General features: G+C 47.3%; 20 protein-coding genes across 20 annotated transcripts; 9 read left to right on the top strand and 11 right to left on the bottom strand.

Annotated features, from left to right (window-relative positions):
* Positions 1 to 3390: 3390 nt before the first annotated feature.
* On the bottom strand, positions 3391 to 5624 carry NECHADRAFT_89019 (uncharacterized protein; the record flags this gene model as incomplete). The annotated part of the gene is made up of 4 exons (XM_003039612.1): positions 3391 to 3423; positions 3481 to 3953; positions 4002 to 5129; positions 5189 to 5624. 4 exons carry the CDS (start codon positions 5622 to 5624, stop codon positions 3391 to 3393), a joined length of 2070 nt encoding a protein of 689 aa, XP_003039658.1.
* Positions 5625 to 8111: 2487 nt separating this feature from the next.
* Positions 8112 to 9882, bottom strand: NECHADRAFT_55814 (uncharacterized protein; the record flags this gene model as incomplete). Its single annotated transcript, XM_003039611.1, has 3 exons — positions 8112 to 8735; positions 8792 to 9111; positions 9159 to 9882. 3 exons carry the CDS (start codon positions 9880 to 9882, stop codon positions 8112 to 8114), a joined length of 1668 nt encoding a protein of 555 aa, XP_003039657.1.
* A 710-nt stretch (positions 9883 to 10592) lies between these two features.
* On the top strand, positions 10593 to 12023 carry NECHADRAFT_98276 (uncharacterized protein; the record flags this gene model as incomplete). The annotated part of the gene is made up of 3 exons (XM_003039621.1): positions 10593 to 10610; positions 10661 to 11941; positions 11994 to 12023. The coding sequence occupies 3 exons, from the start codon at positions 10593 to 10595 to the stop codon at positions 12021 to 12023; spliced, it is 1329 nt and encodes a 442-aa protein (XP_003039667.1).
* Positions 12024 to 12714: 691 nt separating this feature from the next.
* NECHADRAFT_89016 (uncharacterized protein) lies at positions 12715 to 18987 on the top strand (the record flags this gene model as incomplete). The annotated part of the gene is made up of 3 exons (XM_003039620.1): positions 12715 to 12991; positions 13046 to 15175; positions 15257 to 18987. 3 exons carry the CDS (start codon positions 12715 to 12717, stop codon positions 18985 to 18987), a joined length of 6138 nt encoding a protein of 2045 aa, XP_003039666.1.
* A 1068-nt stretch (positions 18988 to 20055) lies between these two features.
* On the bottom strand, positions 20056 to 20538 carry NECHADRAFT_89015 (uncharacterized protein; the record flags this gene model as incomplete). Its single annotated transcript, XM_003039610.1, has 2 exons — positions 20056 to 20320; positions 20384 to 20538. The coding sequence occupies 2 exons, from the start codon at positions 20536 to 20538 to the stop codon at positions 20056 to 20058; spliced, it is 420 nt and encodes a 139-aa protein (XP_003039656.1).
* A 600-nt stretch (positions 20539 to 21138) lies between these two features.
* On the bottom strand, positions 21139 to 21600 carry NECHADRAFT_89014 (uncharacterized protein; the record flags this gene model as incomplete). Its single annotated transcript, XM_003039609.1, has 1 exon — positions 21139 to 21600. One exon carries the CDS (start codon positions 21598 to 21600, stop codon positions 21139 to 21141), a length of 462 nt encoding a protein of 153 aa, XP_003039655.1.
* A 432-nt stretch (positions 21601 to 22032) lies between these two features.
* NECHADRAFT_55837 (uncharacterized protein) lies at positions 22033 to 23431 on the top strand (the record flags this gene model as incomplete). Its single annotated transcript, XM_003039619.1, has 5 exons — positions 22033 to 22083; positions 22138 to 22359; positions 22450 to 22530; positions 22598 to 22772; positions 22863 to 23431. 5 exons carry the CDS (start codon positions 22033 to 22035, stop codon positions 23429 to 23431), a joined length of 1098 nt encoding a protein of 365 aa, XP_003039665.1.
* Positions 23432 to 25439: 2008 nt separating this feature from the next.
* On the bottom strand, positions 25440 to 29746 carry NECHADRAFT_73247 (uncharacterized protein; the record flags this gene model as incomplete). The annotated part of the gene is made up of 6 exons (XM_003039608.1): positions 25440 to 26946; positions 27004 to 27487; positions 27536 to 27969; positions 28040 to 28702; positions 28760 to 29524; positions 29578 to 29746. The coding sequence occupies 6 exons, from the start codon at positions 29744 to 29746 to the stop codon at positions 25511 to 25513; spliced, it is 3951 nt and encodes a 1316-aa protein (XP_003039654.1). The 3' UTR covers positions 25440 to 25510.
* Positions 29747 to 30305: 559 nt separating this feature from the next.
* Positions 30306 to 32166, top strand: NECHADRAFT_102279 (uncharacterized protein; the record flags this gene model as incomplete). Its single annotated transcript, XM_003039618.1, has 2 exons — positions 30306 to 30372; positions 30429 to 32166. The coding sequence occupies 2 exons, from the start codon at positions 30306 to 30308 to the stop codon at positions 32099 to 32101; spliced, it is 1740 nt and encodes a 579-aa protein (XP_003039664.1). The 3' UTR covers positions 32102 to 32166.
* Positions 32167 to 32196: 30 nt separating this feature from the next.
* NECHADRAFT_55834 (uncharacterized protein) lies at positions 32197 to 33561 on the bottom strand (the record flags this gene model as incomplete). The annotated part of the gene is made up of 1 exon (XM_003039607.1): positions 32197 to 33561. The coding sequence occupies one exon, from the start codon at positions 33559 to 33561 to the stop codon at positions 32197 to 32199; it is 1365 nt and encodes a 454-aa protein (XP_003039653.1).
* Positions 33562 to 34363: 802 nt separating this feature from the next.
* Positions 34364 to 36125, top strand: NECHADRAFT_55843 (uncharacterized protein; the record flags this gene model as incomplete). The annotated part of the gene is made up of 6 exons (XM_003039617.1): positions 34364 to 34504; positions 34560 to 34585; positions 34644 to 34749; positions 34806 to 34959; positions 35022 to 35219; positions 35278 to 36125. 6 exons carry the CDS (start codon positions 34364 to 34366, stop codon positions 36123 to 36125), a joined length of 1473 nt encoding a protein of 490 aa, XP_003039663.1.
* Positions 36126 to 37008: 883 nt separating this feature from the next.
* On the top strand, positions 37009 to 38296 carry NECHADRAFT_73244 (uncharacterized protein). The gene is made up of 3 exons (XM_003039616.1): positions 37009 to 37058; positions 37107 to 37590; positions 37638 to 38296. Exons 1-3 carry the CDS (start codon positions 37036 to 37038, stop codon positions 38058 to 38060), a joined length of 930 nt encoding a protein of 309 aa, XP_003039662.1. The 5' UTR covers positions 37009 to 37035; the 3' UTR covers positions 38061 to 38296.
* A 27-nt stretch (positions 38297 to 38323) lies between these two features.
* NECHADRAFT_89007 (uncharacterized protein) lies at positions 38324 to 40203 on the top strand (the record flags this gene model as incomplete). The annotated part of the gene is made up of 4 exons (XM_003039615.1): positions 38324 to 38357; positions 38631 to 39028; positions 39102 to 39154; positions 39375 to 40203. The coding sequence occupies 4 exons, from the start codon at positions 38324 to 38326 to the stop codon at positions 40201 to 40203; spliced, it is 1314 nt and encodes a 437-aa protein (XP_003039661.1).
* A 225-nt stretch (positions 40204 to 40428) lies between these two features.
* On the top strand, positions 40429 to 42332 carry NECHADRAFT_55811 (uncharacterized protein; the record flags this gene model as incomplete). Its single annotated transcript, XM_003039614.1, has 5 exons — positions 40429 to 40645; positions 40788 to 40926; positions 40981 to 41197; positions 41252 to 41566; positions 41619 to 42332. 5 exons carry the CDS (start codon positions 40429 to 40431, stop codon positions 42330 to 42332), a joined length of 1602 nt encoding a protein of 533 aa, XP_003039660.1.
* Positions 42333 to 42529: 197 nt separating this feature from the next.
* Positions 42530 to 43605, bottom strand: NECHADRAFT_55821 (uncharacterized protein; the record flags this gene model as incomplete). The annotated part of the gene is made up of 4 exons (XM_003039606.1): positions 42530 to 42686; positions 42770 to 42932; positions 42990 to 43212; positions 43294 to 43605. 4 exons carry the CDS (start codon positions 43603 to 43605, stop codon positions 42530 to 42532), a joined length of 855 nt encoding a protein of 284 aa, XP_003039652.1.
* Positions 43606 to 44323: 718 nt separating this feature from the next.
* NECHADRAFT_55833 (uncharacterized protein) lies at positions 44324 to 46222 on the bottom strand (the record flags this gene model as incomplete). Its single annotated transcript, XM_003039605.1, has 5 exons — positions 44324 to 45094; positions 45147 to 45443; positions 45494 to 45710; positions 45849 to 46002; positions 46063 to 46222. 5 exons carry the CDS (start codon positions 46220 to 46222, stop codon positions 44324 to 44326), a joined length of 1599 nt encoding a protein of 532 aa, XP_003039651.1.
* A 531-nt stretch (positions 46223 to 46753) lies between these two features.
* Positions 46754 to 47680, bottom strand: NECHADRAFT_55847 (uncharacterized protein; the record flags this gene model as incomplete). Its single annotated transcript, XM_003039604.1, has 1 exon — positions 46754 to 47680. The coding sequence occupies one exon, from the start codon at positions 47678 to 47680 to the stop codon at positions 46754 to 46756; it is 927 nt and encodes a 308-aa protein (XP_003039650.1).
* Positions 47681 to 48299: 619 nt separating this feature from the next.
* Positions 48300 to 49511, bottom strand: NECHADRAFT_55822 (uncharacterized protein; the record flags this gene model as incomplete). Its single annotated transcript, XM_003039603.1, has 4 exons — positions 48300 to 48598; positions 48658 to 48783; positions 48837 to 49199; positions 49253 to 49511. The coding sequence occupies 4 exons, from the start codon at positions 49509 to 49511 to the stop codon at positions 48300 to 48302; spliced, it is 1047 nt and encodes a 348-aa protein (XP_003039649.1).
* A 695-nt stretch (positions 49512 to 50206) lies between these two features.
* Positions 50207 to 52000, top strand: NECHADRAFT_55819 (uncharacterized protein; the record flags this gene model as incomplete). Its single annotated transcript, XM_003039613.1, has 6 exons — positions 50207 to 50278; positions 50332 to 50425; positions 50481 to 50758; positions 50811 to 51147; positions 51203 to 51306; positions 51362 to 52000. 6 exons carry the CDS (start codon positions 50207 to 50209, stop codon positions 51998 to 52000), a joined length of 1524 nt encoding a protein of 507 aa, XP_003039659.1.
* A 2261-nt stretch (positions 52001 to 54261) lies between these two features.
* Positions 54262 to 55098, bottom strand: NECHADRAFT_55831 (uncharacterized protein; the record flags this gene model as incomplete). Its single annotated transcript, XM_003039602.1, has 1 exon — positions 54262 to 55098. A coding segment is annotated over one exon (837 nt), but the record flags the coding sequence as incomplete, so codon positions are not given.
* Positions 55099 to 60846: the final 5748 nt, after the last annotated feature.

Here is a 60846-nt window from a genome sequence, read left to right as displayed (position 1 = left end):
CTAAAAAGCCTCTAAAATTAACTCTAAGGCGCTATTTTAATACCTTCTAATTTATATTTTAAGGTATTTAAACTAAGATCTAGCCTTAATTATAGTCTTTAAGGTCCTTAAAGCCTAAGGGGTTAATAATTTAATTACCTCCTTAATTAGTATTAATATTTATAGTTATATATTAAGCTTTAAGATTATATTTTCTAGGTTTAGAGGAATAAATCTAATTCTTTTAAATACCCCTTTAATATTTCTTTTTATTATAATAGCCTTATACATAGCATAAAAAGCTAAGAAAAACTTAGTTTTTAAAATATAAGTAATAAAATATCTAATTAAAGACTTTATTTCTTAATTATAAGCTTTCTTTAGTATATTAAAGTACTTAATATTAAGGGGCTAAAATAAATAAAAGAAATAAGGTAATATATAAAGCTAAATAATTTTTTTCTCTTTATAATATCTCTTAAACTTAATAAATAATAACTTTTATAGCTATTAAGGATTAAGAGATAATAAGAATTAATTAATTAATTCATTATATATTAATTAAAATATTTAAGCTACTTAAGATTAATCTTATTATTAATTTAGCTATTTTAGGTTAATATAATAGCTTAATTACCTAAGAGATTATTTTCTTAATACTAATTAGCGAGGTAATATTAGCCTATATTAATAATAAATAGCTAAATTACTTAGCTTTTTATATTAATTACTTAAATAATTATAATCTATTCTTAGTTTCTTAGTTATATTAATTTAGGCTTTAAATACCTTTATATATTTATAATAATTATTCTACTTATAATTATACCTATAAGAAAGCTAATCTTATTAAAGTTATAGATATTATTTAATTAGATATTATACTTTGCAATTATATTTACTATAAGCTAAAATTAATTATAAATAATAATTAGATCTTTATATTTAGCTCTTTAGTAATTATACTTCTAAAAAAAATATATCTTAAGGTCTAAGTATTATTTAATAAAGTTATAAGCCTAATATATATTAATTAGTAATATATCGCGGTTAATAAGTAATTAATTAATTATCTCTTTTATATTATAAAGCTAAGGGGGAAATCCTCGCGAATCTAGGTTAAGAATAAAATAAATAAGGATTTATTCTTCTAGATTTAATAATTTATATAATTTAGGGATAATATTAAATTAAGCTTAAATACTATTTTATCGCTAATATAGCCTTAGCTTAGAGACTTAATAAGTCTTTATAGCCCTTTAGATATTTAGATTTAGGTTATTTTAAAGGGCCTAAAGGGTAAGAAGGGTTCTAGCCTTAATATTCGATTATAATATATTTTATAGTTAGGAATTAATTAATTAAATAAAAAGTTAGATATAAGAGGGAAAAGTATATTACTCGCTTATTAAGTATATTAATTAATCTTTAATTATATTAATTTTATAAAAATCTATATAAGTTTTATTATATAATATCTTATATTTAAGGGAAGTTATTTTATTTTAATATAAAAAAGTTTTTATAAGTTTAATAAATATATTATTATCTTAGAGTATTTTTAATATTTTATAGATATATTTCATATATTATTTTTTTATATTAAAAAAAATAAAAATATTATTAAAATAATAAATAATAAAGATATTAAGGTATTTTTATAAGATATATATAATTATATATTAAAATATAATAAATATATTAATAAGTCTAAAAGGTATTATTAAGTATTTAAAAAGTATATATTTAATTCTAAATATAATTATTTATTTATTTTTTTTATTAATATATATAAGGTTATATATTAATTTAAGATTAAATATAATAAAAAAATATTTTTTAAAAAATAATCCTTAAATTTTATAATAAATATTAATAAAGTCTTATCTTTTAAGGAAATATTATTTAATTATTAATAATTAATAATTAATTAGAATTTATTAATATTAGGTTTTAATATAAATATAATAAGGTATTTAATAAAAGATTTTAATTATTTAATATATCCCTTTTTAAGTATATCTTATAATTATTCTTTAAGTATATTAAGCTTAATCTAAATAAAATTATATATAAAAAAGAATTTAAGTAAAATACTTTCCTTAAGAATAATCTTAATATCACCGCCATAATATAGTCGAGGGCGGTAACGCCGGGCAAGAAACTAACCCCACTATATTAGCTAATCATAAGGAAAGAAAATATATAAGTCAAACGAAGTCGATTTAACTTCTCTCGATAAGGCAAATTAAATCCTAATAACTCAACTTAACTTAACTATATTCGACTTAGAGACTAAATAATATATAAAATATACTTAGTGCACTTTCTTATATATTAGCTACCTTAGCTATTAATATAACTTAGTTATATTTAATATTTTTAAATATATTATTAGATATAATTTATATTACCCTTTAAAGCTATATAATATAATCTAGTACTAATATAAATTAGTATAACTAGTTTATCTCTTAGAAATTACCCTCTTGTTATAATATATATATATCTATAATCTCTAATAAATTATAAAGGGTATTAAATTATAATAATCTTAGATTATAAGTAATCTTAGATTATAATAATTTTAAGTAAAATATAATCCTTATTTAATAGGCTAAGTAAGGAGGAAATTTATAGGGAGGGATTTAATCTATAATAAGACTATACTTAAATTATAATAATAGTATTAAGTTTTATAAGAAGCACCCTATTAAGCTAAACTTTTCCTAAGCCGAGACGCTGGGGTTATTAGGTTATAATTTGTTTAGAAATCTTATTAGTATTTTATTTCCGGGCCTTATATAAGCGCGAAGAGCATATATATTACCTATAGCGTTTATAATTTCTCCAGATATTTATAGTTATCCTTTTATCTTATACTTAGTCTTAAGATAATCTTACCTTAATTTTAATTATTAATATATCTAAGTTTTATAATTACTTAAAGATTTCTTATATAAAATTGATTTTTAGTTCTTAGCTAATATAAGTTATAAATATCAAGGGTAAGCTACTATCGCCGCGCTTAATACTTGTATAAAAAAGCATATCTTAAGCAAGGCAAATTTATAATATATAATAAGGCTACTTTTAAGCTAAAGAACTATTTTAGTTTAAAGTAGAAAAATATTATCCTATAAGTAAGTAAAATATGTGGTTCTAATATAGTTTTATATATAAAGAATAATAAAAACAAAAAGTCTACAGGGGGACTAAAGTATAAGGACAAAAGACATAATAAAGTAACTAACTAATAATACAAAGGCCCCTAGCAAGAGCTGATCTCTAAAAGCGAGAACTGCCTCACATGGCCTTGAAGAAGATAAGTTCCTCCAATTCCGATAGCTTGGGCATTTCTCAACATCCAAGCAACCCCCCCACCCAAGCCCTCTCTGTATACGACATCCTCTAGCACGGGAAGAAGCAGTCCATTTGGCGGTACTTGTCAGAATGTTAGCTCAAGTCAAATAACAACAAGTCGACAGGTTCACAACGTACCACTGGGCTGTAATCGCCATCCCAGCCACCAACCTCACACCTCTTGTCGCCCTCACTATCAAGGCTCTTCCAACTGCGGTCACCAATGTTGAACTGGATATAATTCCCGCCCTGCGCCTCAGCGGTGAGCCGAAGTGTGTCGGGTAGTCGAATATCCTCCCAGGTAAAAGGGCTATCGTGACCGCACTCGACCCACTCGCCGTCGCCACTGTCCTTCTTGTACCCAGCGCGCCCAATCTCCTTCTTGTCGTTGTCAAACATCATGAGCTTTTCGACGTGGAACCAGTGATTGCGTCGAGTCCCGGGCCCGTCGATGCCAAAGAAGGAGTGCCGCTCTCGGAGGTGGAAGGAGCAGCTGCCGGGGCGGTAGCTTTGGTCGACCTTGGGATGGATACCGTAGGTGATGTCGCCGATCTTGAGGGTTCCGCCGTGTTTCCAGTTGAGAGGGTTTCCAGGGTCGTTGCCATCACAGGCTGGATATTGTTAGTTTCTGGAGCAGACGAGAAGGGGTGGTTACTCACAGTCCATGATCAGTGTCATCTTCTGTTTGCACTTTTCCTCCATACCCTCCGAGATATCTTGACCCGATGGCCAATCCATGCGAAGCTCAACGTCATATCGCGAGCCTTCATTGTACTTGCGCATGGTACCTCCGCTATCCTGATCCTGCACCTTTTGCGCGGCCGCGTCGGCGCAGAACTGGCTAATTTTGCCGTTGAGGTCATCCCGCCCAAGGAACGTGTTTGTCTGGACGCCGTGACACTGGAGATCATCGTTCCCGTGATCATCACCACCGGTATCACCCCCGTCATCGGGCCACTCGTCCGGCAGGTCCGGCAGGTCTTCGGTGACAGATTCCCACTCTTCCTCGGCGCGCTTCATGATCTCCACCTCGTCGCTGGCGGCCGACTGGTCAAAGTCTCCCAGGTGCAAAAAGACAAGCTCGGTCCGCGCCTCGATCCCGTACGGACTCTCGCCGGTGGGCGAAATGGGTCTGGGGATCTTATCAAGGTTGCGGTAGAACCACAGGCTGTTGGCGAGCCAGGCGTAGCTATCTGCGTTCTGCGTCGCCCATTTCGTGCCGCGTTTTCTATTAGCCAACTCATAGACCCTCCATGGGCCATAGGCCTTGGGGCGGTCATCCTTTTTTGACGTATCGGTCCGCTGGCCGGGGGGGAAGGGGACGTCCACGACTTGAGAGAAAGGCCCGGTTAGGTTCTTGATTCTTGCTGAGCTGTGTGGCATGGGGATTTGCTTACTATGTGGTTGGACTCCTGAGACGGCGTACAGGTGCATGATCTCGTGCAGCAGTGCCTCGCCCGCGTTGTGCTGCCATGAGGCCTGTTCAGCCATCGACAAGTCGCCCCCTTCTACCGCTTTCTTGACCTGGTCGTACCTTGTCTGTAGGGTCTCCGCTTTGAAGAAGATTTCACAGAGGTTGATCCACGACTTTTCCTCCCCGTCATGTTCGTCGGTAAAGGTTACTGCGTGTCCAGCTGCAGTCACGGGCAACTTCCTCGTCTCTTGCTTGCCGTCATCGGTTGTGACGTTCCTGTACTTGAAGCAGACTTCATGGTTTGTATCACAACTGATGATGATCTTGAGGCCATTGGAGCCGCCTCGAAAAGCAGCGGCACGAGCAAGGTTTTCTGAACGCGCGGGTTAGCTTCTTATTCTGCTGTGGCGATCCAAGGAAAGGAACTTTTACGTTCAACCCTCTGTCTGTGGGTAATTTTCTCCTCGGAGGGATGGTCCTCGTTCAGGGCGTTCCTGTCCAGTTCCATGCCCATGTACAACTCCCAGATGGCCCTCTCGAAGATAGCCTTCTCCGGGCCCGTGTCCATCGAGGTCTGGTCAGCCAGCGTGATTGCGTCGGTGCCCGATCTGAGCACTTGGGCTTGCTGTGAGGCATTGCAGTTGCGCTCAAAGATGAAAGAAGGACGTTTGTCGCCAATCTCTTCGGCCAGCTTCGTCCTGCATTCGTCCGAAGGGTTTCTCAAGTCGAAGCACTCAAAGGGGGCTCCGATGCCTATGATTGAGATGGGCTCTTCCTTTATGTCACGACCAAAAAGGCCAACCAAGGGCGATGCCCCGACGAAGCCGCCGAGTGAGAGACTGAGGAAAACAGGGGACAGAGAATGCATCTTGTCCGGTGACTGTCGAGGTCGAGTGGTGATGAGTTGCAATTCTCCAAGATGGGTGGGAAGTTGAGGTTTTTATACATGTTAAACTCTGTACATCTGCTGCAGTGGATCTTCGTTGCTGGTATCTGAAAACCGGACCAAGACCGCTCCAGAATGCAAGTGCCGCAACAACTCGTGCAGGTGCCCATCACGTAAGATGCCAAAATGCGGTGCCATCAGTAAGATTTGTCTCCAAATGGCCGTGGGTGGCAGAGAGCACAGCCCACGATGTGCAGCTTTAATCTATTTGTGCTGATGGTCAGCTTATGGATTCCACCTGGTAATGAAGGTTAATATGAAGTGCGCGGTATTGGACCAAAACGGGCTGCCCTGGCCTCTAGCCGGTATTGATAACAATGGTACTGCTGTTGCAGAAGTTTAAAAAGGCTACTGTGTTAACATCGGGTCATGATGTTATGATGTGTTGAAGATCTGTTCATTATTATAGTTGCAGCCCGGCCCTTGAGGAATAACTGAGCCCAAAGATCGTCCCGAGAAGGCCGGTATATTTAGTACCCTCCCTATACTCTGATATGGATGCCTGCTGGTTTGCTGGGCTAGGGGATGGTGGTGGCCAAAATCCCAATGCGAAACAGCTGAACAGCCCGTTTGAGTTCCACTGTGCGCGCTCCGTGTGTCGCAGGAGAAATTAAGCAACACAATATATGCTGCTGTAAAATGTGATCAATCAAGGCCCTACCCTGTCCATAATCCTTTATAGTCCCACCCGCCCAAAAAGCGCATCGTGGAACCAAAACGGGCCGTCCCACCTGTTTCGTGTTAAGCACATGGGATTTTGTCTTCTGGACCGAGCGACGTCTCCTAAAGTCGCGCAAAACTTTTTGTAGAGTTCTTAGATTTGTCTTGTTGATTACTCAAAGTCGTATTGTTCAGTAACAACAGGGGGGTACAGAGCCTCCAGTTCTATCATCAATGCCGCCGCCAAGGATAGTGCCGGAACCGAGATATGACTCAGTTACCGTGGTACATGTTGTAGAGTATCTGACACATTTGCCATTCGCATAGCGGCCTATCTGTAAATGACAGATGATGCCCTATATATTATATACTTTAGACATTCTTACTATTATCTAACGACGAGAATATAGTATGCCCGATTTCATACTATCATTAAATCACTTTCAATTACCCCGCAACAGCCCAAGCCCATTTTAAACCAACGATGTCCCGAATCTCAGCACAAACACCCTCTTTCCACCCCATCATTATAAATGTGTCACCGACATCACCATTTGCCAAAAAGCACCCATACGATAGCAACACAAGAGCTGCAGGTTCGTAGGCTTCAAGTAATCTCATGAAATCTTCGCTGACCAGGCATGCCCATTGTAAGGACGCTCTGTGTGCCGGACACCACTCTGATGTCTGTGCTTTTCTCACCAGCCATTTCATCAGATCCAGAGCGTCCTGACAGATTTGTCTGACGACTAGGTTCTCTTCTTGGTCCAAAAATGTCAAAGACTTGACTGCGTCTAGGAGTCGATCGAGAGGCCCGTGGTCCGGTGGTTCAGCCTCGGTGACGTAAAGTATCTTTTCATGTCGCTCTGGCCGTATGACACCAAAGGCATCTGCAATAGCCCTCACACCCCTCGTGAGCCTACAGTTGACGAGTAAGTCGTTCAACATCGATGGAGGATCATTCCCTTTCCGTAAAAGCTCTTTCAAGGAGCCCTCAGCATAAGAGCTAACCATCATGAGAACTGAGGCAAGATGACAAACAGCCCCGTTTTCGCGGTTTGCTTTTGCCACTGCATCCCTCATCATACCCACAGCGTTTTGTGAATACTTGAAGCCGAGGGAAGCGTGAATGTCCCGTCGCCGGCGAAGTGATGGCGTGTCCGTTGGTGATCGATGTGCTGTATGCGCTTGTTCGAACGACGATATAGCTAGCGCCAGATTCAAAATGACTGGATGATCGAAAGCGAGGTGTGTGACTTCATATTTCCAAAGATCTTCTGACCCTCGTTGGTGGACAATAGCCTTGAAGGCAACTTTGTGCCAATGGTCTAGCAGCTCCCTATCCTGTGCAGTCAAGCCATCTGCAGGCAATGGCGTAATTCGTTGGAGATGTGTGAAGGACACGATCTGTGCCGAAGTCGTGTCGCGTGGGGACTGCGTCCTCCTACGAGGTGATGTTCCTTGAGCTTTGAGGCTACATATTGAGCTACGTCGAACACAAGCCGAGCATGGAACCGCTTCGTCACACTATCGTAGCTGTAAGCTCTTATTCACTTCACTTGGTCTAAAAGTCATTACCTTTACTTTCCTGGCTTTGCATTCTAGACAGCCAGTCCGTGTCTTTTTATAAGTCATTGTGAAGGTGTTGGAACGAAGCTGACAATTCACTGCTACCACAATCGCCGGCGGAGTGATGATAATAAGGCGTACAATACCGTGCGCCATTGTGGGCCTTAATTGCGCAATTCCTCAAAACGCATCTTCCACTAAGCCCGTCTCAGCAACATACGTCGCCCAATGTACCAGCATCTCCTCCAAGATCTCGGGGTGTTTCCTCGCCAGATCATGTTGCTCAGCCGGATCGTTGTCTACATCAAACAGCTCCCAACTATCTCCACCCTGCTTCGCCAGTAACACTGCTTTCCAGTTTGCTTTACGGATAGCGCGATTGCCAAATAATTCCCAGCCATGGATGTGATTCGCATCTTCGTGGACGGTAGGATGTCCTGTAGGAGACGAAAGATGGTTCACCCAGGACTTTCCTCGAGGAATGACAACTTCTCGGCCCCTGAAACAGGTTCCTGGGTGCTGCACCTGTGCAAGATCGAGGATTGTGGGTAGAATATCCATGACAGTTGTGAATGAATGAGAAATAGTCTCGGAAGCCTCTGAAATTGGCGGAAAGCGAATGAGGCAAGGGCAGCGAATCCCACCCTCCGTTGACCATCCCTTGAACCCGCGAGAAGGGGCAGTGGCGGCGCATGCCCACCGTGAGCCGTACCAAACATACGAGTCGTGTCTACCAATATTCTCGAGACTGTTGTCATAGTATGCATCAATCAGTTCGCCCAGTGTTTTGAATGATGACAAGAGCTAAGCTTCTCAGTCAGTATGAGCGTCAAGGCATCAAATGGGGAGGGGGGACGGACAGGCGCTGCTTCCAACGTAGATCCCTCTGCGCCGTTGTCTGACATGAACAAGATAAAAGTGTTATCTAGTTCGCCCGATGCTTCAAGTGTATCGACCACCCTCCCGATATTCTGATCGAGCACATCAACCATGGCGGCGTAGACTTCCATCTTCCTTGCAGAAACAGCTCGCTCATGATCTGTGAGATCTTCCCACTTCACTCCGGCTTCGAAACCAACAGGAGGAGCAGCTTCGACGTCAGACGGTACAAGACCTAGCGCTTTCAATCTGGCCAACCGGTCTAGTCTGAGTTTGTCCGGCCCATTATCGTACTTGCCGCCTGTATACATCAGAAAAGAGGCCCATATCAAAAGGCTGGGAACTTACGATACTTCTCCACAACTTCATGTGGCGCCTGCATCGGCCAGTGTGGCGCCGTGTAAGCCAAGTAAGAAAAGAAGGGTTGGTCTTTTTCTTCCTTGGTTCTGCTGGCTAACATGTCGATCAACTTATCCGTGAAAAAATTGGTTGAGTAAAAGTCCTTTGGTAAGTCCTTCTTTCTATCAACAGGCTTTTCATTCTCCATCCAAAAGCCGTCAGAGGTCAACAGCATCGTATCTTCGTTTGCATCAAACTGCGGTTCGTAGTTGAAATGGTTGCCACAGCCAGGCAAGAAGCCAAAGCTCTTCTTGAACCCTCTTGCGCTCGGCGATACGTCAGGAGTCATTCCCAAATGCCACTTTCCAGACATGATGGTTAGGTAGCCTGCGTCAGAGAGAATCTCGGGTAGAGCAGCAACTTTCCAGTTAAGATAACCTTCGTAGCCCGGTTTGTCAACATAGTCAGGGTACTTCCCAGTGAGCTTCTTCCTCATCTCGGCAAACTCAGCCATCTGACCGAGTCCAGCGATGTGGTTGTCGGTACCAGAGAGCAGCATGGACCGTGTAGGCGAGCAGGCCTGCGCAGTATGGAAGTTGGTCATACGTATGCCATCTTTAGATAGACGGTCCAGGACAGGAGTGTCAATCTCAGAGCCATACGGCTTGATATCACTGAAGCCAAGGTCATCGGCGACTATGATGAGGAAGTTTGGTTGCTTAGGAGCATGCATGATTGCAAGAGATATCCGAGGATTGTGACGGACGAAAAGAAACTGAATTGCACCGCCAGAAGGTAGGTACGCAGAGACAATTGCTGCATTTTATATCGACTACCATCGGACACGGGAAGCTACGTCTGAAGCCGACGAGCCACTCTCAGGTCATTTCTCACGAGCTAAAAACTCAGCTAGAGATGCCAAACTCCGCGAAATTCCACATCACAACAGAGCCCCCACAAACCCCCAGATTGCGGTGTGGCTCGGATCCTGCTCTCATTGGTTCTTCGCTCAACGCTTCTTGAGCACGCAAGATTCACATCTCAAAAACGTTAGACAAATTCAAGCTACCCACACCCATAACAAGCCCATCGAATTCCGGACGACCGGGCTGTCGCTCGGATCATGGCCTCATTGGTGAATTGTATTTCAGCACGGCAACGACCTCCGCTGCTTGATGATTCTTACAGATTAACAGAGTCAACTACTGGTTTAACATGGCGAAAGCTGAGGTTATGGAGACACGATTGACCGGAAGTTTAAACATTGTGCCATTGCGGATCCTCATCGCGAAAGTTCAAGATGCCAGCGCCAAGCATTGGTCTCTATTTAAGGCAATGTCTGGCTGTAGAAGAATTAACCTTTCTCATTCAGAAGCAACTCTTTACTTTTGTTCAAGTCCTCAAACATGTCGATCGAAAAGCAATTACCTACACCCACAACGCATGACTGGGGCGCATCCAGTTCGGATCCGGACAAAGAGTCCAGTGGCCCGGGACAGCGGCCCCAAAAGGATTGGTCGGAAGTCGAAGAACGGGCTGTCGTCCGCAAGCTTGATTTCCTCATCATGCCTTTGCTCATCGCCGGCTTCTTCGTCTTGCAACTCGATCGTGGCAACATCGGCAACGCCCTAACAGACTTCTTCCTCGCAGAAGTGGGCATCACTCAACTCCAGTTCAACATTGGTAACCAGCTCCTCAGTCTGGGCATTGTGCTACTTGAGCTGCCCAGCAACCTCATTCTCTATCGTGTCGGTCCTCAGAAATGGATCAGCTGCCAGATCGTTTGCTGGGGTCTGGTGGCTACCTTTCAAGCCTTCATCAAGGGAAAAGGCGTTGGTGTCTATTATGTCACCAGACTGTTGCTCGGTCTTCTTGAAGCTGGCTTCATTCCTGCAGGCTTGTACACTTTGACACAGTGGTACAAGCGTAATGAGACGAGCAGACGCTTCACTGCATTCTTCCTTGGCAATATGATTGCTTCAGCAGCAAGTGGTCTCATTGCCTACGGTATCCTGCAGATGCGAGGCACAGCAGGACTCTCTGGTTGGCAGTGGATGTTCTTGATTGAAGGCATCATCACAATACTTGTCGGCATCGTTTTCGCGCTTCTCATGCCTCACTCTCCCGCATATCCGTCAAATATTCTGCGTCATTCATACTTTACATCACGAGAGATCCATATTCTTACCCATCGCGTGGTCATCGACAATCCTACTGAGGGCCCCAAGAACAAATATGTCAAGTGGATTGATGTCAAGGCAGCCTTCTCCCGATGGTTTGTCTACCCGCAGCTTATCGTCTCCTTCTGCTGCATCGCCATTATTTCGCCACTTGGAACATATCAACCATCCATCATCGCAAGCTATGGCTATGATCGTCTTCAAGCGAATGCACTGTCTTCCGTTGGCAATTGGGTCGTTATTGTGCTGAGTCTGTCGTTTGGGTGGATTGCCGACAAGACCCAGAGGCGAGGTGGCCTTATTCTCCTTGCTGCTGTACTGAGTTTCGCATTTTGTCTCGCGACCAGACAGCTTGTAACAAGCACGAATCGTGATCTCAAGTACGGAATCCTCGTTTGCACCACACTGTGGGGATCTGCAGCTCATCCTCTCAACGGCTCCTGGCTTGCCGTCAACATCCGTAGTCCTGCAGAGCGCTCCATCACCATGGCGCTACTCATCATGACTGCGAACGCGGCTGGTTTGGCAGGTGCTCAGGTCTTCCAGGCACACGATGCGCCGCTGTATAGGACGGGTTTTACCGTCATTCTCACTCTGGCGTCCATCGCTGTGGTGTTTGCGATTGGCTCTAATGCACAGTATCTATGGCTCAACAAGAAGTTAGCACGAAAGGAGGAAGCGGAGCAAGAAGTAGGGGAGGCGGTGGATGAAGGAAGCAAATGGCGGTTCTCATTATAAAAAAAATTCTTTAGGTCTTTATTCAGAGCGAAGCCCCAGCCTACCCTACTGCTTTCGCCACCATGATCTCCACCGTCGGCATGTCTTTGGATCATCATCGCTTGGGCTTTATTTTTAGACGGTAACGTAGTTAACTAAAATACTTAAGATTAGTAGTATTATTAGAATTTACGAAAGTTTGTACAGCAACCTAGTTTTGGAGAGCTTCAAGTCTAGTACATAGTGCTCAGCTTGGTCTGACGACGGACGCAGAGCGCATGATTCATCTTCCCAGGCATGTTTTTGCACTACGGACTTTTGCAGAAATGGCGAAACCTGCAGGCTTTGCGGTGAAAGGGTGGCCTTTGACTCCCCCATTAGGCCAAACGTCATACAAGAGTTCTCTTGACTTCCATGGCGATCATCCGGTTGTATTTTACACGTTTCTATGGCTTGGTCCACCACAGGTCGCAGAGTAACAGCCATGAGTGACGCTGTCACATCCCTGACTAAGCCCAGAATGCCAAGCACTTTGCCTCCAATTAGGCGGGGCGCAGGCTGTTGCCGGAATCTGGAGGTCAGACTCCGCACGGCGCAGCAGAGTCATGTCATAAGATGTCAACTTCGACTTATCCAACCTTGTCATCAATGCCAAAGGAAACCTCATCATGTCCCTGAGCGAACCAGACACGCAGTTAAACGACTTCGTCGTCATCGACCGACTATCCATTGCTGACTACAACGAGCCAAACATTCTGCCTCAGGACGAGGCCACCCTGACCCGACTCGGAGCCTGGATTGAACCTACCGGGTACGCCGGCGAGGACAGCGAGCTTGAGAAGCATGCCCGCTCGCACCTGAAGGGCACAAGTCAGTGGCTGTTCAGTTCACCCATATTTCAACAGTGGCATGACGGTAGCGACCATGGGATTCTATGGATTCGAGGTGTGTGACAGTGACATATCAGGAACAAGGGCTGTCAAAGCTAACCTTCCGCAGGTGTGCCTGGCGCCGGCAAATCTGTACTCGCGGCAAGACTAGTACATCATCTATCCTCCGAGGGGTGTCCCGTGCTGTACTTCTTCTTCCGCCATACAATTCAGTCCAACCACCGCCCTGAAGCTGCCCTCCGCGACTGGATTGCTCAGATTTTACCCTCCTCTCCCCCGTTGCAGCTCGCATTGAAGAACCTGACCTCCGAGCCCATTAGCGTGAACTCTGTGGATAGTCTGTCGACACTTGAGCTGTGGCACCTTCTTCGGCTGGCCTTGAAAAGTATCCCTAAGGCCTACTGCGTGGTAGATGCTCTGGATGAGATGGACCAAAGTGCCTTGGAGCCATTCCTACAGTTCCTTGATCAGCTGGGCAATATCCATCCGGGGAGGTTAAAACTAGTCATAACTAGCCGGCCGATTGCGACAATTGAGAGGATCATGCGAAATTTAAGGCTCCTCGACATTCGTCTGGGCAAGGACCTAGTTAACTACGACATCTCTACATATCTCCACCACAGACTCGGCCGCTCTGCCCTGCCTATTGAAAGCCGCGATGCGATCATAAACGAGGTGCTCAAAAAAGCGGATGGATTGTTTCTCTATGCGACATTAGCTATGGACACAATGGCTGGGCTGGAAGCCGAAACCGAAATCCTCAAGTCTCTTGACAGGATGCCCGTCAACCTGTCAGTCATGTACAGAAATCTCTTGCGGGAACACATGGGACGCACAGGACTGCCAGAGGGACTGTTCATACTCGTCTTGCAGCTTGTCACGCATGCCACTCGGCCCTTGCGTCTTCTTGAGATATCTGACTGTGTCAGAGTGACCCAGCCGCAGTATGGTCAAGACGCTGGTGTTATCAAAAGCCTTATACGAACATGTTGCGGGCCACTCTTGGAGGTGCTCCCAGATGAGACAGTTCGCGTTGTTCATCACTCCTTGACCGAGTATCTTGGACTCACACGATCGCCACTCGACCAAGATATCCCTGTGTTTGAGCTAGGGCCTACGCATAATCTCCTCGCATTGGTCTGTCTGTCCTATCTTCAAGCAGATTGCCTAGATACCGTGGAAGTCGAGGAGCCCATCTTTGGCTTCGGGCCGGCCTTGGTAAGGCAACAAGAGTTTCCTCCCTTTACGAGTTACGCGACGAACAACTGGCACGTGCATACCAAAACGGCTGATATGCTAGGGTATCCTCAGGAAGAGGCAAACAGGAGCATTCTCTCGGTGCTGACGACTCCAAATTATGTGGAAAGACTCGCTTTACTGGGAGGGCAGGATGGCTGGAAAGGAACATCCCGAGGCCAGAGTATGGGACCGGAAACAGAAGCATTGCTTTTTGCCATACGACTCGGCTTGACGAGCGTTGTCGAGAGCCTGCTAAGCCGGAACGACGGAGAAGCGGCGACGTACAGCGGAACTCTAGATACTGAGCCTCCGTTGCATCAGGCAGTGGTCAATGGGGACAAGGACATTGTTCGTCTGCTCATCAAACATGGAGCCAGGCTGGGTCATTACAACAGTGAAGGCGCTACACCACTTCACTTAGCACTCGGGTCTACTTACAGACATATGCGGATACACCCTGCTGTCGTGGAGCATCTGCTTGAAGCTGGTGCAGACCCTTGGCAGAGCTTGGGTGAAAACGAGAATATGTGCGATATGACTATAGGCGGCAGAGATCCCTACCCACCGATAGAGAAAGCCTTCAGGACGTGCGGTCAGGAGATAACCAAGCTGTTCCTCCCACACATCAAGACTAAGGAGGCGGCGACCGAGGCTTGTGGCTGGGTCATCAACAGCTCCAAGAACATAAACGTTGTGCGCTCGATCCTCGAACTTGGATTGATGGACATTAATGACTGCGTCCGAGGCCAGACGCCGCTGTTTGCAGCGTGTATGCAGCTTGACCCAAAGATGATATCTGTGCTGCTGGAAGCTGGTGCAGATCCCAACGTGCCTCACAACGAGGACTGGTACACCAGCTTTGGCAATACTTCAAAAGAAGGAGATAATGTGCTCCACGCCCTCGCGGCACCATACCATTACAACCATTACCTTCAGGGAAACCCCTCAGATGATGCCACCAAAGAGTGCATTAGATTGGTTCTCGCTGCCGGTGCTAACGGTAAGTACACACCTTCCGTTCTCCTGATGTTCTTAAGAAGGCTAATTACACGTTGCAGTGAACCAAGTTGATCGTAACAAGACCACGCCGCTCCACAAGACACGCAGCCCCTCGTTGCGTGGCTTCTTCTTGACGCCGGAGCGGACGCTAGCGCAATGAATCTACAGGGGGAAACACCGCTCCACGTCGCATACAGTGTTGATATAATGGAGGTCCTTCTCAGCAAGACGGATATTAATGCCAAGACTCGCAGCGGCAAGACGGTCCTGCTCAATGCGTTATCAGATAGCATGACGCCATCCAATGGAAAGGCGACACTGGACAAAGTCTTCAAGCTGCTCGATCTTGGGGCCGACGTCGGCGTCACCGACAATGACGGCAATGGTGTCCTGCATTACGTCGCCCAGATGGGAGGAATCGGCAAGCCAGATGGCAGACACATCTTGGAGAGGCTGGTCCAAGGCGGCGCGGACCCAGATCTGCGCAACGTGGACGGGCAGACGGCACTGCACAAGCTAAGCTCCCATCAAGGGCACTACAAATTCGAGAATGCCGACTTGGAGACGTTTCTGGAGCTGACAAGGGCCGATGTGAACGCCGTGGACAATCAAGGTCGCACACTGCTCTTTAATGCCTTTGAGAACTTCAGCATGGCGGATCAGGAGGCGGAGGCCTTGATGGCGCTAATGGCAAAGACAGGGGCGCGCTTCGACGTCAGGGACCAGCGCGGACGGACACTACTGCATGCTGCGGTACGACACTGTCGGTCAAATGGAAAGCTTCTGCAGCTTCTGGCGGAGCACGGGGTTGATCCGCAGCAAACTGACCTCGAGGGCAATACCATCTGGCACGAGGGGGTGCCGCGGTTTGCTACGTGGAGGGTCTCGACTCAGTTGTTCCACAACATCACGGCCTTGGGGGTAGATCCACGAAAAGCGAACAACTATGGAAGACTGCCACTGCATGTCCTATGCGAGTACGATCAGTGGGCTCTGCGAGACAACAACTATTCCAAGAAAGAAGACCAGACGACATTGTTTGAGTACATGCTGCAGCAGAGCCACGAAGACGTGAACCGGGAGGACCACGACGGGGTTGCACCGCTGCATCTTGTGTCGACCTTCTCCGAGGATCAAACAAGGAGGCTTCTGGAAGCCGGTGCCGATGCTACACTGGCCACGCATGAAGGCCTGAATGTCTTCCATCTCGCAGCCCGATGCCGACAGAGCAACACCATCGGGCTTCTTCTGGACTGGTTCAGGATGAAGATGAGCGCGGATGAGCTGCATAGAGTAGTCAACGCCAAAGACAAGCGAGGACGAGCTCCGCTGTTCTATGCCTGTGCTTCAGGTCGATGTCAATCCGTGGAGCTCCTTGTCAAGGCCGGTGCCGTGGTCGACATGGAGAGGTACGAAGGTTCAGCCCTGAATGGCTGTGCCAACTTCGAAGAGGAGCAGAAAAACTGGAACAGTCACCATTTCAACAAGGACGAGTCTGATGCTGGTGGTATCCTCATCGACGATACAAAGCGGCTCGGTCTGGAAAATAGGCGATGGGACGCTTACCAAATGGAGAGGCTTGAGGAAATACTTGAGCTCGTTATGGTCGACGCAACTGCACTGAGCTGGCATATGGTTGATAAGGCCATTGCTTCAGCCACAAATGGGCAGCATGGCTATACTGTGGAATGTCTCCTACGAGCTCGGAGGACTTTGGGTATTGAAAGAACCCTGGAGTGTTCGGCTGAAGCGCAGTCGTGCTTGGATGGAAGGGCAGAGAAGTTGGCCAAGATGATGAAAGGTCGCGACTTTGCTGGCCAAATTGATCTCTTGATCAGAACAGGGTGCAACGACGACGTCCCTGTCTGCGTCATGAAGCATTCGCCCAAACCTGAAGTGCTCCACCGCATTCTAGCCGAGCTGGCCCGGGCAGGCCTTGCACGGCTCCTTGACGCCCTACTCACACCAGAGGTTGTCTTGGATCTTGACAAGAAACGCGATACAAACCACAAGATGCCGTCGCTGTTGTTTTCTGCCTGCGAAGCCGAAGAGCCAAATATGTCCGTGATTCGGCTGCTGGTAGAGAAAGGGTTTAGTTTGGATGCTAGATTGCCGGATGGCTATTACCCTTCGGACCAGTCTCAGGAGACTCCTCTCCATGCCCTGGTTAGAGGCGGTCATCATCACTGGTGGCAGACGAACCAGGCGCTTCCGTACATGCTCAAACGAGGCGTGAACCTGGAGATTAGAAACCGCCATGGGCTAACACCCCTGAACGCGAGTTTGAAGAATATGGACAAGCCTTCCTGGAGCAGCAAGGCTACCGAAATGCTGCTGCATGCTGGTGCGGACCCTACAAGCGCGGACAATGCAGGCAAGACCTGTCTCGCCCGTGCTGCCAAGAACAAAACCGTCTACGCAATGCTTCTCCAGCACGGGGCCGTCGTCGACCACTCCGCACTGGCCGCCGCCATCCTTGCCAAGGACGTGGACATGGTCCAGCTGATTCTGGCCTCAGGGGCAGATCCAAACACTCGCAAGATCGGAGCCGAAACACCCCACTGGACGTCGGCAGACGGGCGGCAGGCGGGTGGTGGGAGGCGAGATCCAGACACCCAGGACGAGCTATATCCTCTTGATCTTGTGATCAGCGCAGTGGCTCGCAATAACCAAGACGCCAAGAACCACGATGCAGTTTGCATGCGCATGATTGAAATATTGCTCGAGCACGACGCTGACCCAAATGCTCGCTACCCACGGACAACGGTGGCACATCGCATACTGAAGAGAAAGGGGTCAGATTCCAGAACGACCTACGGCGAGCGGAGCCGCTACCTTGACGTCATTCTTCAACATCCACGCCTGGATATCAACCTTGAAGACACAGCTGGCGTCTCGTTGTTTCACAGCGCTCTAACCATGGGCGATGTGGAAGCAGCCCAGATTCTCCTCAAGAGAGGCGCTAGCGTGCGTATGAGGGACAGTTCGGGTAGGAATGCCCTGCATCTCTTGCTGTCTTTTCTCTCCAAGGATAGATGGCATCATCAAACCAGCTACCCTCAGCGTGATTTCCTCGAGAGTTTGGTCAGTCTCGCTCCAGAGCTTCTTCATCAGGTTGACAAGGACGGCAGATCTCCTCTGCATTGTGCCATTAGTAAACGGGGAGGTTCTGGAGAAGAAGTTGAGATGCTCGTGTCTGCAGGTGCCGATGTTTGCGCACAGGCCAAGAATGGTGACACGCCGCTTCACCTACTTTTCAAGGGAACTTGGAGTCTCGTCGTGGATGATGATGGGGTTGTAGCTTGGCAAGGATACACAAAGAAGATGATGGACCTGTTCCTATCCAAGGGCGCCGACATCAACGCGCGCAACAAAGCGGGCGAGACGCCCGTGTTTAACTACTTCCGCGAGGGCACTTTAGAAGTCAAGCTACCCAAGCGCAGGCTCCAGGACCAGGACGGTCATGCTTCGTCTCGGGAGCTCAGAGGAGGCCGCGATGCGTGGAAAGTTCAGCGTGGCCTCGAAAAAAAGGCCGCCGTGGAAAGGGAGCCGATCCTGTGGGCGCTGTTGGAGCAGCATGGCGTGGACTGGGGTGTTGTCGATGCCAAAGGACGATCCTTACTACATATCGTGGCGGGTGAAGACCATAGACATGTTGAGGTGGACTTTGAGTCTGGAAGGCTACGCAGGTTCAAGTTCTTAATGGGCACGGGGTTGGATGCACTGGCGGAGGACACAGCACATCGGACTGCACTAGATGTGGCGGCTGCGACGAAGGCAGATGACATTCTGATATTGTTCAAAGTGGAATAGCTTACCATAGCTTACTATTGTTTCTATACTTAAGCTTTTACCTTGGGTAGTTTAATTAGTAACTTAGCCTTTATTAATCTTCTCATTTGGGCAAAGCATTAGTGAAAACCATAGACGCAATAATCTCGGCCAAGCTATCACAACCTTCCGCGAGATAAGTCATATGGAAATCATAGTGTCAGGGATCCCAAGGTCGATTGTGGTCTCTGTTTTTACTTCATTGATCATCAGGAGATCCAAATTATTATATGAAACAAAGGTCAGCTAAATTTGATCGACACACTCAGCGAGGACAAAGCAATCCCGTTCAACAAATTATTGTGATGATATGGAACCGAGTGCCATCCAGCCAAGTTATCTCAACATCAGTCATGATGAGCCAGCCATGAGACCCATAGTGACTAGGTACATATCGGCCCCAATCCAATGCAGCTACATAGAGATCCAAGGTGCGTCTATTACTATTGTTGCTATTTGAATTTCTCGTGCCATGGGCGGTGACAACCCACCTCCCCATGTTCCAGTCACCCACACAACAGGCCCTCGCTCCCGTTGCAGCTAGATGTAGGGTAGGGTAATCAAGCTAGTAAGAGACGGAATCACCGTGTGATATTCTCAGCTAAGCCTCGGGCTATGACTTTTGGTCGTTATACGCATGGATAATTGGTCCATCTGTTATCCAAGGAATTAATATCCCATATTCCAATGTGTGATGTTGACTTAGCCGCATGTCTAAGGTGGCTGGGACATTGACACCACAGACAGCACATGGGAAGTCGAGCTTTTCACACTGACATAGAACTTAGATTAGGATTTCAACTAGCAATCTTTTTGCGTCATTATATCTTCTTTCCCTCTTCAAAGTGTACACCAGGCCCATCGCTTAGTCCATGGTTATGAACATGTTGGCTTTAGGTGCTAGCCTTGACCTGAAATGCATCATTGATAAAAAACCATAAACCATTAGCTGCCCCATAGTCTGCTAGCGCAAAAAAATTCTCTTCTAGACAAAAACCATTAAGAGCTCAATCAATGATTTTCATGGGTGATGGACATGATGCCTCTTATTTAACCCTCCATAGACTTTGGAAGTACTTCTCGGACCTTATGAAAGTCTGGCCACTCAGACAACTTCTTAATCTTCTTTCCATCCTCCGTCATTGTAAGCACAAAGACATAATCAGTGCCATATGGCCCTGCTTCCACTTCGCCCTCGCTGCTACACATCAACGTCACCGTCCTCTTCTCCAAGTCCACGAACATCTCGTTAATAGTAATCTTGAGTTTCTTTAAAAGCTTAAAGAAACCTGCCGCCCTGTCGTATGTTCGAAATCTGGATTATCGTTCAGTAATTCACACATTCTTTTAGCGTTGGGGGACTCTGCTCGCAACTCACTGTTCTCTCGTCATTGGAAAGACCCCCTCTGTATCTGGGTGAACCGTATAATGGATATCGTCGGTCCATCTCGATACAACATTGTCCAGCGAGCGACTTTCCAGATCGGAGATCCAGCCCGCTGCCGTCTTTTCGAGGATCTCCTTCAGAGACATGTGTAATCCAGAGTGTAATAATATCAAGGAAACTGGGAGGAGTGTGTATGTACGTTTAGATGAAAAGATTTGTTCGATCCCTTTACCGTGTATATATACTCTGCTTTGGATTTACCGCATGGATACTCGCGTCTTGGCACGGCTTAATTTTTGGTCGATGTGCCCCTTAGTAGCACCGTACGGTGTGATATTGGACCGACTCGGAGACTTTCATGTCTCATGATTCGAATTTGAAATGCAACACCAAGTGACATTCCCGCATGTTCTGGCATTCTAGGTAGTGTGTATTCGCCGTGAAGACGAGTCTCAAGTATCTCTTGATATATAGAGTTGACCAAAGATTATCGTTGAGTTCTATTGCTTTCACTTGCACTCAGATCAGGTATCAGAGATCGTGGTAGATGATGAGGAAATGTGAATTCATGTCTTGATTTGTCCCCTCGTGGTTGCGTTGCTGCCCGGACCGTCGGGAAGTGTGAGTAACGAGTCAGGAGGCACAAGGCGGCTTACCCCCCTTCTGCTTCTCCGCTGTAGAGTGCTAACCTCTACTAGAAACTCCGCTCTCTTTACGGCTGCTAACCACCCAGATGGCCCCACGATTCACTTCGTCGACGTCGTCAATCTCCGCAGGGACTCCACCTGCCCCTTGCAGAAGCCCAACGCCTGCTCTTCAAGGACAGCCTTATACTCGTATGGCACAGTGTTTGCGCCCGATACCCATGTGATGATAGTTGTTCCATCGGACTCCGAAGGGTGGAGTTGGGCAGCTGCCAAAACACCAGTGGCCGGGCTTGAGTTTGGTTCGACAACTTCATACGTTAACTTGTATGTCATGGAGTCGCACTCTAGGATTTTCTCGTCGAAGAAGGTATCGCCAAAGTAGACACGTCGCACAGCATCTTTTCCGTGGCCCTTGAGGATAGATGACCGAGTACAGCCCGGAATAAGGATTCTCTCCGCACCAATGGCAGAGAGGAAAGGCCAGATCTCGTTTGCCGGTGCATTAATGGTCTCCCTGATGGAAGCAAGGACAATCCTGCCTTGGAGATCGTCGACCGACATGATGATAGTGACTTGGGAAAGAAATCGGGTTAGCAAGGGCCTTGTTCTCCCGTATTCCGTGCATCTCTTACGGTTTTGTTTCAGGAGTTAAGCACTGGTGAGCAGTTCTGTGAACGAAGATGGATGGACGGTACAGTATGGACACAACTCATTATTTGACGCCTGAACCGGTTCTTATCATGTGTTACCCCGCCTTGATATCTTTCTAGTCTCGCCACTAGTGGACATTCATGCAATGTATCAGCTGGCGCGGCGTTAAAGGGAGGAATTGGACAACCTCCGCAAGCTGAAGGGGAGACTCGGCATGGCCTTTGTCTCCGGCCGCCGAAAGCGAAAGCGAGACGAGGGTAAGTAGTCCCCCCCTAAACCGACTTCCATCCTCTAGTCATCCTGTCAAAGCCTGTCCCAACTTCTGCTTCCACGATCACTACCATGTCTTCAAACACCAACAAGGTAGCCCTTATTTTTGGGGCCTCTGGAATTGTGTGTCAAGTCCAGTCAATATGAAGCAGAAGCCATGCTAATACCTGAACTTAGTCCGGCTGGGCGCTGATGCGTGAATGTCTCTCTTTCCCATCAACAGAGACATTTTCTCGTGTCATCGGCTTGAGCCATCGCCCATTGTCCAAGGAAGCAGCTCGCCTTCCCAATGACCCGCGACTGGAACTAAATAACGGGCTGGATCTCACCCATGGGGGCCAGACCAAGGAGAAACTGGGATCCCTCCCAGGCATTGGCGATGTAACGCATGTGTACTTTGTTGGTGAGTGAACCGGGAGATCTCCGAATCCATTCCCATACGCAATCTAATAGTTGATAGCATACACCGGCCACGGTGGCAACCCCAAGGACGTTGTTAAAGTGAACGCAACGATTGTTGACAATGCTCTCATCGCGCTCAACGAACTATGCCCGATGATGGAGTTCTTCGTGTTGCAAACCGGTGGAAAGGCAAGCACACCATTTCGATCTAATGGCCTGTCTCTAACTTCTACAGGGATACGGAACTGTCGGGTTTGGATGGCCGCCCGCACCTTGGAAAGAAGATCTCCCTCGCATGCCGGAGCCGTACGCCTCGGATATCTTCTACTACGCGCAATACGACGTCGTAGCCAGACACGCTGCAAACAAGTCTTGGGGGTGGTCTGAGATCAGGCCTTCATATCTGGTGCGTATTTCTGACGTCTTTCATTGAATTCTCCTTTTGTCTATCTTCGGTGCCCCATTTCTCCCTATCTAGGCTGACTTCTCTTAATAGCCAGGCTTTGTCCCCCACCATAATGCGATGAATGTCGCACAGTCCCTTGGCCTATTCCTCTCCTACTACCGCTCTATGAAAGGCGCCGGGGCCGAATGTGTGTTCCCCGGGACCCCCGACTCCTGGACAGCGCTCCGCACCGAATCCGCCCAAGACCTAGTTGCCCACTTCCACATCCACGTCTCTTTGCACACTGATAAGAGTAGCGGAAGGTCTTTCAACGTCGGAGATGGCGATCCGGTGTCGTGGGAGCTAACGTGGCCGGTGCTATGTGAATACTTTGGCCTCAAGGGAGTTGGTCCCCTGGCACATAAAGAGGGGGAGATATATGGCATTGAATGGTTGATGGCCCAAAAGGAGTCTTGGCCGGATTGGATCCAAGAGCAGGGTCTCAGGAAGAATGCTCTGGAGGACATGCAATGGGATATTCTCCAGATGGTCCTGACGCTCTCGGTCCGGATTGACTATGATTTAGGTGCATCCCGTGAGATTGGGTTCCAGGAGATTCTAAAGCCTGGTGAGGGCTATATGGTGGCATTTGATCGGCTGCGAGAGGCGGAGCTTCTCCCTTAGGATATCTTAGTCAAGATCGCTATATTGTTCATTCTGGGTATCGCACATGTCAGAGTTAAGGAGCATCTGGCACAGTAGCACAGGCGAGATCCAAGACGAAGTCATTGACGTGATCAACGGTTTCACCTCCGACAATCCTGGCGATGCCATCGTCTTGCAGTCCCGCCATCTACATGGGGATCTTCGGGCTCAGTTAACCCATCAAGGGCCGGGCTGCAACTATAATAAAGAACAGATTATGGGCGAGAACTGTGGTGTCAACCCCGACAAGAGACCTTCGTTGCTTCCAAAGGAAACCAAGAGCCAGAGGCTCGCCAGTGGCGAGTAGCGTCCACAGTGGAACAGAATCTTCTACGCGAACGGTACTATCGACAACCCACCAGCCGACCTGCATCTGGATTGCATCGAGATCTTGAAGTATATAGTTGTACAAAGTAACGTAGAATATATAGGTGATGATTGAGCAAATGAACACTTTAGTTGGACCAGGGGGCATCAAGTTCACACCTTGCTGTGGATTATCGTGATACGTCTCTAGAACACCGACACCATTATGGCCCAATGCGATAAAACGCCGTGACCTAGAGCATCATGCTCATCCACTTGTACACGATTAAATTATGTTTTTCTTTCTACGTCACCAGTCGTGCGGCACGCGCAAGACCATGGTGTGCCAGTGGTATTGGCTCACTAGACTTGGAACCATCTTATCCACGTCCATATGATCGATCATTGCCGTTGGACGTTTGTCTATGCCTGACCTGGCTAATGTTAAGGGCCCAGCTGGTGCTCCACAGGCAGGGGGTTGAGTCGGGGGGATCCCCAACGCCTCCACTCTAGACAGGGGCCCTTGTTGGGCGCAGGGGGTTATAAATTGGAGCGTGACCCAAGATGTAAGCCTGCCTACTTCTAGTGATTTGTTGGATCAGGGCCCCAGGAGCAATCGCGCTCCATCATGTCTTTCAGCACCGACACTAGCGACACTATTCTCTCTTCATCCGGGACAGCTATAGACACGGCCACGGCCACGCAGCTTCTCGCCCTCATCACGCCATTTAAGCAACCGCGTGGATGCGATTCACATTGGGAGCGCACTGGCATACTCTCGACTGAGGGCGACATATCTACGGTGCCAGTTTTGTTGTCAAAAGCCGTGCCATCATGTTAACCATCTGGCTGGGAGGATGTCGTGCCTGAGAGCCGGTAGCAATTCAACCCAGCTGTATGTCCCAGCGGCTGGACCTACTACAATGTGGGTGAGGATGGAGTCGAGGGGCCTTCCACAGCCTTCTGCTGTAACAGGTCTGCTTCCACTTATCCTTGAGATGTTCTTTGCCTGAGGAAAGCAAATACGCTAACCGAGATGTCTACCTTAGTAGCTATACGCGATTGAACAACGACGACCGAGTTCGTTGCCTCTGCAGGCATTAGCACACACCGTTGTGGACGCCGGGTGCAGAATACCGATGAACACGCCACGACGAGCAATACGAAGTCAGGCTCCAGCATGAGCACGAGTCGAACTCTTATGTTGCACGAGGCCTGGAGTATATCCTGGCATGCATCCGACACATCAACACTGACGCCAAAGCTGCTTTCCCTGGCTAGCAACATGGAGGTTCCAACGTGGGCGCCTGGTCAGGATATTCCCGATGGTAAATTTGATGAACGCTCGACTGACGATGATGGTCCATTGGCTGATGAGATGGGCAAGTTTTACTAATTGGTCTGCCCATTATCGGTGTGTTTTTTATCTTATTGGGTGGTTGGATTTGTATGGTGCATTATAAAAAGCGGAAGAAAGCTGCTAGAAATTAACTCTCTGTCAAATATATTACTAGATATAACTATGCCTTGCCTACTTCGACTATGCTTAGCACTCTACTAACATGAACCTGGTATTACTGGTTTGCCCTTTAGGAAACGCACCATTGTCACACTTGCAAGCCGTCAGTAAAGGTCGTTGCAAATTTAATGTTCAACTCGGGCATTAAATAGAGTTTCCGGTCTTTATCAACGAGCTGCCATTAGCAACTTCTCCAGTATGATACAACTATTTCTTTGCATATTTTCTATGAATTAAAATCCATCAGCCGCCCAGTTAGCATGCTCGTTAACCCCAGCAACCTTGCTATATCCATCATCTCCATTAGATGCCTTTTTCCCATTCACCTTGTCACTTACAGGACCATAGCCACCTCCCGAAGGGCTTTCAATAACCAACTGATCACCAGCCTTCATCCTCACCATGTTCCTCTGTCCAAGGTTCACCGCCCTAAACGATCCATCCTCAAGCTTGCGGTTCCAGGTGTTCGATCCGAACGCGCCAGGATCACCGCCGCGGAGACCATAAGGCCTCGTTGTCCTCCGCTCAGTGATGACGCTGAAGCTAAGCGGCGCCAGAGCCTCGTACACTCTCCGGGTTCCGTCGCCGCCATTGAACGTGCCCTTGCCGCCACTTCCCTTTCGGATACTAAACTCCCTCATGAGGACTGGGTACCGCTTCTCGACAAGCTCTGCGTCGGTGATGCGCGTGTTAGTCATGTGAGTGTGCACGGCACTCGCGCCGTGCCAGGTTGGTCCAGCACCTGCACCACCGCAGATAGTCTCGCCAAAGGCATACCGGAAGCCCTTGGTGCGGCCAGCCTCGTCGAGGGACTCGCCGCCGAAGAAGCCAACGCAGTTCATGCATCCCTGAGACGCAGCAGCGGCCTCGAAGGCGTGAAGGATCGTGTCACAGATGCGTTGCGAAGTATGCGTGTTGCCGGCGCATACAGCCGCAGCTCCAGAAGGATTCAAGAAGCAGCCTTCGGGGATGATGATATCGATAGGCGTTAAGCATCCCTGGTTCAACGGGATATCAGCCCCAATCATAGTTCGAAGGCAGAAAATAACGCCCGAGTATGTGAGGGCCCTGGGCGCGTTCATGTTTCCGTGGAGCTCGGGAGTGGTGCCAGTAAAGTCAAAGGTGGCGCTTCCATCCTCTCGGATCTGAACTTGGAGGCAGATCCGGGAACTGTTGTCCATATAGCCGACGGCACTGAGCTTGCCTCCGGGGTACTGCGTGCGGACCTTCTTGAGGAATCCTCGAATGGCAATCTCAGCGTTGGACTGGATGGCGTCCATGTAGAACTGCACCGTCTTCTGCCCGTACTGATCCATCAGCCTGTTGAGAAGTTTGGCGCCTTTGTTGTTTGCGGCGGCAAAGGACTGGAGGTCAGTGATGTTATCACTCAATCGTTGTGTGCTGTTGCATCCAGGTCGGGTTCCTGGCTCGGCAAAGATCTTGGCGATACCCTCATGGTCGAACTGGCCGCCACGGATCATGGTGAATGTGTGGATTGCGACACCCTCCTGCCACAGTTCCGTGGAGTTGGGCGGCATGGACGTTCCCTCAGAGCCACCGATATCAGTGTGGTGGCCACGAGAGGCAAGGAAGAAGAGGATCTCTTTGCCAGCCTGGTCGAACACCGGAGTGACGACCGTCAAGTCGGGCAGATGTGTTCCTCCGCTCACTGCAAACTGTTAGCCACGGCTCTGCGATTTTGAACAAAGAAGGTTCTTTCTCTTACCGGGATGGTTCGTTACAAAGACATCACCAGGCTGCATCTTGTCACCAACCTGCTCGATCTGACCCTTCACCGCATAGCTCATGCTACCTAAGAAGACGGGGACGTGGGGTGCGTTAGCTACCAAGTCACCGGTAGGGCCAAAGATAGCACAAGCAAAGTCCAGTCTCTCCTTAATGTTGAGAGAGACAGAGGTCTTCTGCAGCGAGCGGCCCATCTGCTCCGCAATGCTCATGAATCGATGGCCAAACACGGAGAGTTGAACTGGGTCAACGGTCAGGGCATCAGCCTTTGAGGGGTTCTGGGCCTCGACATCAATGATGATATGACTTGAGAGAACTCGGGCCTTGCACTTGGGAGCTACCACGACAGTCGCCGTGTCATCGATTATCACGGCGGGTCCAGAGACCAGGTTGCCGGGGGACAGGTCCTTGAGCAGCAGAACGCTGGCCTGGTGGAAGCCGCCGTGCTTGAAATACATGGGTCGCTGAGGTGTGTTAGCCAGTGTGTCTAAATGGAGGAGCGATACACCTACCGTCTCTGCTGCAAGCTTGTCTGCGTTGATGGGCGTAAAGCTCTCTCCTTTCAGCTCTTGCTCAAGAGCCTCGTTATCCTTGGTGCTCTCGGTACTAACACCAATAGCCCGGACGCGGATGTCATCGACCAGCACCTCTCTGTCAGCCGGGAGAACAAAGGAGAATTCCCTCAGATGCTCAGCGATAAACTCCCTCTTCCAGTCTCCATCGGCGGGCTCAAGGATCATCAGGGTAGTGTCGCTGCCACGGTAGCGGAGGTTGAGATAGACGTCGTGCCTGATAGCTGCCTGGTCGACTCCTTGCTGAATGAGGGCGTCTGTGCCAAACTTTCGCAAATGCTCGTGGCGGGCTCTAATCTTGGGCAGGCTTTCGGCTGTGAGAACCTCGTTGCATGGCTCCTGGGCTTCTTGAACGACCTCGGCAAGGGCCATGCCTAGGTGATGTTAGATATCTTGGAAACATCTCCGCGACTTATTGAATACTAAAAAGAAAGAGAGACTCACCATATGCCGACAGAAGACTGGAATACTTGTGCATCACAACCTTGGAGATACCGAGGTTTTCTGCGATCTCACAGGCATGCTGACCTCCCGCTCCACCAAACACGGCGAGATTATGCGAATCGATCTCGAAACCTCGTGCTTCTGTCAGAGAGCGAATCGGCCTGCACATGGTCTCATTGGCAACCTCGATGAAGCCAACGGCGACCTCTTCAGGTGTCACATCCCGACCAGTGTCCCTTCGAATGTCGTTGGCCAACTGCTCAAACTTTTGTCGCACGATATCTACGTCGAGTCCCTGGTTCTCGTTGGGCCCAAAGATCTTGGGAAAGTACTCCGGCAGTAGACGACCCAGAAGTAGGTTGGCGTCGGTGATGGTGAGGGGGCCTCCCTTTCGGTACGCTGCTGGGCCGGGATGGGCACCAGCACTCTCGGGCCCGACCCTAAAGAGGCCGTTCTCCCAGAAGAGGATGCTGCCGCCGCCGGCTGCGACTGTGTTGATGTCCAGCTGGGGACTTTGGATGGTGACTCCGGCGGTGGTGGTTTCGAAGACGTGGTCAAAGGTGCCTCCGAAGCGGCTCACGTCCGTAGAGGTTCCTCCCATGTCGAAGCCAACGACGGGTGTTTCACCATCGTAGGATGTACGAGCAAAGCCGACAAGACCGCCTAGCATGATCAATAAGCCTCAATGGTCTGCAACGTCAGGGACACGGGGCAACTTACCTGCAGGTCCACTAAGGATGCCCTTCATACCACTGAATGACTTGTAGTTCACCAGACCACCGTCGCTCTGCATGAACTCGCAGCGCAGCCCTTCAAGGTTACCGTCTTCAAAGCCGGCTGCGAAACCGGCAATGTACTTGTTGGTCTCGGGTGTGAGGTAGGCATCCGCAGAGGCCGTGCCGGCGCGAGACACCATCTTGACCATGTTGGCACCAACAGCAGACGACAGGGAAACGTGGTCAAAGCCCATCTCTTTTGCCAAGGCCTCGATTCTCCGCTCATGGTCGGGGAAGAGGAAGGAATGGGCCAGACACACCGCAACAGTGGTGTAGCCTTCATCCCGGAGTTTTTGGAGCGATGCCTTTGTCATGTCCTCGTTGAGGCTCTCCAGAACCCGGATCAGCTCGCCACCAACGCCCTCGACAACTTCGCCTTGGATGACTTTACGGACGCCGTTCACGCGGTCAGCCTCCTCATCGTAGTGCTCGAGAGTGACGCGCTCGTCGATTTCTACTACCATGTCGTACAGTACGGCAGCCTTGCGGATATCGAGAGCAAAGATGTTGGGACGCTGCTGGGAGCCAATCTCCAGGACGTCTCTGTGGCCCTTTGTCACCAAGAAGGCGTGTCGACTTCCTTTGCGCTCCAGAAGGGCATTTGTAGCAACCGTGGTGCCCATGCGGATTGCGCGGATGGGCTTCTTGGGAAGAGGCTCTGACTTGGGGATTTCTCGTCCAAGATAGTGGCAGAGCACTCTTCGAACACCTGAGAGCGGGTTAGTGGGACCGGCAAGGCACAGCTGAGCGGCGCTAACTGACCTTCTGTGGGAGCATCCTTGTAGTGATCAGGGTCTACAGAGAGAAGCTTGAAAACAAAGTCAGGCTTGCCCTCGACAGACGCCCAGACGTCGGTAAAGGTGCCGCCTCGGTCGATAGCGACCAAGATAGAGTCCTCAGTTGACACTGTGGTTGTGCTGGCGTGAGGCATGATGAAGGTTGACTGGCTATCTGCCTAAACGAACGAGATAGATGAGAGGCAGGGATAAGGATGAGATGATGAAGATTGAGATGATAGTCCATTGACTGGGGACAAACATGGTTTTAAACACAGATAACGAAAGAAAATCTCATCGGAATATGCATAGATAGATACCTATCCAGTCTGCATCACAGTTCGAAACGACCTTCTCACTTTCATCAACTCCCACAAAGTCCACCCACCCTAGACCCATGACTCGTGAGGGGGGGATGCTGCCCCACTATTTCCCCGCGATGCCATCACTCCGAATCTCCGGCTCATATCAAGGCCGGGGCCAAGGGTTGGATAACGCCTCGTGAATGGCTCGAGCTTGATAAGCAAAAGGCGGGTCAGGTCGTTTCGACCTTCTCTCTTCTATCTCTTGTGCCCCCCGTTATCCGACACATGACCGAGCTACCACTTAACGTCTCACTCCACCTTTGAACCCCCCAGATCTGCGCAATCTCGGCCGCAAAACATCATCACTCGAGCCTCTACCACCCTAGCTATTTCTCGCTCGCCTCTTGTAATGCCCCGCCGGAGACAGAACGAACCCACGGAGAAGCGTGGGAGGAATGCTTGCTGGAAGTGCAAGGGTAGGCAATCACCCCCCGGCCCCCCATTTGACCTAAGCTGACCCAGCGTGCCCCAGAGCGACGCATCAAGTGCACCCTCGAGAGACCCGTCTGCAGCAACTGTGCTCGGTGGAAGCACACGTGCCAGTATGGAGTCAAGCTGCTGTGGAGAGAAGAGGCCCTTGCTAGGGGCATCTGCTTTGGACGACAAGGTACCTCCCTTTCCCTCCCTCAGACGTGGAACCCGCTCGGTGCTCACTGTGGTCCCGCAGGTGTCTATGGCCAGTCATCTAAGGTTCCACTTTCCAGTCAACCTCTTGAATCGAGGAGCTTTATCGGAGACGTTTACTTTCTGCACACAACCACGACTGACTTTGAGGAACCTGGGCGTCGGCCTCGAGCGAGTGCCGATGTCGGCAGGGCCGAAGGATCGCAGCACCTGGACCCTCTGAGTGCAGACCAGGTCGAGGGCGAAGATGAAGTTGCAAGAGTCAGAGAAGATGAGACTGTCTATGTCGAATTCAACAGCAATCATCACCCAGGGTTCGGCAACCAGCTATCTTTGTTCCCATCTGCCGAGACCTCTGCCGACCTGCGCCTCTTCGACTTCTTCGTCAGCTACATGTGTCCCGGCCTCAGCAATTCGACGAAAGAGAACCCATACTGGGAGTTTGTGGTGCCCCTGTCCTTCACCTCGGAGCCTCTGTTCCACGCCCTCCTCAGCTGGGCCGCCACCGAGGCCGCCTTTACCAACCCTGCCGCCAAAGATGTCTACGGCGTGGCCTCGGTCAAGAACAAAGGCCGGGCCCTGAAAGGCCTGAGGATGGAGATCGAGGCCGCACAGGGTGATTGGTCGGCTGCGTCGGGCCATTCAGCCTCGATCCTCACCACGATTATCATTCTCTCATGCAACGACATTGCGATCTTATGTTCGACCGTCTGGATGACGCATCTGAGAGCTGCTCGAGTCCTGTGCAGCATGGTCTGGCCACGCCAACCTAGTGTGTGCGAGCCAGACAAGTTCCGCCAGTTCTGCATCATGTGGTTCGTTTCCCACGACATCATGAGCCGCACGGCTTGGATTCAGGAAACCCTCTTCGACCCGGGCGAGTGGTTTGCCAGCGACGACGAAGCCGAGATTGATCCGATGATTGCCTGCTCTCGGGGCCTAATACAGCAAGTCTCGGCCATTGGGACCTTGATAATGGATCTACGGCACTCTGGGAAGAGGAAGAAAAGACGGCGTGTAGCAGACAACGGTCAAGACGATACGACAGACCCCTCAATCAAGTCACGGCGCGATTCCATTGAAGATGGTCTCAAGGACCTATGTCAGCGGATCTCAACAGGAAGTGATGCTGGCGAGTCCAACGACGTGCTGCTTCGAGTAGCTGAGGGCAAGAGACTATGCTCCCTCATCTACCTGTACGCGTGCATCGACAACGCCACGCCCATGTCCCCCGCCATTCAAGCACTGACGCGACGGGTAATGGATCTCCTGGCTGATCTTCCACCAAAACCGTCCCTGACCTTTATCCTCTTCGTCGTGGGTACCCTGGGGGTGTCTAACGAGGATGATCGGCGACTTGTGTTGGACAAGTTTGACAGCCTGATCAAGGCGAGGTGGCTTGCGTTTGTTGTGAGGGCAAGGGATGTGGTTATGGACGTGTGGCTTGATAGGGATATGGGCAAGGCTGGGAGCTGGGAAGATCTGGTCGAGACGAAGAGCAAACTACTGAGCCTGGCATAGGATGGAAGAGGAATTGATGCCACCTTTAATCATTGCGGCTATGTCAATCTACCGACTTTTCCCATACATGTGCCTTTTTACTTCCATGGACCGCATTACAGCTTCGACTTGAGCTGATGGCCTCCAAGTTGCTCCGTCTGGCACTCCCCTTCACCAACCCAAGCCGGGACATCCTTTACATCCTGCAAATCACCAAACCTCCAGCTGATGTCGTCGGCCTTTCCCTCAGGACTCCCCTTCCACTTCCACCTCCCTAGCTTCTGCTCTCCCTGCTCCAAGACCTCTCGCGCCCAGCGCCCAGCAATAGGCAGCATCTTGAACGCATGGCCACTATCACCAGAAAACACCATCAGCGACCTGTCCTCGGTATCCGGGACATAGTCAATGATAAAGTTGGAGTCTGTCGTGTCGCCGCACCAGCAAATGAACTTTCGTGTCAGAGGCAATGAGGAGAACTGAGGTATCGTCGCAGCGATCAGCGCAGCAATCTTGTCCTCGTCCTCCTTGGGGATCTGCCCACCCGGGATGTAGGTGGCCGTGCTTTCATCTCGACCGCTGGTGGCTGGGAGACTTGCACGGCCGTGGTCCGAGACTTCGAAGTTGGTGAGCCCTGCTCTGTGGGCGCAAAGCTTCAGCAGCCCTGTCTCGGCATCCGGCTCGAAGAAGAAGCCGAGGTCGCGACAGTTGACGACGGGGATACCCGCTAAAGCCCTCACCTGCTCGGGCGTGAGCTGAATATGAGCGACGGCCCATGCCTTGGCGGTGATCTGGGGCGTGATGGAGGGTATGAGACGGCCGACGTGAGCGCCTAAGGACACGATTGTGTGGGTGGCGAGGTGCTCACGGCCAGACTTTGTCTTGACGCCTTTGCACCGCTTCCCATGAAAGAGCAAAGACACTGTGTGCCCATCCTCCTCTCCGAGGACGAAGCTCACGCCGCGTTCCTTGCAGGTCTCATAGATCTTTGCCATGGCCTTTCCGGCGCGGGCGTATCCCCCGTACTTATTGAAGTAGCCATGCCATCCCTTCATGGGTCCTATCAATTGGGGTACGATAGATCGCACATCGTGCCCCGACTTGATCTGTTTCAGCGTGCCGGAAGGGTATTCCGGGCGGCCTTTCAGCGTGAGAACAGCCTTGTTGACTGAATTTTCTGACTTGCTTGGCCCGGTGGGTGAATTAACGACAACAAGGCCTCGCTCGGCGTAGAACGGCGCAAAGAATGGTGTTTTCCAGGCTGCAATAGCCTCTAGGGCAAGACTGGTGTAGAAGTTGTCTTCGTACTCGGCGCGGATAGTCTTGTTGAGATCACACCCGGCCGAGTACGGTGAGGGTATATCGCTGCCCCTGTCGAGGACGGTGATGTTGCGGTAGCCGTTGAGGGAGAGGTCAAGGGCGGTAGACAGACCAAAGGTTCCGGCCCCGACAATCAGGATAGATGCGTCTTTGAGTTCAGCCATGATTGGGAAATAGACTTATCAACCCTGTTGGCTGGCTGGTAAGGGGGAAGATAACGTGAGAGGGACGCTAGCAAATATATTGCAAGATATTTTGGCAATACCGGTGATGACTTGGCAATTGAGCGATATCGGCTACATTTCTTGATATGAGCTGATATTGAACCGAGTTTCTGGTTACAATCATTGTCCACCTGATCAAATCTTTAACGACTTCCATAATCTTGCTTTTGTTATCTTGGCGTGTGGAGTTTTCGAGAGATTGTACCGATACCTAGACCCCACTCCCAGCCGTAATCATCCAATAGCGATGATTACCAGCTTCCCCGCATCTAGCCTTGGCACGGCGTGATGGAGGGAAGGTCGAAACGACCTTGCATGTCTTTGGAGACCCTGGAATTGGCTTATCAGGGGAGGTTCACGGCTTGAGCCCCCGGGGAACCCTGATCGGATAGTCCAACAGCTGGAAGCTATCTCGTCTTACCCCGGAATGTCATGATTTCCCCTCACTGTGCTTCCAGGCCTCTGGATCCTTGACTCGAGGCGTTATCATGGGTTGCCCTTAGGCGCGTGCTAGTTATTCCCGATAATAACGTTGCCTTTCTTAGCCTCACGCCAGAAGCATAAGAACCCTCCTGATACCCACCAAAACTTGCAACCTCCTGCAACAAACGTCCAGGTTCAATATCCAACTCACCCATTGCCATCATCGCCATCTCTCACCACACCTGCAACTATGGGTGCCCCAGAGTCAGATGACAAGACGCACGCCATCTCGGAGGCTCCGTCCATCCAACAGGCCGGGATGGTCGAGGCTCAGAAGCTCGACAATCGCAATGCTGACAAGGCGGCCGTATACCTCAACAGCACTGAGCATTATGAGCCTCTCACTCCTGCCGAGGAGAAGAAGGTGATGCGAAAGATTGATTGGATCTTGCTGCCAATGGTATGGAGAGCTCTGACCTAGAGAAGAATGAAAGCTAACGGTTATGGCTCCTTAGCTCTTCCTCGTGGCCACTCTAGGAGCGTAAGAAGCACCTTCGCTAGTGAAATAGGGTGCAATCGTCTAACCCTGTTCTCGATAGTATTGACAAAGTTGCTCTCGGTACGGCTGCGCTCTACGGGCTCCGCGAGGACAACAACCTTGTCGGTCAGCAGTACAGCTGGCTCGGCTCCATTCTCCCTCTGGGTGTTGGTCACCCTTTCTTCTTGATTGAGAATAGACCTAGCTGACAGAATCTACGCAGGCACTTGTCGGCATGTTCCCCTCGACCTGGCTCATCCACCGCCTCCCAAGCGCCAAATATCTCTCTGCCTGCTCCATGGGCTGGTCCGCGTGTGCCCTGCTTATGGTAGCATGCCACAACTTTGCAGGGCTCGCCGCTCTTCGGTTCTTGATGGGTAAGTCTCCAAGGCAGCGCCTTTTGCGAGTCTTGTGTCTGACGAGAATGGCAACAAAACAGGTGCCTTCGAAGCCATCATCGTCCCCGGCATCTCCCTGATGCTCGCTGGCTTTTACCTCAAGGAGGAGCAGCCCCCTAGAAACGCCCTTGTGTTTGCTGCTGCCAGTTCTGTCATCAACGGCTTCCTCTCCTGGGCTGTTGGTCATATTCCTGAGAGTGCGCCGCTCGCCATCTGGCAATATCTGTTTATCCTGACTGGTAAGTCATAGCTGGGCTACTCCCAAAATGTATAACACACTCACCAACCCTGTTCCAGGCTCCGTCTCCATGACCTGGTCCATCATCGCATTTATCTGGCTCCCCGGAACCCCAATGGACGCCTTCTTCCTCAGCGATCGGGAGAAGCACCACGTCGTGAACCGTCTGGCTGCCAACAAAACTGGTATTTCCAACAGCGTCTGGAAATGGTCCCAGGTTAAAGAGGCGGTCATTGACCCCAAGACCTGGCTCCTCTTCTTCTTCAACATTGCCATCAACATTCCTAATGGCGGCCTCGTCACGTTTGGCGGGCTGATTATCCAGGGCCTCGGTTACTCTGGCGTTGACGCATCACTCCTCACCATGCCGACCGGTGTCATGTCCACCATCGCCTCCTTTACCTTCTCGCTCTTGTCCGCCAAGTGGAAGAACCGTCGCTGCCTGGTCACAATTTTGGCCTGCCTCGTCCCTATCGTTGGTACCGCCGTCGTCTTCGCCCTCCCCCGAAGCAACCTTGCAGGGCAGATGGTTGGTCTGTACCTCCTGTACACCTACTTTGGTCCTTATGTCGTTGGTATCGGCCTGGCCCAGGCTAATACCGCCGGCCACACCAAGAAGTCGGTCGTGTTCGCCATCCTCTACATCGGATACGCCGTCGGCAACCTTATCGGCCCCCAGACGTTCCGCGCCAATCAGGCTCCGGAATATGTCGGTGGCACCATCTCCATGATCGTCTGCTACGGCGTTTGCATGGCCATCATGGGCGCGTATTGGGCCATTGCCGCGTGGCAGAACAAGAAGAATGCTGACAACCTGGCTGCTTCTGGTGACCAGGACGAGGATGTGATCGAATCATTCTTGGATGAGACCGATTTCGAGCAGAAGACGTTCATTTATACTACCTAGTTGTTCAAGTAGAAAGAGATGTCTGGGTCTGGGGATTGCTGTGCGGCCGTTGGTTAATCTGAACACGGCAACTTCTGTCCTGCCAAGACAGGGGAGCGAAGGTTAGGATAAGTTGATAGTAACATGAAGAAGTATGTAATTTGCAAGGAAAAGTGGTGTCCTTGCACATGAGGCGCCTTTGTATACTTATCCTACAGATTTCCAGCGGCGTTGCTTCCCTTGATACTCCCTCTGCACTGACGTCAACCACCTCCTCTTGCTATCCTAGGCCTCAAGAACACAGTATGACAGCCATGTAAACAATACTTACAATTTGACATCGCACAATGACGGGGTTACAGGGCAATTCAAGCGAAGAGCGAGCTTGCAATGCTACTCCAAGACCAAGACATAAGTTGATGTTCAAATGCAAACCGCTCTTCTTACCTGTTTCGTTCTCGTGTTTACTTGAGTGGGTCCTCCAATACGGGGTTTCCTTTACTATTATCTGCAATGGCGACAAGGCGTTATCAGTCGCAATAGCAGAAAACACAGTCTTCAATACACAGCAGTATCGAACCCTAATACTGCTGCTAATACAGACGATCGGCCTGGAAACCATAGTTCCCTTGATGCATATCCAAACATGTTGAGGCGGAGCTCAGACTACACTCTTAATCGGTTTTCTTAGAAAGGTTTAGATACTCTCAGAAGCCACCCTGTATTGGCCAGAGCTAGTGGAAGCCCCAGCAGATAAAATCACGCACCTCGCCTGGACCTTCTCCCGTCGAGATCCCAAGTGGGCCCGCCGAGCACCACCTCTTCAAGTCTACTCAGACACAATGCCTCATATATAAACCCGGAGAGCCCCTAGATGTACGGAAATATTTCTCCCACTCCTCCAACTTGCTCTGTTGCAAACTTTCCCGCCATGACATACCAAGAAAACACGACGCAAGTGGGCCAAGCGATCAGTTCTCTACATCGACTAACAACAAACAGGAAGAAATATGTCCTCAACACGGGGGACTCGATGCCCGCCCTAGGCCTTGGTACATGGCAGTCCAAGCCGGGCGAGGTTGAACTCGCCGTGCAATGGGCCCTCGAGTGCGGCTACCGCCATATCGATACGGCATTTGCGTACGGCAATGAGAAGGAAGTAGGCGCAGGCATCAGGGCATCCGGGGTTCCTCGAGAGCAGATCTGGCTTACCACAAAGCTAGACAATGATTGCCACCACCGTGTTGCTGAGGCAATTGACACGAGCCTTGCAAACTTGGGCACTGACTATGTTGATCTGTATTTGATGCACTGGCCGGTTGCTCTGGATCCTGGCAACCATGACCAGGTCCTCAAAGACTGGGATTTCGTGGATACCTGGCGGGATATGCAGAAGCTCGTTGGTACCGGCAAGGTTCGCAACATTGGTGTCAGCAACTTTGGTATAAGGAACCTGGACAAGCTACTGTCAGCGGAGAGCTGCAAGGTAATCTACTGAACGCTTCTACCTAGAACAGGCTCTAACGTTTGCAGATAACCCCGGCCGTAAATCAGGTGGAACTCCATCCTTTCAACCCTTCCACCAGGCTCGTCAAGTACAACGAGTCTAAGGGAATTCACACAACAGCGTACTCGCCTCTCGGCAGCACAAACTCGCCAATATATTCCAACGAGACTGTCATCTCAATCGCAAAGACCCACGGTCGCACTCCGCAGCAGATCTTGTTAATGTGGGGTTTGCAGAGGGGGACAAGTCTGCTGCCAAAGTCCGTCACCAAGGAGCGCATCGAGGCAAACTTTGATCTCAGAGGCTGGCAGCTTACCGATCGAGAGATGGCCAGCCTCTCTGGTATTCCTGATCGTTTCAAAGTTGCCGACGATTCGTGGCTCCCTGTGAGAGTCTTCTTTGGAGATGACGAAGAAATTGATGCTACGAGGCCTGTTTCGATGCTGTAAAGGGCTTTTTCTGTCCAGGATTGCGGATTAAACGGACGCGAGCCTTGCTTAGCGATTCAGACTTTTTTAGTCATGCCAGAGATCATCCCACCTACTTACCACCATACATAAACTCCCTACATAGATACTCTTCTTACAACCCACTTCCTATCAAGCAAGGTGCCAGTACCCTGAAGGTAACCTTGATATGCATGTAGATTACATACAGTTAAATAGAGACTCGTGCATACTCGCTTAAGGCGGCCTTTCCCTAGCTGCGAACCATGGCCTTCCCCCACCGCCTTTTCAGCTGGGCGGGTAAATTAAACACGCGCATCAGAGAAACGGCTGTGATAGGCCGCTGGAGAACCGTCTGGGCCCTCTGAGGCACATCTGTTGGGGTAGAATGAAAATGCCCATGTGATTCTGCTTTGTGCCCAACCGACCATCCTGACACTTCAACCCTACACAAACATCGCAACCGGGCTGTTCCTGTCATTATAGACAAGAGTGATGGCAGGTTCTGCGTCCAAAGGTGTGGCATTGCCAGACGACTTGGACAAGTAGTGCTAACTTATATTTGACCGCTAGGGCACGGCCCCGCTTGGCCTCGCGAACCTCACGTGATAACCGAGATAGAGACATATCGGCAAAGGGTAAAGAGTTTTCTCCACAACGACGCTTTGCATCCGTGGGTAAAAGACATCACCGCTGTGGAGTCAAGGCTTCGAATATTGGATTTAGAAGCAGGACGCGATGGCTCAATAGCTACCGAGCCTGCCAGTCCAGAGGAGACTTGGCTATATCTCGAGAATGCTCTGAGCAGTTCATCCGGCCGGCGTCTGATCTTGCTGGAGGGTATGAACCCGAGATTAGCAGAGGTACTTGGAGTGAAGCTCGGTATACCTCCGGAATTTTGGTTGTCACATTGGGGTCATACTGCGAGACCTCGAATATCTGATTCCTCAGGCAGCTCAACGTACTGGAAGGTACAGGTACCGCAGCAATGTCTAGTATCAAAAGACTTGTCGCGCACTGAGGGTGTGTATACTATTCAATTAGGACACTGCCCTCGTGGAACGACTTATTGCGATGCGGAGGAGAAGCAAACATATGTGAGCAGTGTTGTATCTTATTGGGCGGACAAGTTTGCCGAGGAGTCATGGATAGGTGAGCATAGAACGCAAAAGCAAATCCCAGGCGCTGACTCGTGTCTAAAGCCGTTGCACTGGTCGACGCTCCTACAGGTCATTTAACCCCTCGATCCTTGCCGCCTCTTGGATTCACACGTTCTCGCCCTGCAAGGCATAGAGCCCACAGGGTATATCCCTGTAGCACCCCGATGTGGGATGCCATCGTGCAAACCTACGAAACAGAAAAGGATATTTCAACAGAAGACCCATTCTTGGCCACTACCATCATTCGGAACGCCGTCGGCTCCGCCTGGAAGACCAAGACCAACGATGACATCAATCGGTTGCACGTGGTTTGGACGACCGCCAATGACTACCGCTTTGGGCTCAATGCGGTCAATCTATACCAAGGAGGAGAGGTTTTGATCAAACAAAGTAACCAGACCTCGATAGAATACGAGACGCTGATGGAAGAGCGACATTCTATCCAGCAGCACGAGGCACAACTCAAGGAGATTATTCGAGCCTTTCGGTACGACAGCAACGAGTTTACATCGTCTCCACCAGATTCGAAGCTTCGGCTCTTAATTTCCAATGAAGCAAGCCGATGGAGAGGCACCCATAACCAGTATCAATGGATGAATACAACCATGGCCGAAACCATGACGATATGTGCCGAGGATACCGCAATGGAAGAAGCCTTTACGACCAATATGCAGATCATCGATACCTACATACAGACAGCGGCGGTCAATATGCAAGCTACGGCCAATCAAATAGCTCGCAGCTCTGGTCAACTCGCCAGCATCGCCATGGTAGCTGTGCCATGTATGGTCTTGGCATCTATCTTCTCTATGACCGCAGGGGCGCACCTATTTTTTGTCTACTGGTGCACCGCTATTCCGATGACCCTTTTCCTGCTCGGCTGGGTCATCCAGAAGGATGTTGTGGCGCTGGTGGTGAAAATGGAGGAGAGGTTGAGGGGTAGCAGGACTGACATGTCCTCGAGCGACATGTTATACCTTGATTAAATTTAATTTAGTTCACTTCCCAAACTCACCCGGCTTGTTGTTTGGTCAACTTCATTCCCCGAGGCTGTTCTTCATAAGTTGAGACGGGGTTGCCTCGCTGACTGTACGACCAAGCCCTCTGAAACAAAGCCGCTATTTAACTGGTGACTGAGCTGCAGTCCCCACTCATGAAAAAAATCTCCTGCGTGAATTTGGGATACACTATGGTCTACGCAGCAGCACACCATGGCAAGCAGAGCATCAGATAATGCAGTTGTCCCTAATCAAGGAGTCCCAAAGCCATTGTCCTGCCTTGAATGCAAGCAGAGCAAACGGAAATGCGACAAAAGCTTGCCGCAATGTCTTCGTTGTGCAGAGAAAGGAAAAGCATGCATATATCCCAGTGCACGACAGACGAACACGGTCAAAGGAAAACAGGTCCGTGACCTGGAGGCCATTCTAGGTCCGTTCATTTGCATTCTCCACCACTATTTGCGGTTGGGTTTTTTAATTTCGGTAACTCTAACATGGTAGCCCAGAGCGAGTCGAACATCAGATTGGCAGTCTCGGCGCCGGAGAATCTATGCATTCACATTCGGAGCGAGCTGCCCCCGAGCTTCAAAGTCGTCAAGAAGCGGATTCCACCGACAGTTTGAACAACCATCTACTCCCGGCGTTGCCATTTCTTTCAAGCGATATATCTCAGCCATTTCCACCCGTCGATCCCCATCTGCGGGAAGAGCTGTAAGAACCAATGTTTCGAAGAGTCTTGATTCCCGCTGAAGAATGGCATGTTAGAACCACCATATATTTTGACAAGCTATATCATGCGGCGCCGATGATCCATCGACAACGCTACATGGCCTCACTAGACCACCCTCTTTCGGACCAACCTCCCTATTGTCTTCAGCTGATGATTATGGCTTCCGCGGCATATATCACAGACGACTATACGTCAATGGCTCTCACACTGTATCAGCGCGCGAAGGATCTAGCCGAGGAGGACGAGACACACGTGAGTTATAAACAAACTCTGCAACAACAACACTCAGTTACTCATGTCTCTTAGAAACAAGAACATAACTTTGTGACATTGGCACATACTCAGTGTTGGCTACTTATTTCTAATTTTGAAGCTCGACTTGCCATGTTCTCGCAAGCGTCTATCAGTTTGGGCAAGACCATTCGGACTGCACAGATGCTTAACCTACACCGACTTGATCGGAATGAGCCGGCCTCTGACAGCCGTTCACCCTCCTCCCCTGGGTCCACCAAAGACTGGTCTGAATTAGAAGAATGCCGTAGGACATTCTGGGTAGCCTTTACATCGGACCGCCTAGTCTTTTCAACTTCTGGACTACCCGTCTTGATTCACGAGCGAGACGTAAGTGGCGAACTGTGAGATGGGCTTATAGCCAATAGCTTATGCAGCACAGATACAAACTCTGCTTCCAGCTTCTGAAGATGCTTTCACGAGTGGTATCAAGGAGGAAACAAAGGCTTTCCAGGACGCATTAAGTCAACCTGGGCCAGGATGCTCGCCACTTGCATTCCGCTCTCTAGCTGCGCACTTGTTTTATCTATCCTTGAAGACAATGCCTTCAGACCACGGTGAGGGTGATGTGGAGGAGAATCAAGACAGTTGGTTAAGCCAATACGATGAGATTGATAACCGCGTGGCTCTGTTGTTAACGCAACTGCCAGAACACCTACGACTGCCACGGGCCTCGCGTTGTCAACAAGCCGTATTTGTCAACATTCTCATCCACGAGGCTACCATCTGCCTGCACAAATCCGTACTGAAAAGGGCGCAGGACACTCGGGGTTTTATTCCAGAGCCTGTTATACGCCAGAGTCAGAACCGAATAATGACGGCGGCAGAAGAAATTCTATCTATTTTCCGTCTACGGCTCGATCTCAAAATTGCTTTGCGAAATCCCATCATCAACTTTGCGGCTTACACAGCGGCCCTCGTCTTCCTAGAACGAGCCGCAGACGAACAGAGCACAGAAAGCCGACGCAACGTCAACTTTTTTATCAATGTTCTGGACGGTATCAGCCATACGCATCCAGCAGCTAGAGAACTGGCAGCTCAGCTGGCGGCAAATGCGAGAGCAGCGGGCATTGAAAGAAGCATGGGGGTGAACTAGGTACCAAATAGGTATATATACACAGATGTGGTGTATTAAAATCACACTCAACCGTTATTGTAGTCTACAGTGGCGTCGGCCTCATCCTCATCGTCCTCCAGAAGTCGGGTCAACTTTCTCATTTGACGTTTTCGCGTCCCACTAGACTATTTGAAATACCTGGAACATGATCTGGGCCGCCATTGACAGCCACGTTGTTACTGAGCGAGTGAGAAGTAGGCTTGAGGAAGCTCATCCAAACCGCGCTTCTTCAAGAATTCCTCCCATGTCTCCGGTTTAACCTCAGGATATCGTTCATTATCAGTAACGGGACCGACAAAAGTCTGACCATTGAGCCAATAATACATGAAAAACCTACAAGAGTTAGTCTCGGGCTCTAGGTCGAATGGGAAGTTTCTGTAGATTGCCAACGCGACATTAACAGATTTGACACTTACAAAAACATGTAGCTGAACACGCCGCTAGGATTCTTGGCCCGTAGAGCGTTCATCTGGGTCTTCAAGTCATCGAGGCTCCCTAGGCGCTCGAGCTTAGGCTGGATGCCATACACTTCCTGGAACGTTGCAGCGATCTCTTTGATCGACTTGCGGTCACCAAGATCTAAGAATGACTCGTTAACAACCACAAAGCCTACCACTATCCCGCTTGGGGTCTCACATTTCTTAATACCAATCGCCGACGTGTCTGCTATAACCGCAGCAGTGAACTCGGCCGCGTTGTCATACGACGTGGCCTCCCAGGGCTCGTCACCCTCACCCCAATATCGCAGCGTCTTGGCTTCGGGATCCCAGACCTGAAACAAAGGACTAAAGATGGGATCCATGAAGCCACCGATGAGGACATGTACGCCCTTGACGGTTTTCTTCGTCTCAAGATAAGCCTTGACATGTATCATTGGGTCCTTGGGAAAGAGTTCACCGAGGCTGAGCTTGGTATAGTCCAGAGCCCAATCGCTGGCCACGTAGCGAGGGACACCAGCTTCCTCGCAAGCATCGATAAGCTTCTTCTGGCCATCTACCATGAGGTCATCGGTACCCAAATAGGCACAAACGACAACATCGCAGCCAGTAACAAACGGCTTGATGGCTGTGTCGTCAAATGCTTCGCCTTTGAACAGTTTGAGGCGAGGCGATTCAGCAAGAGCGGGGACCACCTTGGAGGGATCACGAGCATAGCCGCGGAGGTGGATGCCAGGGCTCTGGAGGAGCTTTGAGGCGAGCAGGCGGCCGAACTTGCCCGTGATACCAGCGAGGCCAACGGTAAGGGATGGCATGATGAGAGGCGTGATATAGAAAGAGTAACACGTTGCTTGAATCGACGTTCTGTTGATGTTTAGAATTGCAACAAAGCAGTGGGCTTGATCGCTCTTATATGTTCTCCAGGTCCTTACACCGCCTCATACTACTCGTAGTCCTGCCTCTATACATGTTCTTACGAGCGGGCATTGTCGGACGCCGAACGATTACTAAGGTACCTTGGTAGGTGTGAAGCATTCCGCGACACGTACCCCGGTTTGTCAGGTTCGGACATTCTTTCGCGCTGAAAGTATTCCGATCAAAATGAGTCGCGCCACTCGGCTTTTACGAGAGCGAGGTTTGTTGATCGGCGATTCTGTCCTTCTCACCGATTCCGACGGACCGAAAGCCAATCGGGTCCCTTAACCATTGCATTATCATCCATGTTTGCTTATCACTTGTTTGAGGCGACTCTAAAACCCAGCCAGCCAAGGCACAGCAAGTACAGACAGCATTCCTTGAAACAAACATCGCAACAGTCGCGGGAGGAAACATGATCACAACAGCTAGGGAATGTGAGAGGCATTGATTCATGTCCGTCTGGTTCTTTAATACAGAGGCCAAAGTGCCAATAAAAATTGATCCATTAAAATTAATCTGAGTGGAATAGTCGAAATGCTATGTTGGCAGTGATGATTCCCACATCCGTTAAAAATAAGCTGCTTGACTCAACTTGTGGGATCTGCACACTCAATGTTAGCGCTTGGAAACTTCGTCGAGGTGCTCAAATGATGGAATACTCACCAGGTCCGGTGGTACTTCTATGCCCACGTAGTACATATCTCTAGCAACTTGGTTTGCCAATGACTTGGCCACGGCATTATCTTGGCTGATTGTAACCAACACAGAGAGTAGAAACTGGGCCGTGTCCTCACTTTGCTGCTTCTGTCTTTCCAAGTAGTCTTCAATGAAAACTAGGATGGCTAGATAAACCGCAAAGTTGAGGATCGGATTAATAAAAGTCATCCTGCAGTCCGGTGCCATGCGGAGGATATGTGCGATCTCTTCCGCCGAGTTGAGGAGTCGTCCATGACTTTGGCGAGCTTGTTGTCTCACCCATTGATCCTCCCCAGCGCTGTTATCCGAGTAGCGGATGTTCCATAGCCCTCCGCGATGAAGGCTGATGATGGCGGCATGTATATGGGTGTTGATCATAACCGCGTCTGGATTGCTGGGGAAGTTCGATAGACGAGCAGTATCGGGCAGATTCATCAACAATAAAGAGAGATCGTTATCAAGCCGACGGTGCTGATTCCAGAACTCATCCTGTTCGACTTCCAAACAACTGCTTGGGCTAATTGGAGATGTATGCTCCAACGTGTGCTGAAAGAAAAGTGCTGCAATGACTCTAATAGTGAGAATGGACTGTCCCACTGATCTCAGACTTAGGGCAGATTCTAGAGTCTCGGTGAGCTCTCTACGTCCCTCTGCGAATGCCTCTTCTGTGGTCGGAAGCAATGTCGAAGTCTGGATATTGTTAGTTTCGGACAGATTATATCACACCAAGATCAACTCTCACCTCTCGCTCATCAATGCACAAGGGCAAACCCGTTGTGCCGCAAACCAGGCGGTCCGCTATAAAGAGAACCCACCAAGTGCGACGTCTCTCTTCCAATTCAATCCAATCCTCAGCAGAGGCGACTGCAGAATCTTCACTCTGTTTGTCGAGCCGATGGAGGTGAAGCAGCTGCGCAGTACGGATGCCTCGACATAAACTGTTTACTGCTTGAGAAAACATCATTTGCTGTGCTTCAAAGTTGGCCACTAAAGCCCAGTATTGAATGTGAGATAATGTGATGGAGTCTTGTCCTTCGCCCTATGTCAAGTCAGCATGGAAGTGGCTCGCCTCGCACCCGTCATTAACACCTTTGAGTCGGTTGATCTGGCTTGAGCCTTGGCACACTGATAAAAGGTTTTTGCCACGACCTGATTGTTCCGTGAAACACTTGCCCCTAAAGCCATTATGATATATATCAGGCATTTTGGGGTCTGACGAGTTGCCTGCTGAGATAGTGATTCCATGAAGCGCGCCTTGTGAATCATTGGGGCGGCCCACCCCATATTGTCAAAGTATGTCTCAATTCTACCGTGTTCAATTAGCAAACATCGGGCACCTTGGCATTGATCACCCTACAATTCAAGCGAGGAGCCATGATATGAGTCGTGGCCGAGACTTGACCCCAAGCTCAAACTGTCTTCATCGAATAACGTCAAGTTCAACGTAGCCGGTTGTGATCCATGAGAAGTCTGGTCATCCTCTATGGGTATTTCGAGCGAGTTGCTTGTTTCTCGAGCAATTGGTTGGTCAACTGTATCTTCTTCTGATGCTTGTTGTTGATTCGCTTGGAAGGCCGCAAGTTGATGCTCGAGTTGAACTAAATCGCAGCTAGGATTAAAATCTGGAACGACATTAAAGTGAGAGGTGAGAGGTGTACCTAGCTTCGTCTCGAGCTCACGGATCTTCCTTGGTCTGCCGGTTATTGTCTTCCTCGAGCCGGGAAAAACACAGTCTTCGCCTGATTGTGTACAACGGCTACAAGATGGCAAAAGGCGGTCGCATTTCAACTTTTTGCTTCTGCAGGTCAAGCACGACATGCGCGTTTGCTGTTGGCTCATGGTGGAGAGGATAATCGGCGTTGCTGTCTTGTCCGTAGACCCACAGTGATCGTGGCCACCTTCAGTGGCAGCGGACTGTGAGGCTTATGGCCACTACGGTTTTAAAAACTAGAAAGTGTCTATTATGACTAATCGTTTGAGAGCTAACAGTAAATCGGTGTCCGATAAATGCCGACAACATTACTAAGTTTTTACTACTTACTAGCTTATGTAGGCTAAGGCCCAGGCGGGCCGAAGACTCACAACACGAGACGGTTCACAGACCGTCAGTCTGGTCGTAATTCCAAGACCCCAAGTTCCCTTCCCTAAGTAAGCATAACGTCTTCAATTTATCCAAAGAGGCCATGTCTTAAAGATTGCTTTAACTTGAACTTCTTTCTGAAACAGCGTCAAAGCATCAACTTGAATTTCACATGTGTATAAGTAGAGTACCTAAGACATCGAAAACTACTCGGTATAAAGAAAGCAATAATATCAGTCCCCCTCCGCCCAGCTGCCACCCGATAGCATCTACTTTGCCTTGACAAATGCACTATTCTTCAACCATGTCTCCATCTTGGTCACATGAGGGTGGACCTTCTCAATCCCGTCCAAATCTGCAGCGTACCCTTCATCCCTGAACCAATCTACCATGAGTCCCATTTCTGCAACACCATGCTTCAACGCTTTACCAAGGAGACTAAAAGTAGTGCCAGCTGGCTCCCCTGTCACTTTCTTGAACGTATCGCTCAACTGAGAGAAGGTCAAGACATCTCCCGCGAGACCAACAGCCCTTTTGTTCCAAGTCTTGGGATCATGAAAAGCCTCGGCTCCAAAGAAACCAATATCCTTGGTAGCAATCCATTGGAGTGGCTTATCCTTGATTGTATCGCGCAGCATTGTCATGAAAACCTTGCCTGGGAAGCCGGGAACAAGGTTATCCATGAAGATAACCGGTCGCAAGATTGTCCACCCCATAGTCTTTCCGGCAGTCGTATCGCGCAGATAGTGTTCAATCTCGTGCTTCGTTTTGAAGTGCGGCACGGGTGTAGGGTTATCCCACGACCGCTCGTTGCCCCCGCGCTCAACGCTGCTGTACACGAAGTGCTGCACATCAGCCTTGATTGATTCGTCAATCATGGCTTTGCCCTGCTTGATCTCGCCTTCAAGCGTAACGCCTTTGCCCATGGAGGCCTGTACAGAGTACACACCCCAGAGTGGTACAGTTCCAGCGACTTGTTTCGCAGACTCAAAGAGTCTGGGTGTCGAATCGAGGTCGCCCTCGACTAGACGAATCGACGATGGCGATTTGGCGGCGAGGCGTTGGGCGCTGGGAGACTTGGCATTACGAGTGACGGCAAGTAGGAGGAAATCGGATGGCTTCCTGCTAAGGAGAGCGTCGATGACGGCACCACCTTGGTTACCGGTCGCGCCCGTAACCAAGATTGCTCGAGACATGTTGGTGAAACGATGAACCGGGAGGGACGAAGAAGAGAATCGGATGCAATGACAGTGCTTGAGAGAAAGATAGGTGAGTGTTCCTGCTAAGAAGTCTCAGAGTTCAAGCGGCCGATGTCTTGCTTAAAACTTTTGAAAAGCAAGGCGCGCCGGAAAAACAAAGTTGTCTGGCCAGCGGGAAAGACCTGTTCGCGCTCGGAGTTGTCCGATTCTAAGATTGAATAATCAAAATGTCTCCTGCGGCAAATGTCGGACGCCGAGATTGTTAGCGTCCAGGGACGATGCTTAACTTCACGCGATTACCGATGGCAAAGCTGTGAAATAGTGCCACACATCATTTATTAGTAATAATGTTGAAGCTCATCTGATATGGCGAGACTTCTAACAAGAACTCGACGACTTCTCGAGAGTGGTAAAAAATAAAAAATAAGCAATATAAATGCTATGAGGGCACGCAGAATAAATTAAATTTTTATCGACATCAATTCTATTGCAGCGCCTCATATCACTTGCCAGGACCTTTTTTATTTTTATTCTTTCCTGTAAATAGCATGACTCAATTACTAACCATCATCTTGTGAAATACCTCAGTGCCTTCAACAGGCATAGACTGACCCGTCTAAGTCAAGTCCTGGCTGTTCAGTCTAACGCTGTCCTCTAGAGAGGTGAATGACGACTTGCCCAGCCTTTCTAACAGCTGAATAGATCGCGATCGTGGCTTCTCAACATCTGATAGGTCCCGGCCAGACTGGAAATCCTTGATGAAGGTCTTGTTCGGGTTCTGGCGTCGTAGGATAGCAAGAATTGTATCAAAGTTCCATGGCTTTGCCCAAGCAAATAATCTTTCACCCTCGACATCAGAGAATGTTGCTCCTGCAACGTGAAGCCTCGCGGTGTCCTGTACATCAACAAAGTACTCTTCACAAGACTGTTAGTGATGTTTGCTCTGGAATCAAATAAACTCGGCATTGACATACGAGGGGGAATATTCTTCAGCCGTTCTAGATCGGTCCCGTTCCAGAGACTCTGGATGAAAGAAGACGTCGACGGGTGTCCTTGGTTCGCAGGGTCAAGACTTTTACCGAAATTCGTGCTAGGAAGCACTGCAGCAAGTCAGCCCGAGTATCTGTACGGTGATAGACAACACAGCCCATACCTGTATTCACGACCAAATCCGAACGACGGGACTGATCCTTGTAATAGAAACCCCACACAGCTCGTTCTGCCTCTGTTTTGCTGCTTGCATAGGCCACGTACCAGTGCGCCGGTGAGGATGAACCCTGTGCCGCTGCCACAGCCTCATCGTTCCAGGTGTTCTCCGTCACCACGATACCTTCCACCTCAGGCCGAGGAAAAACTGCTGCAACTGAGGAGCTGGTGAGGACGAAGCGTTTCACGCTCGGCTGCTTGTTAGCTGCTTTCAAGGCATTCATGGCGCCAACAACCGCATTGGTGATCAAGCTCTCAGTGCTGGTGCCCCAGTCCAGGGGTGAGGCGACATGTACAACCGCGGCAACCCCTTTGTAAGTATTAGCATGGTTGAACTGTGTAATTTGAGGTGAACCAGCTTACCTTTTACAGCCTCTTCGAATGCCTCTGTCAAAGCCAGGTCGATAACGGGAAATAGCGTAAACTTGTCTTGGCCATACTGCTTGACGAAGAGGTCTTGGACCCAGGCGCTTTTGGACACATCGCGCACTGTTCCACGAACATTGTAGCCCCGTTCAAGGAATTCATTGGCAACGTGAGACCCAATCAGACCGTTGACGCCCGTCACCAGAACGGTTGAGCCTGTTGGAATAGCAGAATATTCATTAGGAAGAGGTAACATGATGGGCGATGAGATTCGGTATGAGCCGCTGTGAGTTTTACCTGGTTGTAATGTGATGCAAGACGGAAGGTTAGCTAAGGGATAAAACTGAATGATTTCATCAAGCGGCTTCAGCTTGATGGCTAGTGCGATAAACGAACGATGGAGATACTGCGACCCGGTATCCGACAAGGGCCGAAAAGAGATTGATTGTTCCGGAATTAATAAGATAAGGTCACCAGAATGCCGAGAAGATGATAAGGGCAAGTCAAATTGCAAAAGAGTTAGAATGCATAGATGTCCGATGCTTACAGATCATAATCAGTCGGTGTCCGATCCAGTCCATTCCTGCGCCGACGGTCTTTTACGTACCGATGACCGGGGGGAAAACGACTACGAAAGGAGCAGGAGCAGTTTTGTCTTTCCATAAAACTACCTGTTGCCCTCTCCGATTACATCCAATCTTTTCCCAAGTAATTACAGCCTCTCCTTTCCCTTAAGCCAAGGTGTTCAGTCATTAATACCATTTCTTTCCTCGAATCTGTCTTACTCTCTTTTATTCTCTCCTCAATCAGGACCTTTGTTTGCTCGAGATGAGCGACGTACCCGAGAAGACGCCGGAAACGGACCCAAGTGCCGCAACCGAGACTTCGACAGATAATGAAACTCAAGGACCAAGCCACACCATGGACGACGAAGCAGTGGCTGTCTATCCCATGGGGATCAAGCTCGCGCTCATAACAATCAGTCTCATGTTGGCCGTTCTTTGTGTTGCTTTGGATAACACTGTGAGTTATCTTTGTCCCATTGCTCTCCTCCCCTATTGATTAGAATATCCCAGATCATTGCTGTGGCAATTCCGCACATCACAGACCAGTTCCACAACCTCAACGATGTAGGGTGGTATGCTTCAGCCTATCTACTCACGACGTGCGGTAAGTGCACACCACAAAGGATTTACCGAGCGGGAATACTCATATCATGGCCTAGCCCTGCAACTTCTTTTCGGCAAGCTTTACGCCCTCTTCAGTGTCAAGATCGTTTTTCTCTCTGCGCTGTTTGTGTTCGAGCTTGGTTCTCTGATTTGCGGTATTGCACCAACGTCGACTGCGCTCATCATCGGTAGAGCAATCGCAGGCTTGGGCAGTGCTGGCATTTTTACCGGTGCTCTCGTCACGATTGCTCACACAGTTGCGCGGGAAAAGAGACCCATCTTCTTCGGCCTCTTGGGCGGCATGTATGGTATAGCTTCCGTCGCTGGACCTTTGGTAAGTTTGTGGCCTCAATTGCCGCAACCGACGAACCTGACTTTTTGAACAGATGGGCGGCGCTTTTACGGACCATGCATCATGGAGATGGTGTTTTTATATCAACTTGCCTCTGGGTGGCGTGACAGCGGCTGTCATCCTACTCATCTTGAAGCTACCCGCCAAGCCGGCTTCAAAGCGAGCATCGTTTCTCCAAGTTCTCAAAGGTTTGGATCCCATTGGAACTGCTGTTTTCATACCGAGCATCATTTGCCTCCTCCTCGCTCTTCAGTGGGGAGGGGTCAAGTACCAGTGGTCGAATGCACGAATCATTGTCCTGTTCGTCCTGTTCGGCGCCTTGCTTGTTGGATTCGTTGCTGTTCAACTGATTATGAAGGATGACGCAACTGGTAAGTCGAGAAGATTCCTCCTCCTCATCTCCACAATGCTAATGCAGAAGTTTAGTTCCGCCACGCATCGCTGGCAATAGAACTATTGCCTCAGCTGCCCTATTCGGGTTCTGTATCGGTGGCTCATTCTTCATTCTGACATACTACATTCCAATCTGGGTAAGGATTCGCGTATAGTGTGCCCGGGGCTATCCTAGATGCTAACACTGCACAGTTCCAAGTCATCAAGAACACATCTGCGGTTCGATCCGGCATATACTCACTACCTATGATCCTCGCAAATGTGGTAGGAATTGTCGGCGCTGGCTCTTTGACTACCAAATTTGGCCACTACGCACCATTCTTCATTGCTAGTGCTGTCATCATGTCTATTGGAGCTGGACTGATCACCACCTTCACTGTGCACACTGCACAAGCCAAATGGGTCGGTTACCTATTCATTTATGGCTTCGGTGTCGGCCTTGGCTTTCAGCAAGGTGGAGTAGCCGCACAGGCCGTTCTCCCTTTAAAAGACGTGTCTATTGGCACTGCCATGGTCATGTTTGTGCAGATGCTAGGTGGAGCCCTGTTTGTTTCTGTGGCTCAGAACCTGTTTACCAACCAACTTGTCAATAACTTGATGGCTCTGGATATCCCTGATCTGCATCCTGAGGCTATTGTACACGCGGGAGCAACTAGTCTGAGGTCTATGATAGATCCTGAGGCTTTACCCGAGGTTCTAACCGCGTACAATATGGCTCTTGTCAAAACTTTCCAGCTTGCTCTTATTATGAGCTGTCTTAGTATCTTGGGTGCTCTGGGTATTGAGTGGAAGAGCGTCAAGGGGAAAGAACTAGCTCCTGGCGGCGCTTAATACTTTAGTGGTAATCAGTAGTGCATTTCGGGTCAGGGTAAGCCTCTATGTGCAATGGTGGCCGCGGGTCTTAGTGAAGTTGTTCTCGATTTGAAAAGTCACCTTTGTGGTTTACTGGACCTGACCTATACTATTAAATAGCCTTTTCTTTAAGCTATATAGAAATAGATTCTTTTACTAATTTATACTAAAGCTTGCTTATACTAGGCTACGAAAGGTTAGCTAATAGGGGGGTTATAACTATCCCCTAAGTTAGCAAGGAGTGTATTCTATCTAGTTAATAATATTATCCTAGACCGCGGGGGCCATAACAGCACGAACAAAAGCATGGAATCTAAGGGTGGTTTTTCGGGAAAACGCCAGGGAATTGTATAGCAGTCCAGGTTGGCACGGACGAATGGTACAGTAGTAGGCTAATCCGAGCATGAAACGCACTCCTATAGTTACTACTCTTTATTAGATAACTAAAATCCGCTGACGCTTCTTATAACCAAGGAACTTTCCAAAGGGTGCCCAATGACTCTTACTAACTTGAATCTCCACGTACATACGTCCAAGCCCGCATCGAACATAGCTCGTGGGCCTTCGGCCAGAGCGAGTAAGAATGAGGTAAGTATAAATATCCTCATCAATGCCAAAATCCGTGTCTCTGTGGTATGCCGTGTATTTAAACAACGGTAGACAATACATTGTCTTCTCTGTATCTAGTGGATCATCCAGAAAAAGTTCCATGTCGAGCCCTTTGCCATTCAGAGTTGGTTTCATTTTAGGCCTGACTCTTATCTTATATACTAGGCCTTCGATGGAGAGGCATCCAGCAGAAACTGCTCCCGTGGTATGTGACGTGGCAAGCGTCACTTGCATGTCTGTCATATTGGCTTGATGAGGCCATGTAGGATCCAAGGAGATAAAGGAATACTGTCCTCCTGGGCTCTCCTTTGGGTTAAAACTGACTGGGCTGTCAGTGGACGCCCAGGACCACGAAGGTGCTCGATACTCAACCGGTCGAGTCGCACAAGGTTCACATCGCCAAGCCAAATGCACCACGGAGTTCTCCTGGTCTCTCCATATTCCTGCCATATATCTCGCCCCAGTTAGGGCTTGGAGGTACTTCGCAACCCCTGAGAGTGCTGGCAATAGATCTGAACGCTGCAAAATAAAAGTTTGAGTAACAGTAGTTTTGCCTTGGGTTTCCGCAGCGAAACCAGGAACCAAGGGAGACGTGAACTGGACGCGGCATGCGAATGCATCAGTGTGCGTCACATAATCGCGACCAAATGTAATAATGTAGGGAGTCTCTGCTGAATCAGGCTCCGTGCAGTCCCGTAGATCGAATTCATCCTTATGATCAAGGTTTGCCGAACCGTTTCCAAGAGACATAGCTTCGAATAACGCCGTGCAAATAAAGCAGCCCTCTTTGACGGCAGTAGTGAAGCTTTCGAAAGTCGAATGGGATTGTTTGGGACGATTGTTCTCAGCCAATATTCCTTCCGAACCCGCAAAGTAACCAGACTCGAGAAGCCACCATGGGGTAGAAGTACCGCATGAGTGGATGCAGTACTTGCAGGACTGGCAGAGGTGATTCGGGGTGCGGGCGGCCACATCTACCGATCGCAATCCTCCCAGTTTGAAACGAGCTTTGGGGTCGAACCTTGGTACGATGTTGCCGTTGGAGACGATCAGATAGCTTTGCATCGTCGGGGAATGAAAGGACCACATGATGTACAGTACGCGGAGAAGATGGTTTACTAATAAAATCCGGTTAGTTGAACTCTTATCTCTGAATAGTGTAAGATCTCTTGGATTTTGAATATTGGACAGTTGCTAAGGTTATTGTATCTTAATAAAGGGCCCTAGGAACTGGTCACTATTCTGGTCACTACTCTGGGTTGGGTGGCTACTTGGGTACCTATGCATCGTGTCTTACGTAATGTGGGAAGTATAAGGGAAGAAGCTAAATTAAAAAAAAATCACTACTGCAATTCGGGTCAGGGTTAGCACCGATGTGCAGCGGTGGCCGCGAGTCTGAATGAGATTTTCCTCGCTTTGAAAAAATAGCTTTAAAAAATTCCAGAAAGATCATGTAAACCCGACGGCAGCGGTTATAATATCTCATAGTATAGCGGTAACAGAAGTAAATTAAAGTAGATGTTACACAAATGTGTTCTAGTTCATAACACCCGAAGGGTAATTAACCCTTGCTGAAGACAAAGTAAAATTGTACCTGGCCCTCTAAACTTCCGCCAACATAGCTATCCCCCTTAACCGTCTAGGAACTGTTGAAGGACCTGGGCGTACTGCTTGGGAAACTGGAACAAGTGTCCGTGGCCAGAGTCAGGGTAGACGTGCAGAGTGCCGTTGGACAACTGCTGTTGCAGGATAAAGCTGTTAATGGTGGGCGCCATGATGTCGTTCTTGCCGTTGGTGACCAGAACAGGGACCTTAATATCCTTAAGCTTGCCAAAGTTGCTAGGATCGGCGGTGAAGTCTGAGATCGCCTTGAGCTGTGCCGATACGCCAGGCTCCAAGACAGATCCACTGAGCTCCTCTCCCTTGACGCGGCGATCGGTCCTTCGCTTGAACCAGGCCCGTCCCGCGGCAAGGCTGGTTTCGGTGGTTTCGAAAAACAGTGTCAACATGGCCTTTTCCGTTGGCTCACCCTCCTCAGACGCAATTGTGAAAACCTCGGGTGGTCCAGCGGTGACGTCAGGGCCGATTCCAGGCTGTGTGCCCGAGAAAACCGCCTTTTCCACGAGGTCGGGATACGTCCAGGAGAGGTATTGAGCCACGCCGCCTCCGAGGGAGAACCCGAACGCGACAACCTTGTCGAGGTCCAAAGCATTGACGAGGGCCACGGCGTTGTCACCCATCTGCTCCACGGAGGTTGAAACTTCGCCTTCGCTGTGGCCGACGCCGATATTATCGAACAGGATCACCTCTCGATACTGGGCGATGTAGTTGAACAGCAGAGGATCGGTGACATCCATAGCGGCCCGCAGATGGTTGAAGTATAGGACAGGGTTGCCACCACGCTTGCCAAATCGTCTATAGGCGAGTTTGGTACCGTTCAGGCTGACGAACTCAGTCCGGGCATTCTGTGCCAACGGGGCCGGAGGGTCAACGAGTGAAGTCAAGGAAGTCAAGTGCTTGTCATATTGCGCGCTGGGGTAACTTGTCAGCAAATTGAAGCCGATGTTGCACAGGTGCAAGTCCTACTTTAGCTTGGCCATGGTGGAAGCTGCAAGAGCTGATAGAACAGCGGCGTGAATTCTCATGTTGGTTAGTGTTGCAAAGAGTAAGATGTACAATGTTGTAGTCGATTGTTGTTGAGATTGATGAAGCATACCATACCACACGTCCAAGGCATTTTTAAGTAGGCGTGTTCGGCCGAAATCAGCCGCTGCCTGGCGGGTCTCTGATGCTATACAGCACGACTGACATGATTTGATGAGTAGTTACGGGACAATCGGCCCCACGATGCCCACCGCCGTTGTCTTCTACAGAGTAAAACACTTGTCCAGTAGTAATCCTTTGATTAGAGGGTTATTCCTTAACGTGACAGAGTGCCTCTCAAGTCGGTACATCCGGAGCCGGGGTCGGGTTCTTCTAGAATGCCCGACTGGCTAACTATTCTTAGGAAAGCTATTTAGAGTTTTAGACAAGCATACTTAAGATGGGTTACGTGCACGTTCTGACAGGGGTTAGATGGCCTCACCTCGGCTCCGAACGTATGAGATTGACAGACTGATTAGTGATCCTATTAACTTCTCGCCGAGATTAAGTCATGCCGATCCGCGGGCACTTCCACTATTAAGCATGTTATTATAGCAGTGAGTGTTTGCTAATCGCCGCGTTGCGGAGTTGCGGAGCCCTTTCATCGATCATTAATCCGAAATCCATCATCCAAGATGATTAATCGAACCGACCCTGCCACGAGACATAGCCTCGTCCATCCATTACCTAAATCCTCCGCCTGATCTTGCAGGCCGAGGACATGGACTAAGACGAGAGTTGTAGCTTAGAGTTCTGATTCCTGTCAGATAGTTTGCCTGCTTTCACAGTTGCAATAGCGATAACCTAACTCGGCAGGGGGTGGATGGTGAGCTTGTGGAATATGTCAAACACGCTCTTCCTAGTCTGTCGTCTAATTCTTGGTTTCTTCGTGCGAGTCTTCCGAGGTGATTGGTTGATTGAGGGATCAAGAAATTGACTTTCTCTGCTACTCGGTTTTACCACAAGCGTAGTGCCAAGGAACACCAGACCGTCGATGGATCATTGGTCTTTCCAAAGATATCGACCCCCATCCGTATGTTCGGATTTATTGTGTGTCAAAGTCAGGTCTCTTCCTGAAATCATATTTAACTTTTCCAACCCGTGAATAACCCCATTAATAGTCCACACAGATCAAGCTTTTTCCGATAACCTTATATCTGCCACCGATACCACGAATAATCCATCTAGAGGCCTCCGCCACCCATCCCGGTCCGAATCGTCATCCTTTCAAGCCCATAGCTTCTCTACTAAGTCTAGTAGTTCCTCTAGCTAGCCCTCTAATTATTAGAGCTAATTTAAGAAGACTCTATCTTTAAAAGAGGTATCGCTTATAGCTAGTCTTTTAGCTAGGTTCTTAAGTACTATTTATTATATATTAATATAATTAACCTTAGTTTTTTATAGATCTATATACTTAATAAGATAATTATAGAACTAAATAAGGGCGACTTAAAGTATATCTATAAGATCGCTAATTTAAATAAGTTTAGAGATAAGAAGCTTAATAAATCTAAGTTCCCTCTAGAATTATTATTTATCTTTGCGACTTAGTATTATAACTTATATCACGGCCATGACATAGTCAAAGGCGGTAATGCCAGGCAGGAAACTAACCCTATTATATTAGCTAATTATAGGGGAGGAAGATATATAAGTCAAATAAAGTTAGTTTAATTTCTCTTAACTATATAAGTTAAACGCCAATAACTTAACTTAACTTAATTATATTTAACTTAAAGACTAGATAATATATAGAATATATATATTATACTTCCTTATATAATAATTACTTTAGCTATTAATATAACTTAGTTATATTTAATACCTCGAGTATATTACTAGACATAATATTATATTACCTTTTAAGGTTATATAATATTCTCCTCTATTAATATAAACCTATATAATTAGTTTATCCCTTAAGAAATATCCTCTTATTATATATTATTAGCTTTTATTTAGAGGATTATTTATATTACCTTAAATAATATTAAATATAATAGTTACTTAGGCTATTCTTAGTAATAACTATTAATAAGTTTTACTTATTAATTATTTATTTACCCTTATTATATTAATTTAGGCTAACCTTAATAGTAATAAAAAAATAAATAATAATAATAAAGAAATTAAGTAATTTTATACCTAGGTTATTATTATAATTATTAAAATAAAAGAACTTAGAAGACTTATTAATTATATAGCTATTACTTAATAAGCTTAAAATTAATAATATTATAAGAATATCTAGAATATTAATAATATAGTAATTATTATTATAAAGGGTAAAGATATTAGAGAAATCCTAAAGCTAAAATAACTAAAGAAATTTAATAATATTATATATAAATTATTAATATTCCTTATATAATTATATATATTTATATTTTATTATTTTACTTAGTTTATTATAATATCTAATAAGGTCTAATATATTACTAGGCGTCTTATTAAGTATATTATAGCCTAGTTTAAATTTATTATAAAGGAATATCTTATTAAATTACTTAATAAATACTTACCTTAGATTATAAACCTCTATTCTAGCTTTAAAGCCTTTAAGGCTATATTATAATAAGCTTTTAGAATAATAAATAAAAAGGCCTAGGTAAAAAGGGAAATTAAGGTATTTTAATAAATTTATTTTATATTAGAATATAATATTAAATACCTCTAGCTTACCTTAAAGCTTAATTAAGACTAAGAACTCTTAATATCCTTTTTCTTTAATAGACTTAAGAAAAAAGTATAGGCTAAACTCTATAAAGAAGACTAACTTAATAACCTTATTAATTATATCGGCTAAATAATTAAGATTAATAATTAATAATTCTCTTAGAAGAAGCTCTAAAACCCCTATAATAATAAAGAAAACTATTAAAAACCTTAGTTTAATACTAACTAAGGGCAATATTAATAAAATAATATATCTTATAAAACCTATATAAGACTTATAAAACTTAGAGTAATTTAATAAAAGAAATATAATTATTATAGACTTAAATATTAATATTACTATAAGATAAATTATATTAAGAAGATCTATTATAAAAAGTAGCGCAATATTAAAGAAGGTTATTATTAATTATAATAATAATAATTCCCTAAAGGTAAAAAATAAATAAGATTTATATAAGCTAATAACAAATTATAGATAGCTCTTTAGATAACTAAGATACTTAGTATAGCCCGGACTAGGTATAATAATATTAGTCTAGAACTAGGAAAAATTATTATACCTTATAGCTAAGTATACCTTACTAAGGAATAATTTAGGTATAATAATTACCCCTAGTTAAAGCTATAATATATAATAATAAAACCCCTAAAGGTAAGATAATTTTACCTGATTAATAGATTAAAATAGTAATTATTATTAAAACTAATTAATAAGTATATTAAAGACTTAATTAATAGAATTATCGCGGTTATATAATAAAAGGAGACTATTAGGAAAGAAACTAATTAATTATTACTGCTAATCCCCTAGGAATAAGTAGACTTTAATAAAGCTACTATAAGAGGATTTAGCTATAAGGATTAGGTTATTAGTTATATATATAGTATTAATATACCTTCTATTATTTATAGAAGGGATTATTAATAAGATAATCCTATGAAATATAATAAGATACTTTGCCTATAATATTAGGTCGAAGTATCTCGAGAATATAACGCGGCATATAAATAAAAGGAACCCCTAAAGCGCCTTAATTAGCACTATAAAGACCCTAACTATACTATAGGAGTATAGGCATAATAAAAACTAGATGCTATATACGCCTAGCGATTATAATATAACCCCGAAGAAACTAAATAGGAAGAAGATTATAAAATTATTATTAAAGAAGAAATAGGCTTATATTACTAGAAAGAGGAAAAAGATAAATATATCTAGTTAATAAGGGAAAAATAAGATATTAATAATATAGATAATATCTATATATAAGCTTATTATATATAAATCGCTATAAATCCCTAATAACCTAAAGCTTAATATAACCTAAGGGATAATATATAAATAATATATATATACCCTAGATATAAAGAAATCTTATAGGTCTTATATCGAGATTATTATTATATTATATACCTAAGGGAAAAAAAGGAGAATAATTATTTTCTAATATAACTTAGAGACCTTAATATATAACCCTACTTAGCCTATAAAATATTTTAATATACCTTAGAATATTAGTATAAAGGAATTAGCGTCATATAACTATGATTTAAACCCACGAAGGAGGGATCTATTAATATAGAATAATAGCTAATTATTATTATATAGAGAATTATAATAGAGTAAGAAGATACCCTAAGTAGAGAATATAATAATATAGAAATAACCTTATATAATAATAAGATATATCCCTAATATAAGTAATAAGTCTTAGCTACTTATAATAAGATTAAATAGATAACTAAGGAGGGATTTAATTTCTTAATATATAAAGGAAATAATAATAATAAATAGTAATATAAAGATATGCGATTATACTTATAAAAGAATTAAGGATTAATTAATTAGTTATTATAAGATTATATTAATTATATTCGACGCGGTAACCTCGATAAGGTTTACCTTAAATCGCTAAAAGAACCCTATTAAGGAGGCAAAAGCGTAGATAATATAGCTATAGAAGCTAGCTATTAGAAATAATAAAATAGCTTATAAGATAATTATAACTATAAAGCCTATATAGATAGTAAGTATAAGTATAATTATTTTAGCTATATTATAATAATATTAAAAAACTAAATACCTTATCTAATATAGGGTAATAGATAGATAAATATAAGGATAAATTACCCTAAAAGGCCCTTTACTTTATAGATAAAAGATATAAGTAATAATACCTAGAATTAAAAGTATAAGTTAAGGGATAATAATTAAATACTTTAGTAAATAATAGAGCTAAATAGAATTACTTTAACTTAATAATAGTAAATAAGCTTAAGCTACTATAGAGGTATAAATATAAGCCCTATATAATATATAACCTTAAAGAAATACCTTTTAATTATAATAATAGAGTTATTAATTATAAGATTAATTACCTTAAGGTTTTTATTAAAAGAAAAAACTAAGGAATCTTATTTAATATTATATTAAATTAGAGCTATGATTTTATATTTAAGTACTTATAATTATAATACTTTAATTTATATTTTAATTAAAGAATTAATTAGATATTTTCTTATAATACTAAGATATCCTTTATATTAAATAATAACTTAGATTAGAGATTTTAAATTTTTACTAATAATAAAAAAATTAGGAAAAAATAAATATAAAATATCTCTTTACCTATAGGGATAAAATATAAATATTATAATAAATAGAAATAATAATAATAAAGAATAATTATATAAATTATATAATAATTTTATATATTTAAGAAAGATCTTAAGAAATTAAAGAAAAAAAACCTAGAAAAGGAATAACTTAAGAATATATTATAAAAGTATTAAATCTATAAATAACTCTTCGCGGAAAAACTTAAAATAAATCTATTAAAATATATATCTTATAACCTTAAGATTAAATTTATTAATAAGAAATAACCTAGCTT

Source organism: Fusarium vanettenii, assembly GCF_000151355.1.
Source record: "Fusarium vanettenii 77-13-4 unplaced genomic scaffold NECHAsca_86_unmapped, whole genome shotgun sequence".
Taxonomy (NCBI): domain Eukaryota; kingdom Fungi; phylum Ascomycota; class Sordariomycetes; order Hypocreales; family Nectriaceae; genus Fusarium; species Fusarium vanettenii.
This window is presented reverse-complemented; position numbering and strand designations above follow the sequence as displayed.

Excerpts from the sequence above, each read along its gene's own strand:
- NECHADRAFT_73244 (XM_003039616.1), top strand. The coding sequence starts at position 37,036 with ATGACATACCAAGAAAACACGAC. Across the intron at positions 37,059-37,106 it reads ACATACCAAGAAAACACGAC|GAAGAAATATGTCCTCAACA; the intron begins GCAAGTGGGCCA and ends AACAACAAACAG. Across the intron at positions 37,591-37,637 it reads TGTCAGCGGAGAGCTGCAAG|ATAACCCCGGCCGTAAATCA; the intron begins GTAATCTACTGA and ends TAACGTTTGCAG.